This window comes from Gossypium hirsutum, chromosome A01 (genome assembly GCF_007990345.1).
Source record: "Gossypium hirsutum isolate 1008001.06 chromosome A01, Gossypium_hirsutum_v2.1, whole genome shotgun sequence".
Lineage (NCBI taxonomy): Eukaryota > Viridiplantae > Streptophyta > Magnoliopsida > Malvales > Malvaceae > Gossypium > Gossypium hirsutum.
The window spans coordinates 5,720,047-5,792,135 of NC_053424.1; the positions used below are offsets into that span (position 1 = coordinate 5,720,047).

The 72,089-nt window shown below is 32.4% G+C and overlaps 5 protein-coding genes and 1 long non-coding RNA gene across 11 annotated transcripts; 4 read left to right on the plus strand and 2 right to left on the minus strand.

Annotated features, from left to right (window-relative positions):
* Positions 1–1,181: 1,181 nt before the first annotated feature.
* Positions 1,182–2,593, minus strand: LOC107916801 (uncharacterized). Its single transcript, XR_001689606.2, has 2 exons — positions 1,741–2,593; positions 1,182–1,453 (listed from the first exon to the last, which is right to left on the minus strand). It is a non-coding gene; the product is annotated as an uncharacterized lncRNA (long non-coding RNA).
* A 22,801-nt stretch (positions 2,594–25,394) lies between these two features.
* LOC107917996 (ATP-dependent DNA helicase 2 subunit KU70) lies at positions 25,395–39,065 on the plus strand. 2 transcript variants are annotated; one of them, XM_041074824.1, is made up of 19 exons: positions 25,395–25,578; positions 25,674–25,751; positions 25,989–26,105; positions 26,997–27,111; positions 27,346–27,451; positions 27,565–27,682; positions 27,809–27,892; positions 27,985–28,043; positions 28,701–28,834; positions 28,922–28,965; positions 33,730–33,806; positions 34,572–34,719; positions 35,846–35,907; positions 36,034–36,094; positions 36,981–37,073; positions 37,152–37,272; positions 37,772–37,874; positions 37,980–38,161; positions 38,601–39,065. In XM_041074824.1, exons 1-19 carry the CDS (start codon positions 25,513–25,515, stop codon positions 38,660–38,662), a joined length of 1,830 nt encoding a protein of 609 aa, XP_040930758.1. In that variant the 5' UTR covers positions 25,395–25,512; the 3' UTR covers positions 38,663–39,065. The 2 variants fall into 2 exon arrangements, with proteins under 2 accessions (XP_040930758.1, XP_016702962.2); XM_016847473.2 differs by having other exon boundaries at positions 25,398–25,578; positions 37,980–38,154.
* Positions 39,066–40,101: 1,036 nt separating this feature from the next.
* Positions 40,102–43,281, plus strand: LOC107916791 (LEAF RUST 10 DISEASE-RESISTANCE LOCUS RECEPTOR-LIKE PROTEIN KINASE-like 2.1). Its single transcript, XM_016846162.2, has 3 exons — positions 40,102–41,167; positions 41,785–41,826; positions 41,918–43,281. Exons 1-3 carry the CDS (start codon positions 40,360–40,362, stop codon positions 43,069–43,071), a joined length of 2,004 nt encoding a protein of 667 aa, XP_016701651.1. The 5' UTR covers positions 40,102–40,359; the 3' UTR covers positions 43,072–43,281.
* A 4,034-nt stretch (positions 43,282–47,315) lies between these two features.
* On the plus strand, positions 47,316–52,437 carry LOC107917086 (LEAF RUST 10 DISEASE-RESISTANCE LOCUS RECEPTOR-LIKE PROTEIN KINASE-like 2.1). Its single transcript, XM_016846471.2, has 3 exons — positions 47,316–48,332; positions 51,116–51,157; positions 51,239–52,437. Exons 1-3 carry the CDS (start codon positions 47,471–47,473, stop codon positions 52,390–52,392), a joined length of 2,058 nt encoding a protein of 685 aa, XP_016701960.1. The 5' UTR covers positions 47,316–47,470; the 3' UTR covers positions 52,393–52,437.
* A 2,352-nt stretch (positions 52,438–54,789) lies between these two features.
* Positions 54,790–58,822, plus strand: LOC107917813 (BES1/BZR1 homolog protein 4). 4 transcript variants are annotated; one of them, XR_001689844.2, is made up of 4 exons: positions 54,981–55,688; positions 57,504–58,261; positions 58,333–58,431; positions 58,524–58,822. XR_001689844.2 is itself a non-coding variant. In XM_016847145.2 (3 exons), exons 1-3 carry the CDS (start codon positions 55,473–55,475, stop codon positions 58,334–58,336), a joined length of 978 nt encoding a protein of 325 aa, XP_016702634.1. In that variant the 5' UTR covers positions 54,790–55,472; the 3' UTR covers positions 58,337–58,822. The 4 variants fall into 4 exon arrangements, 2 of the variants coding, with proteins under 2 accessions (XP_016702634.1, XP_016702636.1); XR_001689845.2 differs by having other exon boundaries at positions 58,650–58,822; XM_016847145.2 differs by having other exon boundaries at positions 54,790–55,688; positions 58,333–58,822.
* Positions 58,823–67,927: 9,105 nt separating this feature from the next.
* LOC107916719 (uncharacterized) lies at positions 67,928–71,934 on the minus strand. Of its 2 annotated transcripts, none has more exons than XM_016846072.2 (5): positions 71,728–71,934; positions 69,877–70,785; positions 69,549–69,749; positions 69,099–69,294; positions 67,928–68,480 (listed from the first exon to the last, which is right to left on the minus strand). In XM_016846072.2, the coding sequence occupies exons 1-5, from the start codon at positions 71,794–71,796 to the stop codon at positions 68,296–68,298; spliced, it is 1,560 nt and encodes a 519-aa protein (XP_016701561.1). In that variant the 5' UTR covers positions 71,797–71,934; the 3' UTR covers positions 67,928–68,295. The 2 variants fall into 2 exon arrangements, with proteins under 2 accessions (XP_016701561.1, XP_040930773.1); XM_041074839.1 differs by having other exon boundaries at positions 69,549–69,752; positions 71,728–71,932.
* Between the last annotated feature and the right edge of the window lie 155 nt (positions 71,935–72,089).

The following is a 72,089-nucleotide window of genomic DNA, read 5'->3' on the forward strand; positions in this document are numbered from 1 at the left end:
AACTTTATGTGTTTTTATAAAAAAAAATGAACTTTTAAATATTTTAAATTTTTATCTTTGAATTTTTAAGAAGTAAAATTACATTGACAAAATATATAAAGTTGAGAGCTAAATTTATTGATTTTTTAGATTTAAAGTTAAATTGATAGAATCTATCAATATTGGAAGGTTAAATTTGTTATTATATTAATAAAAAAGGCTACCATTAGTGACATAACATAGGAGCAACCAAAATATTAAATTTCAATAATGTTAGTGATTGAAATAGAAAATTTTAAACTTAAGTTACCAAAATAAAAACACACAATAATTAGATGACTATTTTTATAGTTTGCCCTAGATTTAATAATGGTTACCTAATTTTCCATGATTCTTCCATTTTCTTACCCCTTTCGTGGGGTTGGGACCAGGCGGCAAGACTTTATTTGTCCAATCTAAAAGCCTTTCAACTATGTCATCAATTGCTTATGGCCTTATAATGTGGAACCTTCTAAGCAATTAGAAAACGAAGCTAAGCTATCACTTTTCTTCTTCAAGGATAATTAAGATGGGTCCGGTATGGTCACTAAATTTCCATCACTTTTTGGCCATTTTCTTTTCAATGTTTTGCCCATTTTTCAATCTCTATACATTCAATAATGCTCCCCAGTTGACGGTTATTCTTTTTCTAAACCCTTTTTTTTCTCTTGGACTTTGTTGTGGAATTTAAAGTCTTTCTTTGGATAATTATAAAAATAGTCACTCAATTTTAGTTAAACTTATGTTTTTGTCATTGAATTATGAAAATATTACAATTTGGTCACTAACCGTATCGAGTTATAACGTTTTGGTCACCCGTCCATTAATAGTCGTTACATCCTTAGCGGAAAAGTGACATGGCATGTTAACTCAAGGGTTAATATCTAAATTGACTCTAAATTATAGTTAAAATATTATATTTGGTCCTTTACAATTTTTAACAATAATTCTAAAAGTATTTCATTTTTACAGAAAATGATAATTATGTAATTTTTAAACTATAAAAATATATTTTTTTAAAAATAATAATTATGTAATTTCATCCTAGCAATTGGACATCTAAGTTGGCATTTAAAATCGATTTGAACTGTAACATAGGACTGTCGTTAGGGAGGTAACAAAGTTTAACGGCAGAGTGATCACTTCATAACAAAACGATAATGTAAGTGACTAAAATGTAACATTTTAAACATAAGTAACTAAAATATTGTAAAAGCCCAATTTTAACCGGGCCTTAATACCAACAAGCCCAAATCAAACCAAACACTACCCTAGCCCAAAATTTTACAAGCCCATAACCCAAAAAAGAAAAAAAAAGCAGAAATAGAAAAAATAAACCTAGCAGCAGTATGCGCCGCTCCCCACGTGCCTGGTCAGCGCATTCAACGCTCGAGGCTCAACCACTCCCTGGCTTCGTCCCATCGCTTCCAAAGACCTGCAAACAGCGAGAAAAGAGGAGAGATAGCAGCAAAGAAACATAAAAAGGGAAACAATAACCTAGCAATAAAAAGTAGCATGAACAGTAGCAAGAAAGATTCTAAAAATTGGCTACAAGGCCAACCAAAACGGATTGTAAAAGGGAGTTCTTTTGAGAAATCAAAGAACAAAAAAACAATTTCAATAGCGTTCAAAAAGTCAGATTCAAAGTAAAAAGGTGTATTTTCGTTCATTTCTTTATTTATTCGAAATACAAAAAGGCAATAATAACATTAGAAATCCTACCTTGACGCGTATTCGGTCGTCGGTGGGGGGTCTCCGGCAACCCAAACGTCGTGGAACCCATTTGGGTTCCGACAAGGTCGGAAAAGGCCACGAAAACGAAGGCGTTTCCTCCATGATTCACACATTTTCCCCTTAATCCCGTTTTAAACTCTCTAGATCTAGTTTTCCTTTTAGATTTTTTTTAACAAAAAAATGAGGGGAAAAGGTTTGAACAGGGCATAAAAGGGAGTCGGATCTGTGCGCCCTCAACCACCACTCACGGCGGTATCGCAATGGTGTCGGCGATGATGGGTTTCAAACCCTAGCTGAAAAGAAAAGTGGGAAAAAGGAAGTTTCTTCTTTGACTTGTTTTCTTTTTTTAAGAGAAAAAATGGCAAAGAAAGAAATGAAACTCATTTAAATGGCAAAGCAAAACGGCATTGTTTTGCTTCAAGGAGATGGGTGAGCTATTTGTCACTTTGATCCTTCTGTTTCTCTGCGACTATCGATTGGATCCCTTCTCCCCTGTATTTTTTTTTTAATTTTGCCCCAGGATTCTTATGTCTGATCCATTTTAGTCCTACATAAAATGGTGCGCAAAGAAATTAAGGGATAATTTCCGGATCAGTTCTCAATTTATTGCGCGCATTTAATTCTAGTCCCTATTTCTTTTTCTTTATTTAATTTATTATGAGTTATATTCTAATTTTGTTTAACCTTCAATTCAATCCCTTTTATGGTCTCATTTATTATTATTTAAGATTTTAAATTTCATTTTAATTTCAATTTACCTTTTTAAATTCTGTTTAAGTTTCAATTCTGTCCTTTGATTATTTATGTTCGTCTTCTTTATATTTTTTTATTGTTTATTATCCTTTTAAATACCTAGGTTTAATATTATTTATATTCTTTTACTTTTAAAATACTTAATATTACTGTTATGTATATTTGTTTTTATTTTTGTATAAAATTTTAATTTGTCATTATTCTTATTTTTTTTCTCGTTGCTTATTTATTTCTTTACTTATTTTTATACCTTCATATTTTATTTATTTTTCTCCATCACGCATGTTCCATTTTTATTTTAATCATTTATTATTACTATTACTTTTATTATTATTACTGTTTCTATTATTGCTTTTCTATTACTATTTATGTTATTGTTGGCACTATTCTGTATTTTATTATTATTATTTATTATTTTATCATTCCTTTCTATTATTGTTATTATTAGTATACTATTATTATTCTTATTAACGTATTATTATTATTATTTTCTACTTTATTATTATATTATTACTATTGTTATCATCTTATTAAACTAATTAATTTTATATTGATTTTGTCACATTATATATTTTCTTTTTGTATTTATTTACATTATTATTGCTATTACATTTATTATTATTATTATTATTATTATTATTATTATTATTATTATTCTCTTAAAATATAATTGTTCATAATCTCTCATTCACGTAAAATTTTACTATTATCATCCTTGCATTATTTTAATCCTTCTTTGTTACTTATTTGTTTTTTTGGTACTTTCATGTTTATTTTTATGCATATTCCACTTTCTTTCATTATTATTTTTTTTATGTATATCATAGTTTAATTAATATTAGATTTAATTGATAATTGCCATCGCATACTCGTTGTTTTATTATTATAGATATGTCGTTATGTTATTTATTCATGTTATCATTCTATTATTATTCAAATCACATCATGAGCCATGTTAAAGGTTCATTCTTTACACTAAAATCCAAATGATACGCATGGTTTTAAATATTGCATACATATTTATTTAAATATACAAAAATAAAAATAAGGTAATATTCCGTTCTTGGAAATTCGAGAAAATCGTGTCCTAACTTACTGGGTTTCGATTTTTCTCATTTAATCTAAATAATTGAATATCCTTTTAAAATTTAAATACGTTTATTTTTTAAATCAAAAGGCAAGTTTATTTCCGAGGGTTTAAACTGTTGTGTCTTAACGTACTGGATGTGACATTTAATTACTTCGAGATAAGAAGGCCTTTAGCATCCGCTTCGATTTATTCAAATATTTTTGTAAAACGAACATTCATAAGAAGGGATCGTAAAAATTAAAAATAAGGCAATATTGTGTTTGGAAATTTCGAGAAATCGTGCCCTACGTGCTGAGTTTCGATTTATCGTTTGACCGAACAACCGAATATCCTTTTTAAAAGTTCAATGCATGAGTTTTGTAAATCATGAGATGATTTTGGTATCGAAGGTTCGAAATGTCGTGTTCTACGTGTTGGATGTGATATTTTATTTCTTCGAAACAAGATAATCTTAATATCCATCTCGAGTTATCCAAACATTTATAAAAGGGATCATATTTTAAGATTTATTTTAAAATCTTTTTAACTTTCGACATCAAGACATTGATTAATCAATTAGGTACCAATTTTGGGCGTTACGAGGGTGCTAATCCTTCCTCGTATATAACTAACTCCCAAACCAATTTTCTCAAATTTCGTAGACCAAAATCGTTGTTTTAGTAAACTAAAATATTTTATTAAAATGACCAAATTTTTAGGTGATCCGATCACACCTAAATAAAAAAGATTGGTGGCGACTCCTAATTTTCGTTTTCTTTTCAAAATATAAAGTCGACCCTGTTTTTTTAAAAAAATGGTTTCGTCAAATGTAATATAAGCAAACCGAAGTAATTATTTTTATAGTTTACCCTTATAAATAAGTAGATATAGATATAGGTTATATTTAGTGTGAAATTATTATCACTTTCTTTTTGTGCGATATAGCTGTTCTATAACTTTTTTTAATACAAAAATTAATGACACTCAGGTGAAAAATAATATTTTTCAAAATAATTAAAAGTGAAAAATAATTTCAACGCCAAAAGAAAATTATAAATATGGAAAATTGAAGGGTGATAAACTAGAAAGATGAAAAATATGAATTTTATTTTCATAAGTATGCTACGCAAGAAATATAAAAAAATTTAACGAAATTTAATTTTCTTTCCACCTATTGCTTGGTAGTATTGAAAAATGCATAATTTTAAATTACCATACACATCTCTTTCATTTTCTTTCGGTTTATCACTCTAATTTTGAAAGATTGATTTTAATGTATTATGATGAAAAATTATTATCTTTCCTATTTTATTCTCTTTCACTTTTCTTTCCTATCAAGGATATTAAAAAAAATATTTCTTTCCACTTTTCCATTTCTCCTTTCCCTCCTTCAATTTTTCACTTGTAGAACCCATATTTTGCCCGGGCCTTAAAATAAATAAACCAAATTTTAAAAAATCAAAGTGTCCATTTATACAGTCCTTTTACAAACCAAAATACAAACCCAATAAATAACCAACCCAATCCTAAGCCTACCCAAACCCAATAAGCAGCAACCCATAGGGCCCAAATTCGAAACACCAGGGCAGAAACCCTAGTGATCCTTAGCGCCGCAAACAGCAGACAAGAGCCCCGCCTAGCACGACCTTCAATCGTGCTGCAATCATCGCAATCGGCGCACCAATCCACCGGAGATCTCGCCACAGACCTGCAAAAAAAGGAAAGAAAGACCGAGCAGAATAAGAAGGAAATCAAAGATTGTACTTTCTATATATGTATTCAGGCTCTAAAATCAAGAATCAAAAACATTGTAAGGGGGGATATACACAAAGATCATACAATAAAATACATCATTTTAAGTCAGAACGGAGGTGATTTATTTTGTCATTCAAATGTTCTTCAACTTTATTCATTTCATTTCCTTCTCTTTTATACATGCAAAACATAGTAGACAAAAACAGATTTGAAAATCAAGAGAAAAGCAGTCCACTTTTTAAAATTTCATACGCGAATATTTAAAAAATAAAAATAAAAGATTTTACCTATGATTTTCCTGGAAAGGGGAGGAATTTTGAACCTCCGACCACCGTGTACGGTGGCGCGTGAGGCACGTGCAGCGGTGGCCGACAATTGTCGCCAGAGTTCAGGCCGAGGAGGGGAAGAGCATTCTAGGCTCGTGTCTCTTGTTTTTTTTTTAAATGATTTAGAAATGAAATTTTTGGTGTTTTTTTTAGCTTATATAGCTTTATTAAAACGGTGTCGTTTTGCTTAATTCAATAAGCATTAAAACGGCATCGTTTAAACAAAAGGACCCGCACGTCGACCCGACTCGGCCAAAGGATCCGCGTGTTTTCTGTTATTGGGCTAATTGCCCAATTGGTCCTTCCGCATTTTTATCCTTTAAAATTAGGTTTATTTTATCTTTTAATTTTGCTCAAATATTTTGTTTCTATTTTAATTTGGTCCTTGGGCTCTTTTAAAAAAGAAAGCGCATAAACGATGTCGTTCTAAAAGGGGATATTTTTCGTTTCAATCCCTCTCCTTGTGCGCACATTTTAATTTGACCCTTTTTTATTTTTAAATTCCGAATTTTCATCTGTATTTTTATTTCTATTCTAACTTAATCCTTTCTAAATTTTTTTTTATTCTAACTTTATTTCTTTTTAGATTATTACTATTTATTTCAATATTTTGTATATATATATATTTATCTTAAACCTTTTTTTTATATTAAATTATTTTAATAATATTGTTTCATTCATTATTTTTCGTATATATTATTTATTTTATTCTAAATCTTTTTATAAATATCAAAATTGTTTTATTTTTCTATATTATTACTTTTCATATATTATTTTATGTATTATAAGTATTATTTTAAAACTTGTATATTATTATCATATATTATTTTAAAATTTTTTATCAAAAAATTATGTATTATTTTACATTTATATATACATATTGTATGATATTTCAAAATATTTTTTTATATAAAGTTTTGTTTCATTACTTTTATATATATTATTTTATTATATTTCATAAATTACTTTTTCTTTATCTATTTACAAAGCATTAATTATTTTTTAATCATTTCTTTATATCCATATTATTTTAATATCCATTTTTTAAAATATCGTATTTATTTTAATTATTATTTAAACATTTTACTTCTTAACTTACTTTGTATATTTTTTTAAGTTTTGCTAGTTTCTTTTTGTATTTTCTTCTATATTTACTTATCATTGTTTTAGTATGTTAATTTTATCATATCAATTATCCATCATTCTATGTTATTGTTTTTTTAATCAATTATATTTGCATGAAATATTGGTATGTATTATGTAATTTATATTCTTTAATTTTGATATCTTGTAACATATTAGTTGCATCATTATTTTAAAAGAATTTCAAATAAAAGGTTTTTTTTCTTTAAAATAAGGCAATATTTTTGTATTTAAAACTTCGGGAAATAGTATCCTAACATGCTGGGTTGCGATTTCTCGTTTGTCTAAATACCTAAAATACCCTTTTAAACAAATTTTCCAAATCACGAGATGATCTTAGCTACGAGAATTTAAAAATATTATGTCCTAACATGCTGGATGTGATGATAGTATTCTTTTGAAACAAAAGAATCTCGATTTTCAATTCAATTTATTCAGATTTTAAAAAAGAGATCATACTTTTAAATCTTTTCAAGGTTTCGACATTAGGACAGAAAATCAATCAATTGGTACCAATTTTGGGTGTTACGAGGGTGCTAATCCTTCCTCATACGTAACCAACTCTCGAACCTGTTTTCTTAATTTTCGTATATCAAAATGTTTTATAAGGTGATCCAATCACACCTAAAAAGGTTGGTGCCGACTCCCATTTTCATATTTCTTAATGTCGATCCCGTTTTTCCAAAACCCTCTAAAAAATGGTTTCGATAGCTTGGCGACTCTGCTTGGGATTTAAGAGAGTCGAGCCAAAAAATTGATTATTTTATGTCTTAATGTCGGAAGTTTGGAAAATTTAAAATATGGTCCTATTTTTGCTGCATATGTTTGTTATCTTATTGCTGTACATTGCATTTGCACGACCGTTGTGGTCACACCCTTAAGTGGGAATGAGAAGCTACGCTTTCGTGAGGTTTTCACCTTCGTATGAGCTAGTGGATTGCTGTCGGGATACTGTACCTATGTCTTCGTGAGATTTTCATCTCCGTAGGGCCATAAGAAAATGTGTCCCCCTGAACTGAACTTGGTCTATATGAGCCTATAATGGGTGAAGACCGAGGAATCTGCTGGTTTAGGTACCCTTGCTTTAGAACCAAACTACATATAGTGAACTTTAAGTGCTTGCCCTAGGTAATATGGTGATGACCTTTAGTACCTACCTTTATAAGTGCTTGTTTATTACATCTTTTTATATGATACTGACTTGTTTTTTTTATTTTGTCATCATCGCATGTCATTCATCATTAAAAGGTGTCGATTCAAGGTTTGATTTCTGAGTTAGGAAGTTTTGTAATGAGGAATAAATATATTAATAAAGTGGAGGACAACTCTTCCATTTGTGTGTGGTCAGAGAAAACCCAGTTAGAGAAAGGAGATAGTGTCATCGAGGGATATACATTGGAGTTGTGAGACTTTACTCGTATCAGTTCGACATAGAATGATTTTCGGGAGATGAAGGACATTTGGGCCCAGTGGGATAACAAGGTTATGCAGCTGTTCTACCAGAACTATGGAGATCTTCCTTGTTTGCTAGATCATTGGAGGAAAGCTTACGAGTAGTTCTATCAAAATTAGACGTCATGAAACAATAGTTCGAGAGAAAGAATTTGGAGCTTGGGAAGAAGATCGAGAAACTAGAAGAGGAAAAGATGTATTTGAGTCTAGACGTTAACGTCAAAAGATTGAGGTTGAAAAAGTAAGGAAGGAAAAGAGGAAAGTCAAAGAAGACCGAGATGATCTGAAAGAGAACTATAAGAAGATACAGTTGTCAATGAAAAATCTGGGTTGGGAAAGACTTCGGAGCAATGGCAGCAAGAGATTTAGGAAGAGAGAACCAGAGCTCATCATTGAGAGAAAAAGTTTCAAGAGATGCAAGCACAGAATCAAGCCTTAGAAAGGAGTTTGGTAGAAAGCCAGAAAGAGAAGCATGGATTAAAGATTAAAGTAGTTGAACTTGGACGGTCTCTTCATCATTACTGAAGTCATAACTCTGCGATTGAATTAAAGGCAAGCTTGGATAAGATCGAGGAAATAAAGCACAATATTGGAGGGTTAGAAGCAGCAATACAGGACTGTGAGCTACGAATTGAGCAGTTCGAGGTGAAAGAAGAACAATGGAAGAGAGAACTTCAACATCTTCGGGATCAAGTGAGAGATAGAGATCATGTCATGGAACAGGCCTTAGTTCAGATTCAAGAGGTTGCTGAACACTTGCAGGATTTGGCAATACAAGCTAGAACGCTGAGTATAATGTATGAGTCATCATTAGACAAAGGACGAGAGTTAGCATTATTATTGGATAGCGTTAAGACTCTAGGCCTACGGGCGAAAGTATATTTGTAACCCGTTTTATGAAAAGATTTTTATTCCTTAAATAACGTTTTCTAAAATGAAACTGAATCAGAATCGATACCTTTTTGCATTTTTTGCATTTGCATTGCATCACACCGCATCATATGCATTTAAATCCATAAAAAGACCCTAATTAGGCAAAAATTATTTCAGAGGGTTAATCGAGGATATGGAACAAAGGTTGGAGAGATTGGAGCAAAGGCAAATACAGATGTAAGAATAGTTAACCAAGATTTAACAAGATATACGTGATCAAATGTTAGAGCTCTAAAGAAATGTAATTAGCTAGCTGGGGCAATTACTAGCCGAAGGGCTTGAAAAGAAGAAAAGCCCAGTGGTCAACATTGAGGATGATATTGAGGACATCGTTTATTCCCCAAGTTTTACTCCAATAAGCGTCCAAACTCGACCAGACGAGGTACCTGTTACTATCAGTCTCCAACAGCATCAGGCCGGTATGGTGGCTTCAGTAAATTACTCAGTAGGCTCAGGTTCCAATTTGAGGGGCAATTCAGCCAATCTTATTGCCATTGAAGAAGCAAAAAAGACATGTGTGGAGTTTCTGAAACAGCATGAAGTTTTCAAAAGACGAGAGTGGAGCTCCCAAAGTAATACTTCGAAGGCAACGAAGAAAAAGGAAAAAGAGGTGAAAACGATTACCATAAGCCAGCCAAGAGTTACTAGCCATTAGGAATCCAATTCGAGATTGAGTTCTGAAAAACTCACATCTACACCAATCCCGATGTTGTATAATGAGCTCTATCAAAGATTATTTGACGCACACGTAGGAGCCCCTTTTCATTTAAAACCGTTGTAGCCCTCATACCCCAAATGGTATGATTCAAGCACTCAATGCGAATACCATGCGGGAATCACAGGACATTCGATTGAGAATTACACTGCCTTTAAAAAGGCAATCAAGGGGTTCATTAAGATGGGTATTGTAAACTTTGGTGGTCCCTCTGGAGCAGAAAATCTGTTACCCTATCATCGAGATAAAAGGGTAAATTCCATAAGAGAAGAGGGCATGGGATCCAAGAATGCACCAAGTTCAGGGATTTTAAACAAAACTTGATGTTGGAGGATTTGAATGACGTATCCAAGAAATAAAAATTGTTGAGCCTTTGCGCATTTTGGGATGTTTTGAACAACGAAATTATGGAAGTGATCCTTGTATTTAAAGATTAATCTAGAGTAATGTTTAGAACACACTTATTGTTTTAAAGCCTAGAAACAATAAGGTTTCATTTGTGAAATAGGCTCATGTTCGGACATCATTGTTTCAATAAAACATATCTTTAATGATCAATGCGAACAAATATTCTTTCATTCTTTTACAGATAAATATTCTTTTGACCTTTAAAATTCTTTCTAAATTGCATTCATAACATGTAAATAGTCATGCTTGAATTCATTTATTCCTTGTATGTTCTTTTGTGCCTATCATGGGTCCCTAAATATCAATGACATGGACAACTATACTACAGATTCAGAGTTCCTTTTTGAGTGTGACATGTGTTTAGAGGAATCTTAGTACTTTGAAGATGACAGAGATTGTAATCTATCTTCTGATTTGTTGGAAATAGTAAAGCAAGAAGAGCAGCAAATTTTACCCCATAAAGAGGTGGTAGAGAATTTAGCCTTAAAGGAAGGAAAGGTTGAGAAATTGGAATGTGCATAACCAGAGAGACAAAACAAGACCTTGTTGGGACTATTATAGGAATAGGAACGTCAGAAGAACACATGCAAGAGGATTCATAATGACTAGGATAAATAAGAGCCTTGGGCACTGTTGGTTCACCATGGAAGGGGACCGCATCAGTTATACCAAAAATGTCGAATTTAATGAGCCAAGACTTATAGGGCGTGTATGTTATGGGCCCGTCAAAAGTTTTAAGTTGACAATGGTTCATCTTTGTGGTTGTCGACTGCTCCGTTAAGAGGGTAGAGATAGCTTCATATGCCAATATTACAAAGTCAATAGTCATCGAATTTCAAAAAAAAACATCATATCCAACTGCACAATGCCAAAAGTTTGCAGTCTTTTCAAAGATAAGGTGCCATACTACAGTACAACAAAGGTTGCCAAAAGAAAAGAAAAAGAAGAAAAATAAATTACAGAAGATGACCGAGACTGGTAAAAATTGGCATAAAAAACTACTGCTTACTCTCTATGCTTACGCTGGGGCAAACACCTTCAATTCCAGTTGTTTCAAAGGTTCCAACCATCATCCTTGGAATGGGTGCATTGTTTGGCTTTCTTGAGCAGTCTAATGTGCCGTCAATAGCTGCGATGGTTACTTCCAGGCGATGGCCATTGATTTCCAGCTATTGGGCATCAAGCCGTACAAACTTAAAATGATAGATTCTTTCTTCAAAACCAGTTTCTGACAAAGTGGATGACGGTATCATGAAGGAAGCTCTCTTAGACTTCTATACAAGTTCAGGGAAGAGGAAACCTGATCAAATCATTATTTTTAGGGATGGGGTTAGCGAGTCTTAATTTAATCAAGTTTTGATCAAGTTGTTGAGGTTTGCAAGTTCCTTGACGAGAAGTGGAACCCTAAAGATTATGGTTATTGTTGTACGAAAAACCATCATACCAAGTTTTTTCAGTAGGGATCTCCTGACAATGTGCTACATGGTACTGTCATTGACAATAAAGTATGTCATCCAAAGAACAATGATTTTTACCTTGGTACCGATACTAGAATGATTGGAATCACGAGGCAGACCCACTATCATGTTCTCTTAGACCAGGCTAGGTTTTCGGCTAATGATCTGTAAGAGTTTGTTCATTCTCTATCGTATATGTATCAAAGGAGCACCACATCCATATTTGTTGTGGCTCCTATTTGCTACGCTCATTTGGCAGCTTCACAGTTGGGGGAAATTTATGAATATTAGGGATATTTTAGAAATATCATCGAGTCATGGTGGGATGTATACTCTGGGAGTAATCTCTGTACCTTAGCTTTCCAGGTTGAAGGATAAAGTCAACAACTTCATTCTTGTCTGCTGAGAATCATTGAACCATCTTTTTGTAGGGATTGACAAACAATAGCCAGGACTACTGCTGGGGCAATCCCTTTCTTATGGGTTTATGAATCAAGATTTTTCCTCCAAGCTTAGATGGAGTCAAGAATTGAATACCTCTAGTAAACTTAACCTGAAAGTATTCATCCTATGTAAATGTACCAAAAACGGATGACACAGACTTATGACAAAGAAGGTTCGTCCAAAAGAATTTCATGAAGGAAACCTTGTGCTGAAAGAGATCCTTCCCATGCAAAAGGATGCCGAATTGAGAAGGGTCATATGTTGCGGAGAGGGTTTTCTCTAGAGGTGCACTGATTTTGACAAGAAATGGATAGGAAGAATTTATCTGATCCAGCGAATTCGGACTAGGTCAATGAGTACTTTGTATAAAGGAGAAGGGAAGCCAAGGTGAAAACCCGCAAAGGGCACTTTGGGACTTTTATTTAGAAAAAAAGGAAAAAATAAAAGAAAAAGAGAAAAAACATATGGAGAGGCCAAGGTGAAAACCCGCAAAGGGCGCCTTGAGACCAAAGGGGTTTTGAGTTGAAAACCCGAAAGGGCAGCTCAAATTTGGAAAGTCATGCAGTGACCTTGCTATACCGAATTCGACGAGAAGTGAAGTATGTTACATATCGAGGCATCAACGAATTACTTTGGATCTTTTAAACACATGTTGAACTCAAGAAAGTCTTCATGGAGCTGGTGTATAGATGCTCAAGCGGCGATATCTGGGGCATCTGATTTCTGTCCTATTTACTATCTTTGGATTCTTTTTCTTCGCAAAAATATGTTCTCAGTTTAACCTTTTTGCATTCCTTCCAATAATTTTTCCAAATCTAATTATCCTCAGGATCAATTTATTTGTCTCTCATTATTCATAAAGCATGTTGCATTGAAATAATGATAGATGAACTAAAATATCTTCACAAATAAAATTTTGCTTATTACTTTGGAAATTTCTAGATAATACAAGAAACTGAAACAAGACAATTGTTTAAGGAATTCTCATATGTATGGGTCAGAGATACTCGAGAAATTTTCTTCTTCAGTCCAAAAGGTGGTTGGACGTTTTAAGCAATATTGATCTTAAGAAAGGAACATTTCATAAACATCTTCAGTGGGTCGTAACATTAGGGGAATGGTACGGTAGACCAAATTGATGGAGAATATTCGAGGCATACGAGCAGAGTATGATTGATATGTCGAGAAGAACGAGGTGGAAAGATCGATAGATAAATGAGTGATGACGTCCGAAATAAGAGTTATTTTTATAAACATTTTGCATTATAACAGGTTTAATTAGGAGCACTTGATTCATTTCGATCATAGCATCCTAATCATTAGGCATGAACTCATACGCATTATACAGGTTATGTTCTTCAAGGGACAATGAAGATTGATGTGCCTTAATTCCCTAAGCAGTAGGGTAATAGGCTAAAGCATAGCAGATCTGACCTTCATTGAAGCAGATCCAAGATGATTTGGCATCTCTGTATTAGACGGGGAGCAGATCGAAGACAGCAGATCTGACCTTCATTGAAACAGATCCAAGATGATTTGGCATCTCTGTATTAGACGGGGAGCACATCGAAGACAGCAGATCTGACCTTCATTGAAACAGATCCAAGATGATTTGGCATCTCTGTATTAGACGGGGAGCAGATCGAAGACAGCAGATCTGACCTTCATTGAAGCAGATCCAAGATGATTTGGCATCTCTGTATTAGACGGTGAGCAGATCAAATACATAACAGATCTGACCTTTATTGAAGTAGATCCAAGATGATTTGGCATCTCTGTATTAGACGGGGAGCAAATCGAAGACAACAGATCTGACCTTCATTGAAGCAGATCTAAGATGATTTGGCATCTCTGTATTAGACGGGGAGCAGATCAAAGACATAGCAGATCTAACCTTCATTGAAGCAGATCCAAGATGATTTGGCATCTCTATATTAGACGGACAGCAGATCAGACCTTCATTGAAGCAGATCCAAGATGATTTGGCATCTCTGTATTAGACGGGGAGCAGATCGAAGACAGCAGATCTGACCTTCATTGAAACAGATCCAAGATGATTTGGCATCTCTGTATTAGACGGGGAGCAGATCGAAGACATAACAGATCTGACCTTCATTGAAGCAGATCCAAGATGATTTGGCATCTCTGTATTAGACGAGAATCAGATCGAAGACAGCAGATCTGACCTTCATTGAAACAAATCTAAGATGATTTGGCATCTCTGTATTAGACGGGGAGCAGATCGAAGACAGTAGACCTGAACTTCATTGAAGCAGATCCAAGATAATTTGGCATCTCTGTATTAGATGGGGAGCAGATCGAAGACAGCAGATCTGACCTTCATTGAAGCAGCTCCAAGATGATTTGGCATCTCTGTATTGTCAGAGAGCAGATTGAAGATAGCAGATTTGGCATCTCTGTATTAGACGGAGAGCAGATTAAAGACGCAGCAGATCTTACCTTCATTGAAGCAGATCCGAGATGATTTGGCATTTCTGTATTAGACGGGGAGCAGATCGAAGACAGCAGATCTGACCTTCATTGAAACAGATCCAAGATGATTTGGCATCTCTATATTAGACGGAGAGCAGATTGAAGACAGCAGATCTGACCTTCATTGAAGCAGATCAAAGACATAACAGGTTGGACCTTTATTGAAGCAGATCCAAAATGACAGATCTTATCCTTCTGTATTCGACGGAGAGCAGATCGAAGAACTCAAAACTCGGCAAGCCCGAGCAAAATTGGGTCTTTTTTTAGTCTTTGCTCTATTCCTGTTAACACAGCAATGAGCAATGAGGGGCAACTGTAGAACTCATATTTTGCCCGAGCCTTAAAATAAAAAAACCAAATTTTAAAAAATCAAAGTGTCCATTTATACAGTCCTTTTACAAACCAAAATACAAACCCAATAAATAACCAACCCAATCCTAAGCCTACCTAAACCCAATAAGCAGCAACCCAACAGGGCTCAAATTCGAAACACCAGGGTAGAAACCCTAGCGATCCTTAGCGCCGCAAATAGCAGACAAGAGCCCGCCCAGTACGACCTTCAATCTCGCTACAATCATCGCAATCGGTGCACCAATCCACCGGAGATCTCACCACAGACCTGCAAAAAAGGAAAGAAAGACCGAGCAGAATAAGAAAGAAATCAAAGATTGTACTTTCTATATATGAATTCAGGCTATAAAATCAAGAATCAAAAACATTGTAAGGGGGGATATACACAAAGATCATACAATAAAATACAGCATTTTAAGTCAGAACGGAGGTGATTTATTTTGTCATTCAAACGTTCTTCAACTTTATTCATTTCATTTCATTTCCTTTTCTTTTATACATGCAAAACATATTAGACAACAACAGATTTGAAAATCAAGAGAAAAGCAGTCCACTTTTTAAAATTTCATACGCGAATATTTAAAAAATAAAAATAAAAGATTTTACCTGTGATTTGCCTGGAAAGGGGAGGAATTTTGAACCTCCGACCACCATGTACGGTGGCGCGTGAGGCGCGTGAGGCGCGTGCAGCGGTGGCCGACAATCATCGCTGGAGTTCAGGCCGAGGAGGGGAAGAGCATTCTAGGCTTGTCTCTTTTGTTTTTTTTTTAAATGATTTAGAAATGAAATTTTCGGTGTCTTTTTTAGCTTATATAGCTTTATTAAAACGGCGTCGTTTTGCTTAATTCAATAAGCATTAAAACGGCATCGTTTAAACAAAAGGACTCGCGCGTCGACCCGACTCTGCCAAAGGATCCGCGTGTTTTCTGTTATTGGGCCAATTGCCCAATTGGTCCTTCCGCATTTTTATCCTTTAAAATTAGGCTTATTTTATCTTTTAATTTTGCTCAAATATTTTGTTTCTATTTTAATTTGGTCCTTGGGCTCTTTTAAAAAAGAAAGCACATAAACGATGTCGTTCTAAAAGGGGATATTTTCCGTTTTAATCCCTCTCCTGCTCACATTTTAATTTGACCCTTTTTTATTTTTAAATTCCGAATTTTCATCTGTATTTTTATTTCTATTCTAATTTAATCCTTTCTAAATTTTATTTTTTTTATTCTAACTTTATTTCTTTTTAGATTATTATTATTTATTTCAATATTTTGTATATATATATGTTTATCTTAAACCTTTTTTTATATTAAATTATTTTAATAATATTGTTTCATTCATTATTTTTCGTATATATTATTTATTTTATTCTAAATCTTTTTATAAATATCAAATTTTTTTTATTTTTCTATATTATCACTTTTCATATATTATTTTATGTATTATAAGTATTATTTTAAAACTTGTATATTATTATCATATATTATTTTAAAATTTTTTATCAAAAAATTATGTATTATTTTACATTTATATATACATATTGTATGATATTTCAAAATATTTTTTTATATAAAGTTTTGTTTCATTACTTTTATATATATTATTTTATTATATTTCATAAATTACTTTTTCTTTATCTATTTACAAAGCATTAATTATTTTTTAATCATTTCTTTATATCCATATTATTTTAATATCTATTTTTTAAAATATCGTATTTATTTTAATTGTTATTTAAACATTTTACTTCTTTAACTTACTTTGTATGTTTTTTTAAGTTTTGCTAGTTTCTTTTTGTATTTTCTTCTATATTTACTTATCATTGTTTTAGTATGTTAATTTTATCATATCAATTATCCATCATTCTATGTTATTGTTTTTTTAATCAATTATATTTGCATGAAATATTGGTATGTATTATGTAATTTATATTGCTTTAATTTTGATATCTTGTAACATATTACTTGCATCTTTATTTTAAAAGAATTTCAAATAAAAGGTTTTTTTTTCTTTAAAATAAGGCAATATTTTTGTATTTGAAAATTCGGGAAATAGTACCCTAACATGCTGTGTTGCGATTTCTCATTTGTCTAAATATCTAAAATACCCTTTTAAACAAATTTTCCAAATCACGAGATGATCTTAGCTACGAGAATTTAAAAATATTGTGTCCTAACATGCTGAATGTGATGATAGTATTCTTTTGAAACAAAAGAATCTCGATTTTCAATTCAATTTATTTAGATTTTAAAAAAGAGATCATACTTTTAAATCTTTTCAAGGTTTCGACATTAGGACAGAAAATCAATCAATTGGTACCAATTTTGGGCGTTACGAGGGTGCTAATCCTTCCTCGTACGTAACCGACTCCCGAACCTGTTTTCTTAATTTTCGTAGACCAAAACGTTTTATAAGGTGATCCAATCACACCTAAAAAAGTTGGTGGCGACTCCCGTTTTCGTCTTTCTTAAAGTCGATCCCGTTTTTCCAAAACCTTCTAAAAACTGGTTTCGACACCACTCAACCAAATAAATCCTAAAATCTTGTGATTCAATTCCCTCGTCACCCTTCCACACCCTACTGGACCTGAATACCCTCTCACTGTGCCATTCACATTAAGGGTGAATTTAAATGGATGATTAGGTGCGGTACGTTTAGCTTACTTTTAGTTTCATAATACAATATCGCTACAATAAATATACTATCCATCCAAACCCACCCTAAATTTAATAGAATGAAAGCAAAATCAAGTACAATCCCACCATAAAGATTCAATTACTGCACCTTGAACATTGTTCTCAGTTTAGTCAGAAAAAAGAACCTCATCCATTGAAATAATCTTATAATTAGAAACCACATTGTTTCTAGCTTACCATAAGGACCACAACACAGTTGAAATACAAATAAGCCACCAACATTCAACAGATTTATGAAAATTAATGTCCAAACATTCTAACAGGAAGCTTCTTAATTGATTTCAATTGGAGTATGTACTGTAACACCCCCTAACCCCAAGCCGTCACCGGAATAGGGTTACGAGGCATTATCGAACTTATACACTAGAAATTATACAAAACCGAGTCATAAACCTATAATTCAATTAAAAATTTCTCAAATTCTGTCTTTAAGTCCCTAATATTAACCTACGAGGCCCAAAATATGTTTAGGGAGTGATTTGGGGCTAGGCCGGGAACTTTGGAAACTTTTTCTTGAAAATAGGGGCACGCGCCCTTGTGGCTTGGGACATGCCCGTGTGGCCCACCCATGGGGCTCAACATGGCCGTGGGGCCAGCTCGTGGGCAGATCTATTTTTCTCACACGGCCGTGAGACTAACCTGTGGGCAAATCTGACTTTGCCACACGGCCTGGGCACACGCCCATGTGACTTGGCCGTGTGAAAACATGATTTTTGACCATTTTTGAGCTATTTTCACATACTAAACACACCTAATTCATGCCCAAAACATTTACTTATAAATCTTGATCAAGTAACATTCATCAAACCTTTCAAACTTAGCAAATATTCATTCATTCATTTCATTACCTCTTAAAGATTATGCACCACATTTACATTAAAAATATAAAATATTTACAATAGACAAACACCAAACCTAGTACATGCCACATTACTAAAAGATAGATGCATCACCAAAATTGAGCTGAGGTCAGGATTGACTTGGATGCTTGACTGAACTTCAACTTTACCTACCCTGCGCACGGGAAACAACCATAGCTGAGTATTGAAAATACTCAGTGGTATTATCATAACTCAAATTATAACAACAATAAAATATCATAACAAACATAAATAATTAACAAATCATTCATTCAAAGCATACATATAAATTCATACCAAACTATCATATTTCCATTATATAATTTCCAATAATAGATCCAATAAGTCATCAATGAGATTTCAAATTGTTAGAATTAAGTGACCCAAATTCTTATTTAAATAAAATACGATGGAAAATAAAATAAAAGTAAAATCCATATAGAACTAGACTTCTTTTATTTTATTTTAGAATAAGGTTTTTAAACCTTATTAAACTTCATCTATTTTATATTGATTAGGATAGGGTGTTTCAATCCTACTAGAATATGGCTTTACAAGCCTATAAATAGACATAGTCTATTCCTTTTGTATTGATTAAAATTTTCGACATAGTGAATTTTCTTCTCCTCTGCCCGTGTTTTTTCCCGAAAGGGTTTTCACGTAAAATTTGTGTGATCTTCTTATTTTATTTTTATTTTTTTCACAAATTGGTATCAGAGCTTTCGGGTTATTCATCTCGATCATGGTAATGGCGTCTTTGAAGTATGAAATTCTGCTATTGGATCGCAACACCAGATTTGCGTTGTGGCAAATTAAGTTACAAGCAGTTCTTGCACAGATGGATCTGGAGGATGCCCTACTAGGGATAGATAAGATGCCTTCGACATTAACAGATGAAGAGAAGAAGCGTAAGGATCGAAAGGCATTAACACAATTACATCTGCATTTGTCCAACGAAATTTTGCAGGATGTGATGAAAGAAAAGACTGCCGCTGCATTATGGAAGAGGTTAGAACAAATATATATGTCGAAAACTCTAACAAGCAAGTTGCATATGAAGTAGCGTCTTTATGCTCATCGTTTGGAGGAAGGTGCGTCTGTACACGAACACTTAACAGTGTTTAAAGAAATTCTCTCAAACTTGGAGGCCATGGAGGTTCAGTATGATAAGGAAGATCTAGGGTTGATTCTACTTTGTTCGTTGCCCCCGTCTTATTCAACCTTTAGAGACACGATTTTATATAGCCGCAAGTCTCTCACAGTTGATGAGGTTTATGATTCTTTAACCTCGTATGATAAGATGAAGCATCTTGTGGTTAAACCCGACTCTCAGGGAGAGGGTCTCATTATTCGTGGGAGACAAGATCGGAATGCTGATGATGATTGTGGTAGGACACAGGAACAGAATCCTCGTGGTAAATCTAAGGGTAGATCGAAGTCTTCAAACAGAGGTAAAACTTGTAACTTCTGTAAGAAGAAAAGGCACATTAAATCTGAGTGCTATAAGATACAAAATAAGATTAAAAGGGAGGCCGCGAATCAAAAGGGAAAACAACCAGAAAATTCTGGTAAAGCTGATATTGTAGAAGACTACAGCGATGGTGAACTTCTAGTCGCTTCTGTCAAAGATTCTAAAGTAAGCGATGAGTGGATACTTGATTCAGGCTGCACCTTCCACATGAGTCCCAATCGGGATTGGTTTACAACTTACAAAACAGTGTCTGAAGGTGTTGTTTTGATAGGAAATAATGCTTCGTGTAAAATCGCAGGTGTTGGAACAATTAAAGTTAAGATGTTTGATGGAGTTGTCAGAACACTTAGTGACGTACGGCATGTTCCAGAATTGAAAAGAAATTTAATTTCGTTGAGTACTCTTGATTCAAAAGGGTACAGATACACAGCTGAAAGTGGGGTTTTAAAGATTTCCAAAGGGTCCCTTGTTGTGATGAAAGGGCAGAGAAAGATTGCCAAGTTGTATGTTTTGCAAGGTTCTACTGTTACTGGTGATGCAGCTGTCGCTTCCTCTTCCTTGTCAGATGATGATATTACTAAACTTTGGCATATGCGCCTAGGGCATATGAGTGAGAATGGCATGGCAGAATTGAGCAAAAGAGGACTTCTTGATGGGCAAGGAATTTGCAAACTGAATTTCTGTGAGCACTGTGTTTTTGGGAAGCAAAAGAGAGTTCGATTCACTAGAGGAATCCATAACACGAAGGAAACGTTGGAGTATATTCATTCTGATCTGTGGGGGCCATCCAGAGTGCCTTTGAGAGGTGGAGCTAATTATATGCTAACCTTTATTGATGATTTTTCCAGAAAAGTTTGGGCGTTCTTCCTGAAGCAGAAAAGTGATGTGTTTTCCGCATTTAAGTCTTGGAAAATTATGATTGAAAAATAGACGGGAAAACAGATAAAATACCTCAGCACAGACAATAGCTTAGAGTTCTGTTCTGATGAGTTTAATAGATTATGCAAGTCAGAAGGAATAATGAGACACTTGACAGTTCGTCATACTCCACAACAAAACGGCGTTGCAGGACGAATGAATAGAACGATCATGGAGAAGGTTTGATGTATGTTGTCAAATGCCAACTTACCGAAGTCATTTTGGGCAGAAGCAGCGTCTACTGCATGTTTTTTGATCAACCTATCTCCATCCGTTGCCATTGAGAAAAAGACTCCACAAGAGGTATGGTCTGGTAATCCTGCTAATTATTCTGATTTAAAGATCTTTGGGTGTCCTGCATATGCTCATGTTGATAATGGAAAATTGGAACCGAGATCCATTAAATGTGTTTTTCTTGTTTATAAAGCTGGTGTAAAAGGGTATAAGTTATGGTGTCCTGAAAATAGAAAAGTTGTGATTAGCAGAGATGTTGTTTTTGATGAAACTGCTATGCTACCTAACTTATCTCTTAAAGACTCTTCCAATAAAGAAAATCAAAAGCAGACAGAGCATCAGATTAATACAGAGTCAATTCCTCAAGCCAGTACAAAAATTGAGAATAGAGTTGCATCTTCACCACAATACTCTATCGCCAAAAACAGAACTAGAAGAGAAATTAAACCTCTAAAGAAGTATGCCGAGGCTGATCTAGTTGCTTATGCTTTAAATGTGGCTGAAGATATAGATGCGAATCAAGAGCCATCTAATTATTCTGAGGCGGTTAGCTGTGAAGGCTCAGAAAAGTGGATGTTTGCTATGCAAGAAGAGATGGAATCACTCCACAAAAATAGAACATGGGACCTTGTGAAACTTCCTAAAGGTAAAAAGGTTGTTCGTTGTAAATGGGTGTTTAAAAAGAAAGAAGGGACTCCAGGAGTTGAAGAACCCAGATATAAAGCAAGGCTTGTTGCAAAGGGTTACAGTCAAATTCCAGGAGTGGACTTCACAGATGTGTTCTCCCCAGTTGTTAAGCATAGTTCGATTTGAGCTTTGCTTGGTATTGTGGCCATGCATGATTTGGAGCTTGAGCAGTTGGATGTAAAAACTGCATTTTTACATGGAGAACTTGATGAGGATATTTAAATGCAACAACCAGAAGGTTTTACAGTTTCAGAAAAAAGAGGACTATGTTTGCTTGCTGAAAAAGTCCCTTTACGGTTTGAAACAGTCACCAAGACAGTGGTACAAGAGGTTTGATTCCTTTATAACTTCTCATGATTCCAAAAGAAGTAGTTTTGACAGTTGTGTTTACTTTAAGAAAAACAGTGATGGTTCTTTTGTGTATCTACTTCTTTATGTTGATGACATGTTGATAGCAGCAAAAGATAAATAAGAGATAAGAAAGGTCAAAGCCCAACTAAGTGAAGAATTTGAGATGAAAGATTTAGGACCAGCAAAGAAGATACTTGGTATGGAGATTCTCAGAGATAGAAAATCAAGTAAATTGTACCTAAGTCAGAAGGGGTACATTGAGAAAGTTCTTTGCAGGTTCAATATGCAGAGTGCTAAGCCTGTTAGTACTCCTTTAGCAGCCCATTTCAGACTTTCATCGATTTTGTCTCCACAATCAGATGATGAGATTGAGTACATGTCACATGTTCCATACTCTAGTGCAGTGGGATCTCTCATGTATGTTATGGTTTGTTCACGTCCAGATTTATCATATGCAGTCAGTGCAGTTAGCAGATACATGGCAAATCCCGGTAAAGAACATTGGAAAGTAGTTCAGTGGATTTTAAGATACTTACGAGGCACTACTGATGTTTGCTTACAGTTTGGAAGAACTAAAGATGGAGTCATAGGGTATGTTGATGCTGATTTTGCTGGAGACCTTGATAGAAGAAGATCTCTCACAGGTTACGTCTTTATAATCGGAGGTTGTGCAATTAGTTGGAAAGCCACTTTGCAAACTACAGTCGCTTTGTCTACCACTGAAGCTGAATACATGGCGATTACTGAGGCTTGTAAAGAAGCTATTTGGTTGAAGGGACTATTTAGTGAACTCAATGAAGACCTTCAAATCAGCACAGTATTTTGTGACAGTTAGAGTGCTATATTTCTTACAAAAGATCAAATGTTTCATGAGAGAACAAAACACATTGATGTTCGGTATCATTTTGTTCGTGATATTATTGCTCGTGGTGATATTGTTGTGAGCAAAATTAGTACTCATGAAAATCCTGCAGATATGATGACTAAGTCACTTCCTATAACCAAGTTTGAGCATTGCTTAGACTTGGTTGGTGTTCATTGTTGAAGTTAAACCCTTAAGGGGTTTTATGGAAAAGGTGGAGAACTTGTTTATTGAAAATTCGCGATGAAGAACTTGTTCATTGAGAATTTGTGTCAAGGTAGAGATTGTTAGAATTAAGTGACCCAAATTCTTATTTAAATAAAATACGATGAAAAATAAAATAAAAGTAAAATCCATATAGAACTAGACTTCTTTTATTTTATTTAGAATAAGGTTTTTTAAACCTTATTAAACTTCATCTATTTTATATTGATTAGGATAGGGTGTTTCAATCCTACTAGAATATGGCTTTACAAGCCTATAAATAGACATAGTCTATTCCTCTTGTATTGATTAAAATTTTCGACATAGTGAATTTTCTTCTCCTCTGCCCGTGGTTTTTTCCCAAAAGGGTTTCCACGTAAAATTTGTGTGATCTTCTTATTTTATTTTTATTTATTTTTTCACACAAATAACTCATGAACCTTTGATTCATCTCTCAACCACATATAATTATTCAATTCACATTTCAAATATGAACAATTCATGAACCTTTGGTTCATGTCTTCAATCACTTTACAAATTTCAATATTTCCACACAAATTCAAGAGTACTTTACTCTAAGACTCCAAAAACATCAAAATTACAAAGAAAGAGACTTAATTGACTTACCAATTTAACTTCCAAGCTTTCAAACTCTAATTTTTCTTTTTTCTTTTTTTTCTTCTTTCTTTCTATTTCGTTTGGTACCCTGTAACTTTTTCTTGTTTTTTTTTTCTTTTATTCATTCTTTATTTTATTACCTTATTTACTTAATTAATATTTAATAAAATATCTAATTAATATCAATAAAAATATTACATGTGTATTCATACACACATGTACACATGTATTAATCCCACACCATACATTTGTCATTTTCTGAATTAATAGATAAAATATAATAATAATAATAATAATAATAATAATAATAAGTAAATATCTTTTACTTAATATATAAGTAAATATATATATAACATACATTTGTAGTAATAATTTAAATACACATTTATTTATTCTCTATCTTACACATGTCACTAATTTGGTTTAATTCTAATTTAATCCTTTATCCTTTCTCTATTCTATGATTAAATTTTATACTCTATTCAATTTAGTCCTTTCTTACTAATTACTTCTAATTAGAAATAAATTCACCTAATTAAAATCTAATTCAACCCATAACTAGCTTCGTAAATATTTTTAATAAATATTTACGGGCTCATTTTCCTAAGACGGAGGCCCTAAATTCACTTTTCCGGTGCCCTTGAAATATAGGTTGTTACATGTGTTCTATTGTTTTAACCAATAAAATGATTACCTTTTTAAGAAAAAAGAGCATGTGACCTTAATTTTATTGTTTCAATGCCTAAATTTTAATTTCTTCATAATTTTTAAAATTACAATCACAATTACAAATAATGTAACTTAAATAAATTATAATTAGAATCAATAATTATAAAACACCTTCATAATAATAAATAATATACACTCGAAGCAAATTAGAATAACTTGAAAGAGAACTCGAGCATAAAGAGATTTGAGCCAAAATAAATATGGAAACAATCTAATACATAATTTACATAGGATCGAAGTTGAGCTTGAAGTATTAAAGTTTCAATTTGGATGGGTGGTGCAGTGTGTTTAATTTAATTTTTTTTTCACGCTACAATATCGTTACAGTATCTAATTACATCGTCATTGCTATTTTTACATTAATCGCAGGTAAACGTACCTTATCATTCCCTCTTAAATTTTAATATTAATACGAGAATATAGATGCAAATTGTAGATGCATTTGATTTTTTTAAAAAAATCTTTCATTTAAGTTTAAAAATATATAAAAATCATAAATTCTAAATTAACAAAAAAAAATGATAGAATATCAAACAACATGATTTCCTATTATACATAGAAAAAAAGAATCTATAAAGGCAAAGCAGGCCAAGCTTAAGCCTCAAAAACTTTGCCAAAACCTGGTTGTAAAATGTATCGGACCCGAAGCTTTATACGGAAAAGGCTGTCAAGCCCATGAACACTTTGATCTCCAATAGTCAAGATCGTTCCTTTAGCTTGTCCAAGACACCTCCACTCCAAATTTCGAAATGTATTTAAAAAATGCGTAGGAACTGGGAAAGTTAGCAGCACTTCAAAAACCCCGGCAAAAACCTTTGAAACATTTCATCTTTAACAATGGGTTTGGACCCAGAAGATGTTTTCAAGGACGAAGAAGACGACCCAGATAACGAATTCTTCCAGGTTTCCTCTCTTTTTTTCTTTCTTTTCTTCTATATTCTTCTCCATGGTTAAGAAACGCGAGATGTAATTGTGTTGTTTTTGTCCAATATTTGCAGCAAAGTGAGAGTTCCAAAGAGTATGTTGTTTATTTGGTCGATGCTTCTCCGAAAATGTTCAACACGACATGTCCTGGTGTAAGTTTTTATGTATAATCAAAACATAATCAAAACAGATAAAGAATACCCATTTCCTTTTCTTTACAGTTTTTTTAGTAATTGGTTTTCTTTTTTCTTTCATGGATTAATACCGTAATTAAGCTTTTCCGTAATGGATATGTTTTTTGATTAACATGTTTTTCTTCTTCTTTTTTTTCTATTTGAAATGTACTGACTAGCTGTTGATTTTTTGTTTTTATTTTTAAATATTGACAGAATGACCAAAAGGATGAAACTCATTTCCACACCTCTGTCAGCTGTATTGCTGGATCACTCAAGACTCAAATCATTAGTAGATCGTATGATGAAGTTGCAATTTGCTTCTTTAACACTGTAAGATGCGATTCTAGCCCTTTAGGTTGATATTATTTATTTTATTTACTGTAGTTAGAGCCTTTGGTCCTGGTGTACAAAAAAAAAATAAAAATGGCAGGGGTGGGGCTTTCCACTTAGTCTACTCACAAAATATACTGTTGAACTAGTAGGTGTAACTTTTTAGTTCTATGGTGGCAAACTTAATTGGGTGAAAATCTTGAATTAGATTAGATTTCTTTGAAATCTCATGGCGATCAGTGAATTGTGGGGAAATGTTGGAAAATAGGTGTATGAATCCTCAGTAAACAGAAGTGTACATGGCAGTTCCAATGCTACTTTTTGGATCACTTGGCCATCATTCCTACATGACAAGACGCTATCAGGGCTTTTTGGTAACTAGTTGGTTAATCAAAAAGTTTTCAAATAAAAAGCATTTTCATTTGTATATCTCAATTTGGTTTTGCCACAATCACACATGGAATCAAAAGAATAGGTAGGAATGCACATAGAACACCAAGTAGCTGCCTTTGTTGGTCAATAGTTTCCATCAATGTCGGATAACAACTCCTAGTTTGCTATATTTTCTATAACAACATCAACTAGTAAATTGGGTTTACTAGCAAAATATACCACATCTATTTGCAGGGATTTGACTTATTTTCTATATGTTTATTAAAGGACTCGTCTATTTGCAGAGATTGTACTTATTTTCAGTGTGTTTATTCCTAACAGTTGACATTGGTAAAACATGGACGAGTCTCCATCAAATAGATGAGTCCTTTAATAAATATACAGAAAATAAATACAACCTTTGCAAATAGAGTTGGTATATTTTGCTATATGCTCTGGAAGCCTGCTGCTCTAAGTGCCCATGATATGTTTTCTTACTATCTTGTGTTCTGTCTGCAGAGGGAAAAGAAGAACTTGCAAGATTTAAATGGTGTTTTTGTTTTTAATGTTGCTGAAAGGGAGCACCTAGACAGGCCAACAGCTAGGCTTATTAAAGAATTTGACTGTATAGAAGGTAATTTATATTCAAGTTAATTGCATTATTGGTGATCAATAATGAAGATTTGATTCTAAGCTTTTGACTGCCTGCTTTAACTATATATTGTTGCTACAATACTATTAACTGATCGCAAAGTACTACTTAAAAGTTCATCATATTTCATTAGATTCACTAAATATGATCTTTTATGTTAAAATTTGTACAAATCTTTTGGAGAACCAACATACATTTTTTTAAGCTATTTTGCAGAATCATTTATGAGAGAAATTGGGAGTCAGTATGGTATTGTTCCTGGGTCTCGGGAGAATTCCCTTTATAATGCCCTCTGGGTTGCCCAAGCTCTTCTTCGTAAAGGGTATGGTTTCCTGTTGCATTTGTCTTATGACTAAACGGCGCTTGTTTCCTTTCTTCCTTTGTTTCCCAAGGTTCCTGCATCTGGTTCAGTTTTTGACAGCAAAACTCTTTCAGGTCTATTAAGACAGCTGATAAGCGAATTCTTCTCTTTACTAATGAAGATGATCCCTTTGGGAGTCTCCAGGATGCTGCAAAAAAAGATATGACAAGAACTACATTGCAGCGAGCTAAAGTAAACTAAATATAAAGTTGCACGTGCTTTGTGGTTCAGTGTTATATGAGTGCATTCAAACTGATTCCTATCACCAGATTATGTCACCAGCATTTTTTTTTTTACTCTTCTTTTTTTCCCCTCCAGGATGCACAAGATCTTGGAATCTCAATTGAACTTCTCCCTTTGAGTCGTCCAGATTCAGAGTTCAATGTTTCTACCTTCTATGCTGTATGTTTATTCATTCATGTTTTGTTTTCTTGTGTAGATTGAACGGGTGGTTTATACATTTACTTTGGATAACAATTTTTTATTTCTTTCAGGATTTGATTGGGTTAGATGGTGAGGATCTTGCTCAATTCATGCCTTCTGCCAGCCAGAAGTATGTAATTATGGTTTTTTTTTTTATATTAATCTCATTACTTTTATGCAATTACTATTACCATCAAGTGAGCTCAAATTCAAAAGAGAATCATTATCATGCACTGGTATAGATGCGTGCTGGTCAGTGGTCACATGTTATGGAATTGAATTAGATTGTATTGACTGTAACAATGAGCTGATCATGTTCAAAAAAGCACAACACGTAGTATAACTAGCTTTTGTTGTTGGATGCTAATCAGGAGTCCACTCTTCTTTCTTATGACAGAAGAGTTGGCTACTTTCTGCTTACATCTAATTCACTTTTCTAACTGCAAAAGAAATAAATACTCTGCCAGCACTTACACTCCCTTCAAATTTCTGAGTACCTATAAAATAGTTGTTCATTTTAGAAGTAAAAAAGAATGTGATAACCAAACATCATGATGGATTGGTATTTCTAGGCCTTGCATCTCTCAAACACTGTTTATGATCCCTCACCTCATGCATATTGCTCATATTAACTTCCAATGGATTGTTTTCTTCAAAATTGTATTATCTTTAATGATTTCGGACTAGTTATATATATAATCATGATATACCTAAATACAGTAGCAATATTAAAACTTACAGATTTTTATATGTACATTCACGATTCTTGTTCATAATCTAATTTCAGATTGGAAGATATGAAAGATCAACTGAGAAAGCGTATGTTCACAAAGCGAGTAGTTAGAAGGATTGAATTTCATATTGCCAATGGACTGTCAATTGCACTGAATACTTATGCTTTAATTCGTCCTACAGTTCCAGGTAGACAACTCTCCATGTTCTAGTTGAATCTTGAATGTCAGGTGCCATAATATTTAACTCTTTTCCCTCATTTTTCTATGTCTGTAGGGGCCATTACATGGCTTGATTCTGTCACAAATCATCCTTTAAAGGTAATTACAAGTTGTTTTTATGGCTCATGTACGATATAGGCTCTTAACATTTGGTAATTCTGACGTTTCATAAAAAAAATGGTAATTCTGAAAAAATACATGCTATATGTGACAATAGGCAACAATCATTTATACACACATAAGCATCTGTTGGCTAAGTTTTATGTGGAGTACTTGTTCTATTCTAGGCTTTTATCTTCTTTATGTTCCATCCTTTTCTCCATCTTGCAAACTTTTATATGTTTCTGTTTCTCTCTCTCCTCAGCTTCCTCCTCTTCTCTTAGGATATCTGTGAGTGATTTTAATTAAAATATCTTTTTGCATTTCTGATGTAAATGAATATCTATTTTACTTAAACAGAGTGGTTCTTGTTTTGCTTTATGCATGTATTATGGGCTGCAGAGTAAGATATCATTAGAGTTTTGAATAGTTTTCTAAATGGAGCTTAGAAGAAACAATGTGTTTGCTTTTAAGCTGTATGAGTTGGTTAGTAGTTTTTGCTGAGAAGAAAGTCTGTATTTTTCCTTCAATAAATCCTTGCTTCTCTGCATTGCAATATATTTATATATGTCAGATTACAGTTTACTAATTAAGGAATATTTAAGTGTATCAGATAGGATTCTGTAAATATTTTACTGATTACTATCCCTAACTTTAAGGCTGTTTTTTTAGACAGCATCCCTAGAGTTAGTCTGTTTCCTAGTATAGAGTTTCCTAAGTTAGGCTTACTATGTGTATCAATATTTATGTAATGTCTTATGAATAAAATGGAATAGAAAAAGCCTGTTCTTAACATGGTATCCGAGCCAGGTTTTTAGCTCAAATTATGGGATTTTTTTTCTTTGTCTGGCAACTTCTTCTCATTCTCGATCAACCCTCAAGCCTGTAGAATTTGTTCAAAAGAAACATGGCTGAAACTGTCAAAACCAGCAACACTGGAGAAGGGAATTCTCAAGAATCATCTGTTGAGTTCAGTAAAGAAGAAATTGAGAAGTTGAAGAATCTGCTGGGATCATTGGAAAAATCTCCTTCAATAGGTACTAGTGGTTTGGTTTTTTCAGGTATATCCTCTTCTCAAAATTCTAAAATCTCGGATATACCCACAAAAAGTTCTTGGGTCATTGACTTAGGAGCTACAGACCACATGACCCACTCCTCACAAAATTTGTTTCATATACACCTTGCCCTAGGAGTAGAAAGATAACAGTAGCCGATGGTTCTGTGATCACAGTGGCTGGTCAGGGTGATATTGTTATAAAAAAAACCCTTACTCTTAAAAATGTCCTTCATGTTCCAAAACTATTTACCAATCTTCTATCCATCCAAAGAATTACCAAAGACTCTAACTGTAGTGTGGTTTTCTATCACAATCGATGTCTTTTTTAGGAACAGAATACGAGGAGGATGATTGGACATGCTAAGGAAGTAAATGGCCTATACTATCTTGAGGAATCCAGTGGAGAAGTTAGTGCTCTGAATTCCTCACCATTATCTTTCATATCCAAATCTATTAAAACCAATAAAAACCAAATTTGGCTCCATCACCTTCGCCTTGGTCATCCATCGTTTAGAGTCCTTAAAATTATGTTTCCTTCATTGTCCAAAGGATTAACTGTTGAAAAATTCCATTGTGATGTCTGTGAACTTGCAAAACATAAACGTACCTCTTTTCCGGTAAGCAATAAAAGAACATCTGCTCCTTTTACTCTTATTCATAGTGATGTTTGGGGACCATCCACTATTTCAAATATTTCTGGGGCTCGGTGGTTTGTATCCTTTATTGATGATTGTACCCGTGTGTCTTGGATATTTCTTTTAAAACAGAAATCTGATGTAAGGTCTGTCTTTCCAACCTTTTACAACATGATCAAAGCACAATTTGGAGCTGAAATAAAAAGGTTTAGGTCAGACAATGCCAAGGACTATTTCAATCAGTTTCTCTCACCATATTTCCAAGAAAGAGGCATTATACATGAGTCATCTTGTGTTAGCACTCCCCAAAAAAATGGTGTTGCCGAAAGAAAAAATGGTCACATTTTAGCTATTACAAGAGCCCTCTTGTTCCAAAAAAATGTCCCTAAACAATACTGGGGGGAGGCTGTTTTAACTGCTACTCATATGATAAATAGATTGCCTCCAAAAGTCCTTGAATCTCAAAGTCCTATGCAAGTTCTAGCAAAATTCTTTCCTGATTTTAGTACTTCAAGTAACCTTCCTCCCAAAATATTTGGTTGTGTTGCCTTTGTACATGTACATTCTCAAAATAGAGGAAAATTTGATCCACGAGCTGTCAAGTGTGTCTTTCTCGGTTATTCTTCCACTCAAAAGGGGTACAAATGCTATCATCCAACCACAAAAAAATTTTATGTATCAGCGGATGTTACTTTTGCAGAACAAAAGAATTTCTTTAATCGTCCTTATCTTCAGGGGGAGATCTTATTCACAGAAGATAAGGACAAAGAATTCTTTCTTCTTGACATTCCAGCTACTGTCCAGCAACCAAACACTCACATTTCAGCTCCTGTCTAGCAACCAAACACTCACATTCCAGCTCCCGTCCAGCAACCAAACACTCACATTCTAGCTCCTATCCAGCAACCTGAAACAGAGCCTAATACACCCAAATCACAAAGAGGGACTCGTCCTTTACTGGTTTACTCAAGGAAGAAGGCACCGGTGCAAGTTCAATCATCTTCTCCTCCTATACAACCTGAGGTAATTGCTGAACCTACTACTGAAACTACTGAAAATTTAGATAATTTCCCATTGCTATTAGAAAAGGGATTAGAGCCTGTACAAAACATCCCTTGTACTTATTTTTGTCTTACAAAAATTTGTCCCATAACCACAAAGCCTTTCTTACTAGCCTAAATTCTATCTCCATTCCCAAAACTATATCCGAGGCATTAGAAGATGAGAATTGGAAAAATGCCATGAAGGTTGAAATGGAAGCTCTTGAAAAAAATAAGACATGTGACTTGGTAAAATTACCGAGAGGAAAGAAACCAGTGGGATGTCGCTGGGTGTACACAGTGAAGTATAAATCAGATGGTTCTTTGGAGAGGTACAAAGCAAGATTGGTTGCTAAAGGGTACACTCAAATGTATGGAGTAGACTACCTTGAGACATTTGCCCCTATTGCAAAGATGAACACTGCGAGAGTGTTGTTGTCACTAGCTGCCAACCGAGGCTGGAAATTACAGCAATTTGACATAAAAAACGCCTTTTTACATGGTGATCTTGAGGAGGAAGTCTATATGGATGTTCCACCAGGATTCGGTCCAAATACAGGACAGGTAGTTTGCAGACTAAAAAAGGCTTTGTACGGACTAAAACAGTCCCCGAGGGCTTGGTTTGGAAGATTTACCAAAGTAATGCTCAAGTTGGGGTATAAACAGAGTCAAGGAGATCACACTCTGTTTGTAAAACACTCATCTTCAGGGGGAGTGACTGCTTTATTAGTCTATGTAGATGACATTATAGTGACTGGTGATGACCTGGAAGGAATGGAGAGTTTAAAGAAATGCCTAGTATAAGAATTTGAAGTCAAAGAGCTCGGAAAGTTAAAATATTTCCTTGGTATTGAAGTGGCACACTCTCGGGAAGGAATCTTTATATCTCAGCAAAAATACATAGTTGATTTGTTGACAGAGACGGGCAAGTTGGGATGTAAACCAGCAGACACACCCATAGAGATGAATGATAGACTTGGAGATGTACTAGAAGATGCAGCAGTTGATAAAAGTTCATATCAAAGACTTGTGGGGAAGCTCATTTACTTGTCTCATACCAGACCGGATATTGCCTATGCAGTCGGTGTTGTAAGTCAGTTTATGCACAACCCCAAAGAATCACATCTTAGAGCTGTGTATCAAATTCTACAGTACTTAAAGGGCATGCCAGGTAAAGGAATCCTATTTAAAAAGGGGGAGAATTTAACCCTTGAAGCCTATACTGATGCAGATTATGCAGGGTCTATGGTTGATAGAAGATCATCCTCGGGCTATTGCACTTTCCTAGGAGGCAATCTTGTGACTTGGAGGAGTAAAAAACAGAATGTTGTGGCTAGATCTAGTGCAGAAGCTGAATTTAGGGCGATGGCTCTTGGAATTTGTGAGCTATTATGGCTAAAAATTATTTTGGAAGATTTGAAGATCAAGTGGGAAGGTCCAATGAAGTTGTATTGTGATAATAAGTCTGCTATCAATATTGCACATAATCCAGTTCAACATGATCATACGAAGCACGTTGAGGTTGACAGACATTTTATAAAGGAAAAACTGGACAGTGGCTTAATTTGCACTCCATTTGTGTCCACTGATGGTCAACTAGCAGACATACCTACCAAAGGGTTGTCTGGAAAGTTGTTTCAGAAACTAGTAAGCAAGCTGAGAATGGATGATATCCACTTCCCAGCTTGAGGGGGAGTGTCAGATTACAGTTTACTAATTAAGGAATATTTAAGTGTATCAGATAGGATTCTGTAAATATTTTACTGATTACTATCCCTAACTTTAAGGCTGTTTTTTTAGACAGCATCCCTAGAGTTAGTTTGTTTCCTAGTATAGAGTTTCCTAAGTTAGGCTTACTATGTGTATAAATATTTATGTAATGTCTTATGAATAAAATGGAATAGAAAAAGCCTGTTCTTAACAATATATAAAATATACTAATGAGGATTAGGTAGATAGAAATGCCATCAAGAAGTATGCTGCTTGTGTTGACCATTTGTGATTTGAACTTATTTTTAATGATATGGTGCAGACTGAAAGATCTTTGATATGTGAGGATACTGGTGCATTGATTCAGGAACCTCCTAAGCTCTTTCAGCCGTATAGAAAGTAAGCATGGCTAGTATTTTTAGTGCTTTATCTAACAAATTAAGGGAATAATTTATGCTTGTTAAACATTGAAAACTTCGTGCATATGTCTGGTTACATGTAAAATATTACAGTTAATTATTATCGGATGTAACCTTATTAGCAGATTGAATATACTATGACATTGTATTTCATTTCTCGGTTACATGTAAACTATTAAAGTTAATTCTTATTGGATGTTGACCTTATTAGTGGATTGAATATAGTGTGACATTGTATTTTCCTTTCTCAAGGAAAATATAACATTTCCTTTTCTTCAGTTTATTAGATTTGCTTCTGATTTTGGGGAAAATTTGGTTCAAGAGGCTATACAAGATATATCTTCATCTTTTCTTTTAAACTCAAAGCCTTTTTCTAATAAAAACTAATTCATCGAGAGAGTAAAGGTAAAGTTTTCATTTTTTGTTAATTGATGATACTTGTGATGCATACTACGGGGAAAACATGGAAGCATATGTCCTTGATTAATGAGAGTAGTTTTCTAGTGTAGAGCATCATGCCATCGTTTTGATGCTTGGGTTACTGGTCCAGCAGGGTTGATAAAAGAAGTTTTCTGATTTAGACGGAACTTCCTGTCACAATTATGGTTGGGTTATTGATGTCTGGGAATAACGTAGTTTAAGAAACTGAAATTTGTTCATATGTTGTACTTGTTAATACTTTGGTTTATTTTTGTACAACTTCTTCTTAATCAACCCCCTCCCCTGTGCGACCCTGCTTTTTCAGTGAGAATGTCAAGTTTTTACCAGAGGAAATAGCTGAGATAAAAAGAATATCACCCGGAAAACTTCGTCTTCTTGGATTCAAGCCATTAAGTTGCTTAAAAGATTACTACAACTTGAGACCATCCACGTTTGTATACCCCAGTGACCAGGTTAAGTTTTCCTCAAATGATATAGAAGTTTGTTTCTTGAATTTTTTTGCATCTTCTTTACTCTTGATCTTGTACAATTTTATATTTTGAGTTGTTCACTGTTATTCTTTTTGCCCTCTTTCTTCCTCACAATTATTGGTATCAAGAAAAAAAAGTGTGATATAGTACAATCCTTTTACATTAGATAATTTTGAATAGGACAGCTTTATCAAAGAATGGATGACAAGGTTGTTGGAAGTATAATTGTAAATCTATTGCTTGATGTGTCTTTTCTGTGAAATGAATGGAACTATAATGCAATCTTGAGAAAATGGACAATGAGCTAATTGTGAACAATGCAGAAAGATTCAAGAAGGGCATGTGCTCCTAAACATAAAAGCCTGTATTAATAAAATGAAAAAGTTTTTCAAAGGTCCTACAGTTCATTCCACAGAACTTCAATATTTAACATGTATTGTTGATTGTTTGACGGATTTGACTAAGGTTTCTTTTTAAATAATAGAATCTGGTGGCTATAGAGTTTAACAAACCAAAATCTGACATATATGTCCTGAGTTTGGTTTTACGTACTTTGTGCTTGAATAGATAATGCAATTTCATTGTTGCTTGTGAAATAAAATATGCTCTCCTTTGCTAGGATCAAATGTCAGGTATCACCTCTGGGTCTATACCATTCTGATAATCAGCTAGGTAGTTGTATTAAAGACATCTTCAATTGAGGGCCAAAGATTATAGTATGCACTCATAAAACATATTTTCTATATAGGGGAACGTATTAGGGCATGTGGGTGGTCCAAGCTCAATTCAAGTTTAAAGTGCAGATTAAGAGCTAGTTTAGTGTTGCTTTTGAGAAGTATTTATGTAAAGTTTGGTTTAGTATTCTAGCGTTTCAAAATGTGAAGTACTATATTGTAACTCATTATTAACATTTTGATATATGAAATATAAATCTTAAATACTTTTTAAGTGACTAATGGTATTATGATGTGGATTTGCTTATGATGGCATCTGTTTGTTACTTATTGCCCTTAGCTTTAATGAAACTTGCTTTTTTTTTTTTTTTTTGGAGGGGGGGGTTTGTTTGCTTGTTTACATTCACTAAAAGTTTTCTGCTTGACCAATATAGGAAGTGGTGGGTAGCACCTGCATTTTCATTGCCTTGCATAGATCTATGCTAAAGCACAAGCGGTTAGTATTTTGCAACTTCATCTTCTATGTGCTGCTCTACTGTTGTTCTTCAAACTCAAGCTCCAAGAAGTTGATAACGTTTCATTGTTCTTGATACTAGTATATGATATTTTTGTGTCATTGCAGTTTTGCAGTTGCATATTATGGGGCCTCATCTCATCCTCAATTAGTTGCCTTAGTTGCACAAGTAAGATATCTGTTGCACTTCAGACTAATGCATCTGGCCTTGTGATTCATGTGAAAGTCCATATTTGGGAAATTGGTCTTCATTGCTTGTTTTGTTATATGTTGTCAACTTCTTATTTGTTTCTGTTTTCCCCTATCACTAAATGCTGAGATAATATAAGCATCACAGTGGACTTCTGCTCTCTGGCACATGACTCAAATCATTCAGTTCTCAACAGTGAGAATATGGTACACAAATATGATGGAAATTTAAAACTACCATCACATGTTGTAAGAGTGTTAGGCTTTGTAATTGGATCTATTGTATAGAGGAAGGTTTCAGCTATTTTTTCTGCTGAAGGTTATATATATGGAGTTCGCATTAATGTCAGCTTCACCAAGGTTTGAGGGGGAGAAATTCTCAAGAGAAAAGGGGAAGGTTGAAAGGCTACTTCTGTTGGACTGAATAAAATATGACATATTTTGATATTTTTAGGATAGTAGACTAAGTGGTAAATATAAATCTGAGGAGTAGAACTTCTATGCTGTTTTATTCATGTTACAATATGAGCAAACTTGAATGCCTCATTGTATCTCTGTGTCATTGTAGTTCTTTATCTGTTCTTGGTATAAACGAAGCCTGAACCAGGTTTAATGTGGTGCATATGTGCATATGTTACGCAGGTGATTGTGGTACTTCTTGACATGTGCAGAGAAATTAAATTTGTTTTATAAGAAACTTGGGGAGAGAACTTTCAATTTCTTTATGACAACGATGTAAAAATGACAGTTAGAATTGCAAATTTTGCTATTCAAAACTGAAAGATACAATGAGACATTTTCATTGCATTCATTTATGTTAATATAGACAATTGTGACAGTTTATCAATCTTCTTGAAATTTCACAGGATGAGATTACCAGTGCTGGAGCTCAAATGGAGCCGCCTGGAATGCACATGATATACCTTCCGTACTCTGATGACATCAGAGATGATGAAGAGGCAAGGACATATTCTTTGAGTTTATGCTAAAAGATTTTCAAGTCATGTTATCACTGATAAAATTGGGGTGTTTCACAGATATTTCCAGATACAGAAGAGGATGCACCTCGAGCTGATGAGGATCAAATTCAAAAAGCTGCTGCTTTAATAAAACGTATTTATGTGAAGGATTTTTCCGCTTTCCAATTTGCTAACCCTGGTAAGCTGTCATTTTATAGTTTATACTTATAAACACTGCCATTCTATTGCTTATAGTTATTCACAGACCGTATGAAAATCAATAAATCATTAAATACACTGTAGCCCTGAAATTTTAGAATGGTTCCAAGTGTGTGAAAAGCATTTTTTTTGTTTTTAACATGATTGAAGTAATGAATCAGAGTACACCTGTTACTCTAGAGTTATATCATGGAAGTACAATTTGCTTATGATACTGAGTATAAACATCTATGGACAAGGTTTAATCATGAATTGATATAATTTCAGTTGATTTTTTTCCTTCTGTATGTTCAAGTTTATGTAATTACCGCTTGTCAAATGGTATCAGTTCCCATTCTTTTCAAGCAATATGAGTAATTTTAAGGTTTGATAGTAATAAATTCTGAGGTATCAGACTTTTTTGGACTGCCAAGTTATTGATGTCATTCTTCTGTTATACTTTGTTGACTCGGTCACCATGTTATGATAAATTGTTGCAGCTCTGCAGAGACATTATGCAGTATTGCAGGCTCTAGCTTTAGCAGAAGATGATATTCCAGAGACCATTGATGAGACAGCACCTGATGAGGAAGGTTTGACTAGGTAATAAGGATTTGGCTTTATTCTTGAACTCTTTCATCCCGTTCTGGTGGTTTATAAAATCTTTTGGCCTACAAACCGGTCATCATGAGCAATTTTTTGGCACAGACCAGCAGTTGTTAAGGCAGCAGAAGCATTTAAGCTTTCTGTTTATGGGGACAGCTATGATGAGGAAAGTGACATGGGTAAAGAAAAAATGAGCGAGGCCTCTAGAAAACGTAAAGCTATTGCAGAAAATGCAGCTAAGGATTATGATTGGGGTAACCTTGCAGACAAGGGGCAGGTGAGAGGTTTATTTAATTGTTTTCTTTGATTCAACAATGCTTTAAATTTCTCTTAGTCATCGAAATGGATTCTTTTGAACTAAATTTGAGGGTAATTGTACAAACCAGGATTTGAGGCAAAAACACTTGAGGCTTAATTTATTTGAGTGAATGCTATTTTAGAAGAAAATGCTGTTTCACTTGAAGAAAAAGTGTTTATAAACTTCTTGGTAGGGGTGAAGTCGGTTTGGTTCCGATCAGGTTTCTTTTATTTTTTGAATAACTCTCGTTTAGTAAAAATATACTAGTGTTTTGTTTTCCGATTCTATTTTCCCCTGATTTTGGAATGTAACATTGGCATGAAACCTAGTATATGTAGCAAGATTGCTGTTAATTGGGGTACTGAAATTGTCACACTTGACAAATCCAAGGAAGTTTATCTTGCCTATTTATTCCTCTTTTGCAGTTGAAGAATTTAACAGTAGGAGATTTGAAAGTCTACTTAAATGCCCACAACCTTCCTGTTAGTGGGAAGAAAGAAGCTTTAATCAGCAGGATCTTAACCCACATGGGCAAATGAGCAAAGGTGAAGCCGATAAATTATTGAAGTCCAGTATTAGATAAGCCACAAGTCCTACCACATTATGCATGCTTCTTATCGAATGCTAAAGCTAGTTTGGCATTTGCATGATGCTACTGTACTTTTCAAGGCTAAACATCTCTTTTTCCATTGACATCAAAGCTTTTATTGCGCATATTAGGTTTCGTTAGCTCATCAAAATTCGGCTTTTGATGATGCTTTGTTTATATCAAGGAGATTAGATTTTATTGTCATTATCACAATGTGTGGACATCAACTAGTATCCATGATCCATTGGTGTACATTTGGCAAAGTTTTGCATATGAAATGAAAGTATCATTTGATCTGGTAGCTTCTTCTACTGTTTCTGCAGCTTATATCCCTCTACCAAATTGTCAAATACTCAAGTTGGTACCTTAATGTTTGATCTTGAACCTTGAGCATTAATGCTATTAAGAAAGTGTACTAATATGATCTGGATACTGTTTGTAGACAAATTTGAAGTTACAAATGATGATTCCAAGCCCTGCAAAGCTTGGCATCTCTCAGTTTAGTTGCAAATATCAAATTGGATGTGATAGCAACTAGGGAATGGGGTCAGTCAGTGGAATATTATATATAATATAATGTGTATCACTCTGCTGCTTCTATTTAGCATAGATATGACCTGGTTATGGGTTTCCTGTTCGATATAGTGTACAATAAAAAATATATATAAAACCAAAAAAACCTGTTATTTTTAAATATTTTATTATAATAGAATATCGATTCAATAATTAAATAGAAAATTAGAGATATTATTCGATTGCCTTTTGACTTGAAAAAAAAAAATTGGGTTTAAGCAAGCACCTAGTTTTGGCAATTGTATTTAGACTCAGATTTTAAGATTAAAGCAGTCCAGTTACTTACAATGGCACAAGATTTGTAAACAAAACTGATGAAATATTATATATATACATATATATATATGGGCTATATTATATAGATAGAGATAATAACATAATCTTAAAACATAATTTTATTATTTATAATTTATAATTCTTTTTCATTTTTAAGGACTAAAATGATTATTTTAGAGGGGTCAAATACAATTTCATTATATATAAATTTGTAATTTTATTATTTACAAGAGGATTGAACTGGAATTTTTTTATTCTTGGGGAACCAACATCTTTGTCTGCCGCTTAAATTTATCTTTATATATATATATTAAATCAATAATTATCGATCCGATCAGAGTGTGTATTACATTTAAATTTTTAAAAAATATGTTATAAAAGAAATCACAAATTCTAAAAAAATTAATTGTTTGTTAAAAAAGGAAATCATATATTACATAGAACAAAGGAAGCAATGGCTGAATTCCTTTCTTGTTTCTTTAATGGTCACCTCCCCAGGACCCAGCATCATTAAATACCAACCACAATCCCATTAAGAATGTTTTTCACACATTCAGACTATCAATGATTAAAAAAAAAAAATGGGGGAAAACTTTCTTTTTACTGCTCCCAAGTTATTAGAATCATTAATCACTTCCTTTAATCATAAAAACCTTTCTTCATCACATTCACTGTATCCTTTCTTCCACTTCCCAATGTTAGTTTTTCACTTCATTTACATGTAAATAACTTTTTACCAAACAAACATGCCTCTCTTTCTATCTGCAACTTCATGTCTTCCCCTGGTTTTCTTCACCATTATCCTTTTGTCAGTTCAAGTTCCACCGTTGTTAAGTTCAAGCAATGAACACTATTTGGGCTGCAGCAAACAGTTCCATTGTGGGAAGATAAAAAATGTTAGCTACCCTTTTTGGGGAGGTGACAGGCCTGAGTATTGTGGTCAACCAGGGTTGAAGTTAACTTGCCTGGAAGATGAAGAAACCGAGATTACAATCATGTCTGTAAGTTACAAAGTCATTGAGATCAACATCAATTTACAAGCTTTCACTGTTGCAAGAATTGATTATCTTCAATCCCTTTGTCCCCGAACCCTGCTCAATACCACCTTGAACTTCAACCTTTTGAGTTATGCTTGGAACCTTGAGAACATAACATTGTATTACCACTGCCCTTTGATTTCCAACATATCCTCAGGGTTTCCAAGTCTGTTTAACTGCAGCACCAGCAATGGAACAGATATGGTGAATTACTATGTTATAGCATCTGTTCTGGGCAACCTGTCAACTGAAGTGAAAGATGGGTTGAGATCTTGTGATAGCCATGTGATTGTTCCAGCTTTTTATACTGCAGTTGAGACAATCAAGAGAAACCCAACTCCAGATACTTTGGTTTTGCCTCTTGGTAATGGATTTGGATTGAAATGGGATGCAAATATAGCTTCCAAATGTGAAGACTGCAATGATTCTGGGGGTAGGTGTGGGTATAATAACAGTTTGAATCAATTCACTTGTTATTGCCCAAATCATACTGATGCATCAACTTGTCTTCTATCAGGTATGCAGTAAAAACACATTTTCTTTGGAGTAATTAGAGTTTTTGGATCAAATTAATCAGGTTTCTTGGTTTAACTGCTTCATATATGCATTTAGAGAGCACTATATAAAAATTTTTCTAAAACCAGCGACTTTTTCAACCATGTGAGGTCTCAAAATCTAGGTGCTTCCATCCCTTTGATATATTAAAGTTGTGAGCTCTACATGGATTCCCAATGCTTGGAAGCATAAATTAAAGAATTCAAAAGAAAAAAAAAAGTGTTGAATCAGCTGTCTGCATATGAAATATACTTTAGGTGAAAGGCATCAACTTTAAAGCTGACAAATTTGAACATATGTTATTATTCTAAAGTAACATGCTTGCTTTTCAGCAGGAACAAGGAAATATAGCCAAAGAAACAGCTATATCTTTACTGCTAAACCCCCCCCCCCCAACTTTGCTGGCACTTATGGATCATAAAATTCTAAAAATTTAGAACATAGTATTTGCAAATTACATTTCATTTTTTATTAAATTTTTTCTTTAAATCCAAATACATATCAGATATGAATATAAAACACGAATAATTTAAGAAAAATGTACGTCTAGGTAACATGATTGTCTATTTTATGTTCCAGGGTCGTCTGCAGGTACCAGTTTGAAGATTAAGCTAATCATAGGTAATAAACACATTCTTATATCTGTGTTTATAAGAATGAAAAATCAACTAATATTTCTGACTAAAGAAAATTGACCTTTCATTTAAAACAGGGTTTACAGTGGTAGGGGCCACTGTTATGGTAGTTTGCTTGATGGTGTTTGCCTTGAGGCTTAAGAAAGGATCGTTGTCAAGTGGAATGCTGAAGAATTTGCAGCGAAATAAAAGGAAGAACAGTGAAAGGATTGAGGCATTCATCATGAGATATGGTTCAGATCTTGCTCCGAAGCGGTATTCTTATTCGGACATCAAGAAAATCACCAAGTCGTTCAAAGACAAGCTTGGCGAAGGCGGATTCGGCAGTGTCTACAAAGGTAAGCTACCGGGTGGACGTCTTGTTGCAGTTAAAGTCTTGAGTGAATCTAGGGAAGATGGAGAGGAATTCATTAACGAAGTAGCGAGTATTAGTCGAACTTCTCATGTTAACATAGTGACGTTTCTTGGATTTTGTTATGAGAGTTCGATAAGAGCTTTGTTATATGAGTTCATGCCGAATGGATCACTGGATAAGTACATCTACCACCACAGATCACCAGATAAAAGTTGTATACTGACCCGGAAAACAATGTTTGAAATAGCTGTCGGCGTTGCACGAGGGTTGGAATATCTACATCGAGGATGTAACACGAGAATTTTGCACTTAGACATAAAACCTCATAACATCCTTTTAGACGAAAACTTTGTTCCCAAGATTTCGGATTTTGGTCTTGCAAAGTTATGTGAGCGGAAGGGAAGCATTCTTTCGTCGATAACCGCACGAGGAACGATAGGATATATTGCTCCAGAACTATTTTGTCGAAACTTCGGAGGCGTTTCTTACAAATCCGATGTTTATAGCTATGGGATGATGGTTCTTGAAATGGTCGGAGCGAAGGAAAACATTCATGTCGGAGGGTCTCTAACAAGTGAAATGAACTTCCCTTCATGGATTTACGAACATCTCGAACAAGAAGCATTCAATCTTGAAGGAATTACGGTGGAAGATGAAGAAATAACTAGGAAGATGATTATAGCGAGCTTATGGTGCATTCAAACTAATCCATCAGACCGACCATCAATGACTAAAGTGCTAGAAATGTTACAAGGAAACCTTCAATCACTAGCAATTCCACCAAGACCTTTCTTGTTTTCTCCTCAACGATCGCCCCCAAACTCCTTGTCGGCAATATCATTTTTTGCATCTTCCATTACCATGAATATCGAATAATAAGGCTGCAGTAAAATTTTTGACTTCACAAACGAATTAAGATTTTAGAAAGTATTTTCTTTTTTACTTTTTAAAAACATTAACCTCTTTTACCTAATAGAAAAGTTTTAATGTATATTTCATTAGAGTTGTTTATCAATAAGATCAGGTTCGGAATGAACCATTGTATGGTAAAACAATCAATATTTGTTCAAGTTTAGCTTACTTCGATATATGAGCTTCAATTTTTACTCAAGTCCTTTAATATTTGCAAATGATTAACACAATCCTACCATATTAAAGAAAAATGTTTAATTTATACTAATTTAATCTTATTATTTAATATTTTTAATTAAAATTTTAAAGATGAACAATGAAACATATTTTTTATATTAATATTATAGTATTATCTATATTATTTGTTAAGTGTTTTATTGAGTTAGTGTTACCCTCAACCGATTACCATCTCAGTTAGGAAAATTACGAAAATGCTCTTTGGTAAGTAAGTTATAATTTTCGAGGGCATTTTAATCTTTTTATTTTAAAAAAAATCAATAAAAATATGTATAAGATAGGATTTGAACTCGGACCAATCAAATTTATAAAACTTTAAATTTACCACACAACTAAAATTTCATTTTAATATGTAAAATTTATTATCTCTATTAGTTGTATATATTAATAATATTTTTAATTGAATTGATGTCACAAATTAACTCGACATTAACTCACAATTAATGACAACATCATAATAAATAATTGTAGTGCATTTAATATTGTTAATTTGATGTATTTATGTTGTTAAATTCATGTACTATTACGTTTAATTATTTTAAACCATATATTTTATTTTTATTATATGTTCGTTTTAAAAATGTATGTGTTTTAAATTTATAATTTTCACATACATAGGCGTATAATAAGATTTCCAATATATTATTATAGATTTAAATTAGATTTAAATTACATAATATAATACAATACAATAATATATTACAATACTTAAAAACAAATTTGGTAAGGTTAGACTAACGCCATGAATATTAAAATTCAAGCCTCGAACATATTTTATATTGATTAATTTCTTTTTTACTTAAATCCATTTTTCTAACTTTGAAAATTTATTAATAGGGTAGATGCCTCCAAAACTAATTCAATAATAATATATTTTGCCCACATTTTAGTCCATAGATTCAAGATGCCTTGGTTGTCCAACTTTCCATGGTTCTCCTCGTTACCCCTTTTCTAGGTAAGCATGAGTTAATATGTTTTTTTTAAAAATAATTTTATTATAGATTTTAATTATATCTGTTTTTTTATACAATATTTAGAATTACTCGTAGTTCATCTCCAACCCATAAATAAGAAAATCATGTGCTTCAGTATAATCAAACTCACGTCCTCTTACATTTATAACAATATCAATATTAATTGCACTAAAACTTAAATCATTAATATGTATAATTCTTAAATCGTATTTTTCAAATTCTACAATTAGTACTGTTTTTATATATTCTAATTTTTTCTCAATTATATTTTTAAAATAATTTTGAAAATCAATATTGATTCGAATAATTCAACACAGGTAGTGAAATTTCGTAGAACATGGAATGAAGTTGAAAGATTTCTTTATTAATTTCTGGAAGTAAATATTTTCCTTTGTCCTATCACTCTCAACAAAACACCACTTGAAAATAAGAATATTCAACCATTTTATTTTCCACATCTAAAAATAAAATAAAATTAATAGTAAAGTTGAATTCAATGGAGATAGAATAAATAGAATAAAATTTTGCCATGACTAGAAAATAGTTGGGAACATGACTAGGTAAACTGTAATTAAATACATAAAAGAAGAGGTTTTAATTATTCTAATATTAAAGAACTAAATATAATCAATAGGAAATGAGATAGAAAATAGAAAATCAAAATTGTGAATAAGAAATCAACTATGTTAGTCTTGGTATTAGAATATATCATGGATTATATGACATATTGTAACACCCCTAACCCGTATTCGTCGCCGGAATAGAGTTACAAGATGTTACCGAAGTTTATAGAATAATTACACATAATTTCAAAAATTTTCCTATGTTCATAACAAAACTGTCCACCTGAGTCATAGTGATTAAATTAATTTTCTCTGGAAGAGGGGTCAGGACTGTTGGACAGTTAAACAATAGTGAATTTAAAGAATAAATTATCCTTATTGGCTGGACCAAAAATTCTGAAAAATTTTATGGTAAGAAGATATGTGAGTCTAGTTTCAGGAAAAATTAGCGGTTCTCAATTTGGAGTTCTGTAGCTCAAGATATAAATAATTTAATGACTATGACTTAGGTGGACAATTTTGTTATGAACATAGGAAAATTTCTGAAATTATGTGTAATTATTCTATAAACTTCGGTAACATCTTGTAACCCTGTTCCGGCGATGGATACAGGTTAAGGGTGTTACATTTATTGGTATCAGAGCTATAGTTTAGTCGGTTTTCGGACTAATGTAGCAAATATGAGATTAGCTATACATGCCATTATTTATATTTGATAGTGTGATATCTCCTGACCATTTAAAATGTGTTTTTTTTATAGTAAATGTCTTCCAATCGAGCAAAAACTAAACTTGAGGAAGCTGAGAGTACAGCTCAAGCTTCCGGATATCGAGCTGAATCTAGTAGTAGAAGGCCTGAGTCTGAAGGCCAAGGTAATCAAGCTAAAGCAGCTTTCTTAGAAATGATGAATGAATGGTTTACACAGTACATAAGAACAAATCTGAATCCTGCTGTTATACATATTCCTTTCCATTTATAAGTCAACTATAATAATCCAAAAACAACTTCAAATCATATATTTTTTTATCTTAAACTGTAATTTAAATACAAAAACAATTAACAATAAATAATTGTCAATCAAATATCTGTAAGAAAGTTTTTAAAATTTAATTCATCAACAATGTTACAAATTAAAAAGATCTGAACCTAATCAACAAACTCGACTATGTAGTTCATTTAAATAAAATTATTCATTCCCATAACTTAACTCCATCGCCTTATATCAATCAAATTATGTTAAATTTACCGGAACTAGAGTTATAAATTTATCATGTGACCTATTTCTTTTATATATTCTTTTTAATTTCTGTACTATATTTTATACACACTTGTCATCAATTCAACCCTACTTAGGGTCTATTCTGTAGTGTTTAAAAAAAACACTTTTGGAAGAAAATCTATGTTAAATAAATTATTTTTTGTTGAATTTTTTTTCTTTTCAGAAGCTAAAATTTTTAGTTTTTCTCTCCCAAAAGCACTTTTAGTGCTTAATTACTTTTTCACCCCTACAATAACATAGTACTTTCTCTTTTTTGTCTTTGCTACTTAATTACAAATGTGTTAAAATCATTAATTAAAAAATAAAAAATATTTTTTAAAATACTAATTACAAATATTTAATGGTTACATTTAAATATTTAAAATATAATTTATATATTCTAATTAAATTTTATAAATAATTAATATTTATTGCTTAAAAATACTTAAAATTTGTATTTCATATATTAAAAGATTAACAAGTTATAATAATTTTTTTATATTCTTACTAAACTATAATAATATTAATTAATTTAAATATTATTTAAATGCATATTTATTACTTGTTAATAACATGTCTAAAATGGACATTTTATTTCTCAAAATCACTTTTTAACAGCAACGCTAAACACTCAAATTTTAAATCAAACTTTTCATAACTACTTTTTAAAAGTCCTTTTTAAAAGTATTGCCAAACTAGCCCTTAGTATCAAATATTTTCCCATAAAAATACCATATTTTACTAAAATTAATATCATACACCTTAAAAAAATGGCATACAATCATGACCAATCTTTTCTTCATAATCTACCAAAAAAAAATGTCAAATATGCACCCAAAATTATGTAAGATACATTAAATTTAATTTTATATCTAAGAGATGAAAATTGTAATTAGATTAATTATAAGCATTAATATTAATGATTGAAATAAATATATAAATGGGGAATGCAGCGACTAAGTGGCTTACTTTGGTTTCCAGTACTGTTCTTGGAACTTAATATCCTTGCTGACTTAAATTAATAAAGCTGCACCATTTTATACAAGCAATTGAACAATATCCTTAGTTCTCACTTTTCCTTTTCGATTATTTGGGTTGGAAACATATATACACTCACTAACTTTTTATGACTTTTATAAGATTCAATAATGGCTAACCAAGTTTCCATGACACTTCCTTTTCTTACATAGTACCCCTTTCTTTCTGCAATCTGAAGTCTTTCAATTTTGTCCTCTTAAAAATATCAACAAAGAACAGAACCATTCAAAAAATGTTATTATTTATTCATAATATTCTAATTTCTTGATGTAACCTTTTCTTTTTTGGTTAGGATGAAAATATTTGCCAAATTCTCTCTCAAGCTAGTGCTTTTACCAAACAACATGGCTTCCTTTAATATCCCTTCAACCTCATCAGCCCTGGTTTTTTTCATCATCATCATCCTTTTATTAGTTCAAGTTCCAACCTTATTAAGTTCAAGCAATGACAACTATATGGTCTGCAGCAAACAATTCCATTGTGGGAACATAAAAAATGTTAGCTACCCTTTTTGGGGAGGTGACAGGCCTGAGAACTGTGGGCAACCAGGGTTAAAGTTAACTTGCCTGGAAGATGAAGAAACCCAGATCACAATCATGTCAGTAAGTTACAAAGTCATCGAAATCAACATGGATAGACAAGCTTTCACTGTAGCCAGAACCGATTATCTTCAAAACCTTTGTCCCCAAACCCTGCTCAATACCACCTTGAACTTCAACCTTTTGAGTTATGCTTGGAACCTTGAGAACATAACATTGTATTACCATTGCCCTTTGATTTCCAACATATCTTCAGGGTTTCCAAGTCTGTTTAACTGCAGCACCAGCAATGGAACAGATATGGTGAACTACTATGTTATAGCATCTGTTTTGGGCAACCTTTCAACTGAAGTGAAAGATGGGTTGAGAGCTTGTGATAGCCATGTGATTGTTCCAGCTTTTTATACTGCAGTTGAGACAATCAAGAGCAACCCAACTCCAGATACTTTGGTTTTGCCACTTGGTAATGGATTTGGATTGAAATGGGACGAAAATATAGCTTCCAAATGTGAAGACTGCAATGGTTCTGGTGGTAGGTGTGGGTATAATAGGAGTTCGAATCAATTCACTTGTTATTGCCCAAATCATACTGATGCATCAACTTGTCTTCTATCAGGTATGCAGTAAAAAACACATTTTCTTTTGAGTCAGATTTCTTGGTTTAATTGCTTCATATATGCATTTAGAGAGCACCCTTTTTTTCCCTGGAAAAAAACTAGAAAAATTTTCTAAAACCTGCAGCTTTTTCAACCGAGATCAAAATCTAGGTGCTTCCATCCCTTTGATATATATCACAATCGTGAGCTCCACATGGATTCTGTTTGCTGGGAAGTGGTTTTTGATGGGCATAAATATGAAGAATTTGGATTATGTTAATATAAAATCAAAACACAGTATTGAATCAGTTGTCTGCTGTCAGTCAATTTGAAATATGGCTTAGGTGAAAAGCATCAACTTTAATGCAAACGAATGCGAATATGTTATTATTCTAAAGTAACATGTAATATGGTTGCTTTTTATACGAAAAAGAAAAAAAGTAAACTACCTAACGTTACTACACTATTAATAAATAAGTTTGTCTTAAAATTGTCAGAATTATTTAAAATTTTTTTGAAAGTTTTTATTTAAGTATTTAGGTAGGCTATTAAATTTTTCTTTATAAAAATCTAGTTAGGAAGCTCTAAGTGATAATTTGATGATTGGTATGGTGGATCAGTATCCATTGATGAGTAGAACATAACTTTAGATCCAAGTCAATCTGATGGTCAATGTCGGAGATTGGAGAAGAAAACTATTTCAATTTTGGTTTGTAAATTCTTGATTTTTCAAGTTGTTTCATCAAAAAAACTAAACTGTAAAAGAGAAAGGGGAGAAGAGCTTTCGATTGGTGTAGGCGGTGCAAACAAAGAAGGCCATACAACAACGATTTTAATAGCCTAGTCTTGAATGAAAACTTTTGAATAGTTCAATGACCAACTTGTAACTTTTTGAAATTCAGTGACCAAAACATAAATGTATTAATAATTTAATTATCTTAGGTGTAATTTACCTAAAAAAACAAGAACAAGGAAATTGCTTAATATCTTAATAATTTAGTAATAAATTGAACTCTTAATCGAAAATAACATCCAATTGAACTCTCAATTAAATATAAACAATCAATTAGGCACTTGAAAAATCAATTTTTGAGTAACCCCTAACTGTTAAGTTCTCCATGTGACAAAATCTGGTAATTTCCCTTAAAAATGTTTAAAAAAAATTAAAAGAAATCTTTAAAATTAAAAAAAAATTAGAATTTTGAAAAAATTAAAAAAGAATTTTTAAAAATTATAAAAAAATTACTAAAAACATAAAAATTAGAAAATTATAAAAAATGCACGTGTTTTTATTATAACTTTTTAAAAAAAGTATAAAATTTTAAAAAATGTAAAAAATTATAATATACTAAAAATAATAGAAAATTATTAAAAATTTATATAAAAATTATGAAAATTTAACAAATTATAGCAAACATGTTATGATTGATCAATTTACTGATATCATCAATATAAGCATTAGTGCTGTGTGGGAACATGGTGTCAAGTGTCAACCCTCAGAACCTAAACTTCTAGCCTTCTGACGTTAATTAAATTTTATTCTTTTTCTCGATGGTCAATTTTTTATATGGCACCTTAGCAAACTATGCAGACACTTTCTCATAATTTTATATTATTTTCTAAAAAAAAATTAATATTTTTGCAATTATTATAATTTTAGAAAATTCTAATTTTTAATAATTTTATATTATTTTTCAAATAAATTTTATAAGTTTTGAAAGTCTAACTTTTTTATTTTTTTTAAAAATAATTTCCTATTATTTTAACAATTTTTTATATTTTTTACTATTTTATAAATTTTAAAAAATTCTATTTTTTTTAAATTATAAGTTCTTTATATAATTTTAGATTTTTTTAAAGAATATTTTTTAGATCTTTTATGCTTTTTAAACATTTTAAAGGAAATTATCATATTTTATCACATATCAAATTTAATAGTGTTACGGGCGAAAATTATTTTTTTAAAGGTTTAATTGATTGTATATATTTGATTAAGAGCTCAATTGGATGCTATTTTCAATTAGGAGTTGAATTGATTATAAAATAATTTTAGAGGGGCTTTTGATATATTAAGCAACAAAGAAACAACTATATCTTTACTCTTGAAATACCCATTCTGACCTTTTTAATTAGGTTAAAATATTTATAATTTTTTTTGTAGTTTTTATAAATTTAAAATTTAATTTTTGTATTTTTATTTTTAAGAATTTAGCCCTTCTATTTTTTAGATTTTAAAATTTAAGTCAAACTGTTAACACGGTTAAAATTATTTTATAAAATTCGAATTCATTAAAATGTTATTTTTTAGTTATATTTCTACCAAGTGAGTAATTTTTTTTTAATTTTAAAATTTCACACCAAAAAATTTAATAAAAAAATAGTATTAACAATTGAGCCTAAATTTTGAAATATAAAAAATAGAGATTAAATTTTTAAAAATAAAAATATATGGATTATATTCTAAATTTGTGAAGAATAAAAGTATCTATAAACATATTTTAGCCTTTTAATTGTCAAACTTGACATGATAAAACTTTTTAAAACTTCAAACATAGGTTGATTGAGACTTAGCTCGATTGACATGGGTATTCTTGTCAATGCAGAAAGACGTGGTTTCGAGTGCGTTGAATTGCATTATTCTCCTATTTATGGATTCGAGAGTGTTATGAATAGTTCTAAATATTGTGTCAAAAAAGATAGATCCTAACATAATCGTCTATTTTTACCGTGGCATGGTCACTTTCTTATAGAAGTTCCTGAATCAGAAAGTGGAATTCTAAATTTCTTGGATTTAATGTTACAGGGTCATCTGAAGGTACTGGTTTGAAGATTAAACTAATCATAGGTAAATATACCTACTCCTTTATATCTCTATTTGGAAGAATGAAAATAAACTATTATGAAATTGAACATTCCTTTAAAACAGGGTTTGCAGTGGTTGGGGTTACTGTTATGGTAGTTTGCCTTGTGGTGTTTGCCTTGAAGCTTAAGAAAGGATCGTTGTCAAGTGGGAAGCTGATGAATTTACGGCGGAATATAGGTAAGAACACTGAAAGGGTTGAAGCATTCATCATGAGATACGGTTCAGAGCTTGCTCCAAAGCGATATTCTTATTCAGACATCAAGAAAATCACCAAGTCGTTCAAAGACAAGCTCGGCGAAGGCGGATTTGGCACTGTCTACAAAGGCAAGTTGCCCAACGGTCGTCTTGTTGCAGTTAAAGTCCTGAGTGAATCAAGGGAGGATGGAGAGGAATTCATAAACGAAGTGGCGAGTATTAGTCAAACTTCTCATGTCAACGTGGTGACGTTTCTTGGATTTTGTTATGAGAATTCAATGAGGGCTTTGTTCTATGAATTCATGCCGAATGGATCATTGGATAAGTTTATCTACCAGCACGGATCGCCGGATAAAATTTGTATGCTAAACCGGAAAACATTGTTTGAAATTGCCGTTGGCATTGCTAGAGGACTAGAATATCTACATCGAGGATGCAACACCAGGATTTTGCATTTGGACATAAAACCACATAACATCCTTTTAGACGAAAACTTCGTTCCGAAGATTTCGGATTTCGGTCTTGCAAAGTTATGCGAGCGGAAGGAAAGCATTCTTTCATCGATAACTGCTCGAGGAACAATAGGATACATTGCTCCAGAACTATTTTGTCGAAACTTTGGAGGCATTTCTTACAAATCCGATGTTTATAGCTACGGGATGATGGTCCTTGAAATGGTTGGAGCAAAAGAAAACGTTCATGTCAGAGGGTCTCTAACAAGTGAAAGGAACTTTCACTCGTGGATTTACAAACATCTCCCACAAGAAGCATTCAATCTTGAAGGAATCACAGCAGAAGATGAAGAAATAACTAAGAAGATGATTATAATAAGCTTATGGTGCATTCAAACTAATCCATCAGATCGACCGTCGATGACGAAAGTGCTAGAGATGCTACAAGGCAATCTTAAATCATTAGCAATTCCACCAAGACCTTTTCTGTTTTCTCCTCAACAATCACCCCCAAACACCTCGTCTACAATATCATTATTTGCATCATCCATTACCATGAACACCGAATAACTAGACCGCGATAAATTTTTTTTATTAAAAAATTAACTTCTTTTACCTTGTAGAAAAGTTTTAATTTATATATATTTCATTAGAGTTGTTCGGATCAAATCAGATACGAATCAAACTATTATACCATAAAATAATTAATATTTATACAAATCTTATTTCAACTAATATTAAAATCTAAGTCGGAATCATATTTTAAATGTATCCAACTATTTATTTCAAAATTTAGTTTAAACCTTCTTAAATATCCAAATAGATTTTCGACATATTTATATTTCATCACAGTTTGTTAGGGTATAGGGTTTGTGATAAAGTTGTTCTCATAATAGCTTCATTGTTTATATATATCGCTGTCATGTATTTATTTTTTATCTTACATGTTTTAAGAGTTTGATCTCTTCAATTAATCTCTGAATTATTTATTTTGATTAAAATTAAATTAGATGATTCCCTGCTAAAATTCAATTGGATTGCCCTTTTTTTACTTTAAATTGTTTTAATTTGTTTAAAAATAAAGGATGAGTCACAAGTAAATTATTAGTCTTTGAATCTATTGATCAAACCATACTGTTTTTCACTTTGACTTGACAAATAATTAATAATATGAAAAATCATTTACTGCACTATTACTAGATTTTAAAAATTTCAGACGAGAAATATTATTGTGTCTTGAAATATTATTAAAAAAAACTGAAGTTATATATTAAATCTTATTAATTTGTAGAGTTAAAACTTTTTTATATTAATTACTTAAGTAAATATTCGGGATAGAAAAGTAAAACTTTAATCTGAAAAATAAAAAATTATTTGCACAATAAATTATTCTTTTATGCTTTAATTGATAAAAGGATTTCTTCAATTTTAATATTGAATAAATTTATCTCTTTAAAAAATATTTTAATCCCCATCAATTTTAAAAGTGAACTTTTAAAGATATTTAATTGTAACATTAATATTTTTCGTCAATTATATATAATTTTGATTTGTATGACATCTTAAAGTTTTCAAGTTTTGCTTATTTATATATATATTTTGTATTTTGTATTTTTTAAGAAAATAGATTTTTTTAAATTAAGTCTAAATTGATAAAATATATAAATATTGAAACTTAATTTATTATTATATCAATTAAATTTATGTATAATTGATAAAAATTTTAATAGAAACTTGTTTAATACATTTTATTCTTTTTAACAAATAACAAGTAATTATATGCTATTTCCTAAGAGTAATGTCTATTTAATATCGTTTTAGATTTTTTGATGAAATTTTAGTTTAATATCAAAATTAAAATTATCAAAGTTATAAACTTAGGTTTGAGTTTTACTCTCAGCATGAATTTTATATTTCAATTATTAATCCATTTATATTTATACTAATTAATTATAATTGTAATTATTTGTTATTATTTTATAATTTACGCTCACATAGAAAGCAAGGTAACAAAACTGATAAAAAGTCACAAGACATACCAACATAAATTTGACTTTTGACCAATCTTTTTCCTTTTTTGTCCTTTTCAAAGTACGAAAAAATAAAAATAAAAAATATGACCAAAAACACTATTGGTTAACCAAAACTGAATTTCAAGTCAACAAAAAAATCAGTTTTATTGAAAATATCTTAAATTTGTGAAAATGATCCCTTTTTAATTAAAACCAAAAAAAAAGTCCATCTTTATCTATAAATAAAAATAAAAATAAAGACGACGTTTTATAAAAATAAAAAAATAAAACTGTATTTTTAAGTGTATATAATAAATAAGCAAACAGTAAAAATTTTCAGCTATAATTTTCGTAAATTAATAATGAACCCAAATTCCTAATTTTATATATATATATATATTGTTATATACTTTTTATTTTATTTTATTTAATGGGAGATGGGTCCCACCTTATCTATCGTCACGCTAAACTGCATGATCACGTGAAAGGGAGCAGAGGTGGGAGGGGTCCCCCCGAGTCCGCATCATCTTTTGCTGGACGCCCACACATGGAGACACAGAGATCGGTCATATAACTTTTTGTTTATTTATTAATTTTTTTGGGTTGGGCCGGTGGGAGTAAACTCGCACGTGCGCCGGACTTTTGACACTTGTGATATTATTATTATCTTGCTTTTCTTATTGGATAGTCATCGACGACAAAGACGGTTGCTGAACCGATTATAAGAATACTGGACACGTGGCTTCCAAACGTCACACTTTGGTCACGCAGTTAGAGAGACAATAACGCTTAACATGTTGCTTTATCATCTGCAGTTTCACTTTTTCCAATTTGTCCCTCCTTTTTCTTAAAATAAAAATTAATTGAAAATTTTCTTTAAAATATAATAATTTTTAAAAAATTAATTCCAAAATTTAATAATTATTCAACAAATTAATATCTATGGACATGTTCAACTAATCTTAAAAAATCCTCTGCCTCTATTTTTTTTCTTTAAAATAACTTTTTTGAGTTGATGTTGATACAAATTTTAAATTATTTATATTATTAGCAAAATTTTCAATGATCAGTGGCAAAGTTGTAGATTGAGAAAAGGTCAAGGGCGATGATATCCAATAAGTACAGATTTAGCTGACCACCTCGCAAATCCATGTTAATTTCCAAGCACTTGTTCATTTCATTTCAAAGCTTTTTCTATCAAACATACATCTTCTGTTTTTCTTCCCGGGTTTTCAACTTTAACAACCCAAAACCATTCCCGGTTTCCCGGTGTACCCATTAATCCGTCGATTCGATTCCACCTCCAACTAGATCTTATCAAATCTGCTTTCACTGTTCCCCACCGATTCACCCATCTGTAAGCGCCGCCGTTTTATATCTCCAGTCGCCGATCTAAAATTTCGAAACTTAAGATCCTTCTCCGATCAGCTCACGATTGAAACGGCGTCGTTGCAGCAAAAAAATCATCGCTTTTAACTCCACACACACGATTCTTATTTTCTTTCCCTTTGAATTTTTTGATTAATTTTACTCAAATTCATTTTTTCTGTTTTCCTTTTAATAGGACAAATTTTTTTTCTATAAATTCAATAATTCTAGCATCGATTCTTCTTCTTCTTTTTTTCCCTTTAATTTGAAATGACGTCGGGGACGAGGCTACCGACATGGAAAGAACGAGAGAATAACAAGCGGAGAGAGCGGCGGAGGAGAGCAATAGCAGCGAAGATCTTCGCTGGACTTCGGATGTACGGTAACTATAAGCTTCCGAAGCACTGCGATAACAATGAAGTTCTCAAAGCTCTTTGTAACGAGGCCGGTTGGACCGTCGAACCCGATGGAACTACTTATCGTAAGGTAAATTACTATCATCACTTGAACCTTTTTTTTCTGCTCTTTGTTAGTTTATTGATTAATCTTCTTAGGGAAAAGATAGAAGATAATGCCAATGGAACGGTTATTATTTTTTTTGAAAATGAAATCTCACTGAAAATTTACGTTTTATTAATAGTTTGTTTGAACTCTAAGATTGCTTGTTTTATTTTGCTTGTAATTTTTGAAATATCGAGGCAACGGAAAATTGCTATTTCGGAATTCTCTCTTTATCGATTTGTCTTGGCGTATTTTAGCACGAAGATCGTAGTTTTTAAAATTACAAAAAATTCCAATAAAACTGCGGTCCGTATGCTAATTTGTGCCGCTTTTTGCGGTACATGTTAATCAACGGAAGTGTCCCCGTTGTGCTAACATACGCCGATTCCGGCGGGCTAATATTGAAATCGGAGAAACAGGAAGATCTGCTGCCAACGGTTAAAATACACGGCTCGAACCGGAGTTAGTGTTATACACACGGCATCAATTTGCTTTTTAATTCTTTTCACTGCTTTTGTTTATTTAATGTTTCTTCTTGTTTGAGGTATTAGTGTTATTTTGTATGCTGGATCAGGGCAGAAGCGTCATTTTATTAGTCTTCTCTTATTTAGATCTGGTCAGCTCTCTTTTTTTAATATCTTTTTATTATGTGTTTTTTTACTCTCACTTTAGCCAACGCGTGAGCCGTGAAGTACCAACGAAAGATTCTTCTCTTTCTTTGATGACCGTATTCCATATAACTTGTAGTTATTCCAGATGAGAAAGAACATGGGACTGATCATCACACTTAAAAAAGAAACCCAATTTGCATAGATCTCGAGGAAAAAGACCTAACTACCCTTGTTAAATTGATGATTGTGACTGTAGTTTTTGCACCATGTGAATTTACAGTGTGCTCTGATATACTCTTTTTTTTTCTTTTTTAATTGCTAAGTAACAAAGAGTCACTCGTTTGCACAGTTCCCGACTTTGCCTAACTTTCATTTTCAGTTGTTCATACAAGAATTTGGGTTTTCTTCAGACTTGGCAATCCGTTTGTGTTTGTATTTTTTTAATAATTGTGTTTAAGCCTTTAAGGTTTTATAGATATAATAATATTTTTATACGCAAATAATTGATTTTATATAGATTCTGGCACATGTTATGTTTTTTATTTATTTTGTTTGTTTATGGTTGCTTGGCTGTATTTACAAATTATCACACCTTTTGGCCAATTTATTACCCCATTTTTACTTGTTTTGATGTCTTAGCTTGATTACTCAACTAATTTACTTAGTACGGCCTACTATTGTTTAGAACTCTGAATCAGATGACTATGTCTAAGACTGCAGCTTAAAGGGGGAGTTGAGGTTTTTATCATGCATAAAACAAGGGTTTTTGCTTCTAAGCAAACTGAGGATTTAGCAGAGAGATGAGGTTTTCAGGGTAGATATTGTGATTTGGATGTCTGATATGTGAACTGGTGGAATAACATTGTGTAAAATGACACAATTACTAAAGCTCAAATTTGCTGATATTGTTTACATATGAAATGTTTTAAAATGGAAAATAGGATTATTTTGATGGAAAAGCAAAATGAAGGGGTGAATATAATGATGCCCTAGTGTGGTGGAATTAATGACATTCATAAGAACTCGAATTACATGTCTAATCAAATGATGGAATGAGTTTTGGTTTCTGAGATGCTATTTGTTTAAATTTCCTATTTCCTGGGTTGAGCATACTTTGCAGTTATGGTAATTTTATCGCTGCATGTGATTCTAGGAATTTAGGGCACTGATAAATATCTAATTTCTGCAGGGTTGCAAGCCTGTGGAGCACATGGATATAGTAGGTGGATCTGCAACAGTGAGCCCCTGTTCATCTTACCACCCAAGCCCCCGCGCTTCTTACAATCCGAGCCCCGCATCATCATCTTTTCCAAGCCCAGCTTCTTCTTCGTATGTGGTTAATCCCAATGGTGATGTGAATTCTCTTTTCCCATGGCTCAAAAACCTCTCATCTGCATCCTCATCAGCATCCTCTTCCAAGCGTCCCTATAGCTATATTCATGGTGGTTCCATCAGTGCTCCTGTCACCCCTCCATTGAGCTCACCGACTGCTCGAACCCCACGAATGAAAAATGATTGGGAGGACCAATCTGTCCTTCCAGGTTGGAGTGCACAACAACATTCTTTCCTGCCTTCTTCAACTCCCCCTAGTCCTGGTCGTCAAATTGTTCCTGACCCAGAGTGGTTTTCTGGACTTCAAACCCCTCATAGCCGACCAACTTCTCCCACATTCAGCCTTGTCTCCTCAAACCCCTTTGGCTTCAAGGAGGAAGTTTTAGCCGGTGGGGGTTCCCGCATGTGGACTCCCGGGCAAAGCGGGACATTCTCACCGGCAATAGCTGCAGGTTTAGATCAGACAGCTGATGTTCCAATGTCTGAAGTTATTTCCGATGAGTTTGCATTCGGAAGCAATGCAACAGGGCTAGTAAAGCCATGGGAAGGAGAGAGGATTCATGAAGAATGTGGATCAGATGATCTAGAACTCACTCTTGGCAGTTCCAAGACTAGGTGAGTTTGTAAGCTCGTTGCATCAATTAGCTAAAATTGACCATTTTTTAACCTTGTTACCTTTACTGCAGATAAAAGTCCGTGTGAGAAAAAAATCACTGCCCTCTTAGTGTGAACTTTGATCCCATATTTATGCTCTCCGGAAAAAGAAGGGAACAAAAGGGATCGAGGTGAGCCCGAGTCTGAGCCTTTACTCGCTCTTGTTTTAGTTTTCATTAATTTTTGAAAATTTAACTCTGAATTAGATATATAATATATACAGTTTGTACTGAAGGCACCGAGGTAGTTTCATAGCCTCGTGATCGGCGGCCCTTCTCTATTTAGATCTTAATTTTCCCAAAAGGAAAGAACCGTTATACTTGTATGATTGTTCTTGGTTTTTATTTAGGTTTGCCATTAGAAGAAATGCCTGAATGACTGTTTCTCAATGGCGGAATCATTTGTGAGAATTAGGATAGGTTAAAGTTTTACCATTTTCTCGTTGTACATCGCACACATTTTAACCTTGTCATTTTGTCACGCTTTTGAATATCCAAGTCCACTTCTTCTTCTTTTCCTTTATTATTATTATTATTGTTATTATTATTAATTCTTTTTCTTTTTTAAATCCATCTGTTTACAGTTTTTGTTGACCACACCACTGTGATTTCTGCTAATGCAACTATTGGAATTGCTTTATTACGTCATGTTTTTTGTTTTTATATTCACAAAACATGTTAATGTAGGAAGGGAAATGATTTCAGCTACGGATGCAATTTTCAGTGCTATCGCTTAATATATATATATAATTTGAAATCAAACCAAAAGAAAAGGAAAATAAAATAAAATAAAACAAGAGTGGGTAAATTCAGATTGGGTTTTTTTTTGGATTCATATTATTTTGGTTGGGTTTTATAAGTATGAATTGTTTTAAATTTGGGTTTTCTCGAGCTTTAATTTTTTTTAACTCGGCTCTTTTGGATATGGATTTTAACATATTCATATAATTTTTGAATTTTTAAAATTATAAATATTTTAGTTTCAATTATAATATGATAGCACATTTTAAATGTATTTTATTAAAAGAATAAATTATATATATTTAATAGAAATATTTTATATAAAATAATTAAAGTATTTATTATATGTAGAATTTGATAATAATCTTATATGTATATGAAATTTGTAAATATATTTAAAATTTTTATATGATATGCATAAATTTTTACATATTTGAATTATTATTAAAATATATATAAAAACACGGGTATTAAAAAATTTTAAATTGATGAAAATATTTTTTGTAGTCTCTTGTATCTTTATATTGAAAATTAAATATTTTTTATTTTTTATTAGATTTATAAAATTAGATATTCATATACTAAAATAAATATTTTGAAATCCAAATGTTTTATTCTAAACCCAAATCTAATAAAATATAGATAATTATCTAAGCTCAAAATAAATTAATAAATTAATTGTGTTTTATAATTTCAAGTTCAAAATAAAATGAAATATTCAAATTCAATTTGTACAATTTAAAAACACAATTTAAAATCTAATTTAATAAGAATAATATTTCATTAAGATGTCAAAATTTTTATAAGATTTTATCTATTACCAATTATATGTATGTATTGTAAAATACTAGATTACAACAATTACTGGTACTATAATGTGTATTAATATATTATATAATATTATATTGTGTATACCAGAATCTATCATATATTATTACTTATAATTAATAAAATATACATCATTATATCAAATTAATAGAAAATGACATACATTAGAATTACGAGTATTATTAACAATTTAACTGATTATATATATATATATATTAGATAATCATATAATACCATTTTATTATGTAAAGGCTACTAATTTAGATTGTATTCTCAATTGATATGATAAAAACATCAAATTTATTTAAACTTTATGTGGATGACAAATACAACTACTTTGATAAATTTAATAATTAAATTGTTAAAATAAGATATATATATATATATATATGAATGGTTTTAGTAATAATCATATACTATATTATTATATTATAAAATAGTATATTATTTATTATAGTTAATGATTAAAACCAAAATAAAAGATTGAATCAAGTAAATCGTTAACTTAGTTTTGATTTTAGACAGTTATAAAATATATTACTAAAGTAGGCAATATTATAACATATACTATAATAGTAATACATGATATATTAATTATTATATATATTGTTTATTATTATATTATGTAATGTTATATCATATCATATATAATATTGTAATATTTTATTTGTATGCATTAAACATTGTAATATTATGTAATATTATATCTTTTTACTATAATTTATAAATAGTATTACTAGTAGTATATTATCTATTATAGTTAACCTTTAAAATTAACTTAATAAACCGAATCAAAAAAATTCTATAATTCAATCAATTTGGTTTAATTAAGTAGATTTTGGCTTTGGACCGATTAAAATTTTATACCCATCTAAATTTGAATATATTATATCAATGCCTAAATTCACTCTCTAAAACACAAATCCCAAATAAAAACAACACATTTTCAGAAATCCAAACCTAAAATATAATTTTACCCAACTCAAATTCATAAATATTAAATAATTAAAATTAGGAAGAAAAGAGTCCTACTAGTTTATAGATTTGAATAATAATTAATTTTATATCTTTATTTTTAAGAAATATTTTTATATATTTATTATACATATGTAATTATTTTATTAAAAATATTTTATATTCATATATTTATTAAATTAAGTGATAAGCATTATGAATAATTAAAAAATAATTTATATAAAAAAAACCCTAATTTTTTTTTCTCCAAATCGTTTTCATCTTTTTATTTTTGCTTAGCGGCGGTATTAGCCTCTGAGCTAGCTACCACCTACCTTTTTCTCCTGCCCATCAACCCTCTTTTTCTTTCTTCTTCTTATTCACTCCATGCGTCTTCTCTCTTTTCAGTTTACAGATATATTTTATGGGTATCTTTATTGTCTTCACAGGTTGTGATAAACAGATGACGGTACCTATCATCGTTGAAATACCATTAATCATTGACAACCTGCAATTTCTTTTAAAAAATGGGTAGCTCTTTATTGACTTCTTAATCTGTTTCTGTTTTGAGAGTTTTAAAATAATAAATGATTTCATGAGTCGGTTTGGACTCATGTTATCTTAAGTTTTATATTTTTTTTGTTTGTTTTTTCATTGTTTAATAAGTATTCACTTTTAGAAGTTTTTGTTTACTCTTGTAGTACGCTTTTTAGTCTTGCTTTAGCGAGTAATTTTAGGGTTGGTTTTGTTATCGTCTCCTCTAGTTTGATGGATGCTTAGTTCTTTTGCCGATTTATACCAGCCGCTTTGGACCATCTAGGGTCGATTTTCTTATTGTATTAAGTACTTGCAATCACTTCTGATATGTCGTGCTTGAGTTGTGATAGAGTCGATTGTTAACATGTCATAATGTTCTATTGATGTTGAAACTGAAACTTTTGTTGTATTGATGGAGTTTATCATTTAGCGCGTACAACGAATGCTTATTATTATTTTTCCTGAATTGTATGGTTTTATTTAATTAATTTTTAATATAAATATGTAATATTTATGAAAATATTTTCATAAAAGAAATAACTATAATTTAATTTTTAAGTAATTTCATATAATTATATTAAGTATTAATGCTTATTCTACTTGTTCAATTATAGATGTAGGTATTTTAGATTAGAATTTTTTAAACTCGAAATGAATGACTTAGAATTTATTTTTTATAAAATTAACTCAAAAATACTCTGATATCAATGGAAATTATAAGTACAGCATGGAGTATAAACCGTAAAAATGCCAGACAAATGGAGAAACACAAACTCTACTTTTTTTCCATGCAAGTTCACCGATCATTTAAAAAAAACAGAGAGACCTTCATTTATTCTAAGCAAAGGTCCTATTTTTCCAAGCTTTTACAATTCTAATCATGAGAAGAATGTGGTGACTTTGGGAAGATAGTGAGATCCATAACACCTCAAATTATTTATTTATTCTAATCTCTGAATCTGACAGGACTGAAACACTTTAACACACTTTCCAACCGTATATAGTGGTAGTTTCAAGCTTTGCAAGAGCACATCGGTCTAATTTCTTTCCATTGTTAAATATTTGTTGGATGGATGTTGACTCGTACATGTTAAAGAGGATGTGGTCTCCGACCGGGAAATGGTCGACGGCTCATCGCGAACGGATATCCGCCATGTCTTTCTATGCTTGCCCTAATTGCTTCTCTGCCTTGTTCTATCAATGAAGGCTTATCAGTACTGCTTCGAAAATTATAGGCTTTAGGCTGTTCTTCAGCCACCAACTTTACCATAAAAAACTCAACAACCAAGCGAGCCCCAAAGCTCCAAATCAAGAACAAAGCAAACAGTGAAATACAGAACAATACTTTGAAACTAGCCATTTCAGATCTCTAATCAGCGTTACTGATCTTCTGCATGAACGCTTCAACGCGGGTCCTATTTATAGCCCTTTCTCCACCACGTTCTGTATGATAATAAATAAGTGAAGTTATTTGGTCGGATTAAACCTTACTTACGCGTTGCAACAATATCAAATCGGGTGAGTTGGAATCATTAATAAAAAGTTGTCGGATGTGGATCCCCTTGATTACCTGGTTTTTAATATCTATCGAGTTTAATTTTTTTATCAATAGCTTACTACAACGAGACTCCATTCTATTGGGTGCTCAATCGAAACTCCACTTATTCTTTTCCCTTCTGATAAAAGAGAGAAAAATAAATAAACCAGCAGCTACACCCAGCACCATTCTTACCTCATGTATATATCATCATTCTTACCTCATGTATATATCATCATGCAGAGAAATTTGTTAATGATAGAGTTGAATATCTTGAGTTAATTGATCTGTGTCATTTTTCTTTAGACAAACTTTAGATCAAAATAGATAATGTCTCATTATTCTGGTGCGAGTTTTATTAGCAACTAGTGACACATAGTCTATCATGTTAAAGGGAAAATTTTAAGGAAACAGTTTAGGCAATCTTAATCTTCCTTCTGCCATATTTTTATCAAATTAATAATGTTAAAACAGGGCCTTGAGTTAAGCAGCTTTCTTTTTCAAGCTCTTCTGATCTTGAAGAAATGAGAAAAAGGGCAACCAAAAAAAAGGGAAAGAAGAAAAAGAGAGAAAGGGTAAATTAGCAACGACCCATTGTTTGGCAAGAAAGAATCAGAGAGAAAATGGAAATCCAGACCACACTGCTTTCCAACAAATGGTGATGCAATCATGCAAAATGCCAAGGCCCCTGACATGGAACACTTCCTTTTTCCTTTTTGTCAAAGCGCTAGAAGATTAAAAACTAAATGGATATTCTTGACTTAATCTTTATGCTAAAACAAAGTTAATCTTGGATTAGTGGGGCATTAGTTTTATCTTCAAAGTCGGTAATATGCTTTCGCAAAGCTGAAATAACTAAGTTTGTTGGTTAATGTTCACCTTCTTCATAAACTTTAGTAGAAAAGAAAAGATTATCTTTCCAATAAAATGGTGTCCCATTATTTGACCAAGCATAAAATATCCTGGAAAAAGATGGCAATGAAGCCTATATATACCCTATTCATGCACCCCCAAGCTATGCAACTATCAACCCTCATAGCACATTCCATTACAGCTCAAGTCATTATTATCTTTCCAAATCTCTAAATCTCATGGGAGCAACATTTTTACAGTTTTATTTTCGTTTAAAATTTTCTACATTTGGTAATTATGTTATATCATAATTAAATTCATGGTAGGTTTTAGGTATGATTAATTGGATTATTAGACAAAAAAATCATCTTCACTATTGACTAATTTCCACAATCATTGAGCAATACAGTGAGATATGACTTCATTGCCACTGAATATTTAGTCAAATGCATGGGATAACCTATTTTATTCAATGGATACCTTTTTCTTTACATTTTCTTCTTCTCCTCGAGTATAAAATTTCAGTGCTTTCATAAACCTTATTGAAGCATCGTCCCCTTTTAATCAAATGACGAAATCTCAAAAAAGTAACGAAGTCCATTGGCACAATTAGTTAGGTAAGGTCGGCTTCTTTAGAGAAGGATACAATTAATGCCCCACTTGATCATGTTTTGGTCATAACCTGTTGGATTGGACGAATGAATCTGAACCACTTAGGGTTACAATATTTCATAATTAAAATCAATCACATACTTATGACCGCTAAAGATTTGCCCATTGTTGAGTAGTTGGAAAAGTGTTGACGGATTTTAATAGGTTTAATATTAATCAACATTAATCTTCAAGCAAATTATGAAATATGAGATGACATGATTAAATTATCATTTAGAGTTGAAGAATTGAAAATCGTTATATATAAATAAAATTATATTAATCAAGAAATAAGATGATTCAAAAATTTATGTAACTATTCAAGCGATTAATAAAAAAAATTAATCATTAACAAAACCCTTAAAAAATTCAATGAAACCAAAACAATCCAACACCAAAACCAACTCCAAGAAAAAATATAATTAATCAGAAAAAGAAAAAGTAGAAGTAAAAGGTGAGAGAATCAAGGTTGGGTGGGCTGCTTATGTCACAAACTTAGGCTGTACTTATGTCACAAACTTAGGCTGTATTTATTATTTTGCTTTTGGATCTAAATCATGATTTTATATAAAAAGAAAAAAATTAATAAATAAGTAGTTTTTCAAATCAAATTTTAATTTTAAAACTAAAATTTGATTTTAAGTTAGAGATTAAGCTAAGTCAAATGACCAAAATTTTTAATTTTTGGAAATGTATTTTTCAATAAAAGTATCTTTTTACCCCCTCATTAAATCTTTTACTTTACAACATATAAAGTCTAAAATAGACATTTATCTTCCAAAAGCACTTATGGACAGTAATGATAAAACATTATCAAAATTTTCAAAAGCACTTTTTTAACCTTAACGATAAATTAGCCCTTAAAATATTTGGGAGGCAAAAGCGATACAAATAAAGAAAACCCTAATTCTTACTGCTATGTAGAGGTGTGCATGGGCCGGGCTACCTGGCCTGGCCCGAAGGCCCGCCTAAAAAATGGGAGGGTTCGGGTAAAAATATAGGCCCAAAATATAAGTTTGGGCAAAAAGACGAGGCCTATTTAGAAAAAAGGTCGGGCCTCAGATAAAACTTTTTTTGGCCTAGGCCCGGCCCGGCCCGAATTTTATAATAAATATATATTTTTTATTTTTAATCATATTTACATTTTATTTTTAATTTTAATATACCCACTTTTTATTATATTTTCAATTTATGTATTGTTTTAAGAATTGTTTTACTCTAATTTTTTATTTGTTTCTTGTTTTAATATTTATTTTTATGTTTTTAAATGTATTTGATTTATTATATTTTAATTTTTTTATTTAATGAAATAAGCTAAAAAATTTAATATGGACCGGGCCGGGCCGGACTCAAGCTTAACAATTTTATTTCGGGCGGGCTTGGACAAATTTTTAGGCCCATATTTTGGGTCGGGCAAGGGCCTAGAAAACGAGCCTAAAATTTTGTTTGGGCCCGACCCATGCACACCTCTACTGCTATGTATATTTTTTGGCATAATAATAAATTTAACCATTAACGTTTACAATTTTTGTCAATTTGATCCTTATTCATTTTTTAGTTAAACTTAATCTTCAATCTTTTAAAAAGAGCCAATTTTGATCATCAACTATTCAAAAAGAGTTGAATTGTTGTTTTTTTTTTAATTATGGAGTCCATATTCAACCGCCATTAAAGAGTTAACACTTGAGTGGCTAAAATGAAAATGTCCTAAAAGTTAGATGACGAAATTGTAAAGATTTTATTTTGGGTGACCAAAATGAAAACACCATAAAAGTTAAGCGATCAACTGAGAATTTACCCTAATTTTAATTTAGATTACTTTATGGTTGTTAATTAATTAGACTTTAGTTAAACATATTTAGATTAATTTATGGTTGATAATTTAGACTTTATTTTGATAATTAATTACATTGTAGTCATTACCATTATCTTTTTCTATCATCAAAATAACTATATGGTCCAATTACAAATGAAAATATTCTTTTCTTCTTGCCAAATGGAAGTTATGTCTCCTTCTTATTTAATCCCTCATGTTGTGGATTGTCCATTCAACACCACATCCCACACCATACAAAGTAGACATAATTTGCCACCTCTCTTCCACTTAAAGTGAAAATCACTCCATTTCCTATTACCATATATACCAATACACACTTCCTTCCTATGCAATTAATGGGGAATCTATCAAGCCTAGTACTTGACATATAGCTACTTAATTCCCACTCATTTTTATGCATTCACATTTAGTTTTTTGTTATTTAACCTTCATTTTCTATACTTTCTACTTGTGGATAATTTCTATACTAATTTAAATAAAGTTAAGAAAAAATCATTTTTAAGATAATTTATTTTATAATTTCAATACAAAATAATTGAATGGAAGTATAATTATTAGGGTTTTAATTATACTCTCTTGCAATTATAAAGAATTATAATTCTTTAAATGTATTTGGTTGACAGAGTATAATTACATCATAATTTCTTATGTCATATTTAGTAGTACAAATTTTAATTATGCAATTACATAATTTATATTTTTAAAAATTTTAGTATGATAAAACTAATTTCTAAACAAGTAATAACAGAACTATATGGTTCATATTCTTGAGATGCAGCATCTGCACAAAGTAACACATGCTTTAAATTTTATATATACTTAATTAACAACCATCATGTTGAAACCATTATCTGAAATATTAATTTAAACTTGGTTTAGGTTGTGTTTATTGTTAATAGAGGGGTATGTATCTAAAGTCCACTGTCTCATAGCTCGGTAAAAAAATATAAATGTGTCAAGGTGCCGACCGACCCATCCAAAACTTTTAACTTCATATCCGACAATATCTCAAATTGCTGCATCTCTCTTCTCCTTTTACTTTAAATATTGATGGTGTGCCTCTTACTGGGCAACTTACATCTCATTCTCATAGGAGCTTTGTATTTAATATATATATATTTCTCCTCAAAACAGGAAAAAGAATACCAAGGATTATTTTTATATAAATATATTTTCCTTTTCCTTAACATTGATAAATTTAATCAAGAAATTTAAGAATGCTTTCTTAAAAGAATATTTATGAAAGAAAATATTTTTAAAAAAATGCAGTCCGGTGAGTTTAGTATTCATAACTCTTCTCTAATCCTTAAATAAAAAGATTATACATATCAACGCACTCGAATCCACACACTCTTGTATTGATAACAATACCGATGCCAACTGAACTAAGACTCAACCAGCATCATTAGTTGATATTTTTAACTCAATCAAATCCATCACTTGATTTTGCTTTTGTTAAATTTTATAACGATTTCTACGTTTGTCAACAAAGTCATCCAACCATTCCTATGACAGAAAGCTCTTTTGCTTTCATTACTGTTCTACATTTCATCCGAATGCTCAAATTCACTGCTTACGGTGACAATAGATCGCCCCATCACATGGATTAACACGGAAGAGAAAACAAGATGTTATGACACGGTGCACAATATGCTTTTTCGGCTAAAGGACTACGAATGACGTTTTCCAAAGACGGTAATGGCTCTAGACTGACAATTTCCAAACAAGATTATCATGAACCAAGTATCAAACGTTAAACACACCATCTCTTTCTAATGTACACACCTCAGTGGCACGAGACGGCTAAATGCAAATAAATTTTAACTCAAATCCATCACTTCCGACAATCTCATCTAACTTGTATCCAAATGAAAGTTTTCCCCAATTCCCGGAACTATACAACTCTTAACAAATTGGCCCGAGACAAAAGAATGAATGTTGAAGTTGATCATAGAGGAGAGGAGGAGAGGAATTTACATGTTGATACGAGGCACCTTTTCACCTTCCAGTAAATTAACAGAACGAAACCACAATACTTTTAAATGGACTGCAGAACCAATCATCTCTCGAGCTTTGCAAATAGATTTGAGAGAGCTTGATAAAGAGTGGAAGCAGCAGGAGGCATAGGCAGTGAACCGAGAAGAATATCTGAAGCAGTGATAGATGGATTACCATAAAATCTAGAATTTTCTTGGTTTCTGGTTGTCACTACACTTCCTTCAAGTGAGCACCCCAAAAATGCACCTGCAGAGTTCACCAAGACATCACAACATCATAAGCCCAATATTTTGTATGCAACCGATGATCAAGGGGGAAATGGTGCATAAAAAAGCCAGATATATAATATTTAGTAACATTTAGAAATTTCTCATATAAAAAGCTTAAGTAAGCATGTCTTCATAGCTTCACATTTCCATGCATGCACTCAGATGCCAAATCTATCTCTACAGGTCCACAAGACTACGGAGTGTCCTCACTGTCGCAATACTATCCAAATCCCTTTTGTTTGAAGCTCGAGGCTTTTAAACTTACACCTTAACTTGATTCCCAGTCCATCAACCCCTCTAAGCTAATTCTGACATCATTGTATTCAAAATCTTTTGTTTAGTGTTCTTCCTTGGTTATTCAAGGAGGAAGGAGTACACATGGTCAGTAGGAAGGGGTTTTTCCAGTACAGTCAAAACTGGACCCCAGTGGGCAACCAGCGCAACATTAACTTAATCTAATAACATTAGCCCTTAATTTAATAACATTAGCCCCAACTTTTGGAAATAGTTCCGACTGGCTTTCTGAACTGCAAAGCAACAAAACTATGCAAACTAATAAATCCAATCAAAGATTTATTAGGAAAAGAAATCTGACCTTTACTACAGCTGTATGTATAACAAGCAGCATAACCTCCAGAGCCCCCACGTATGTCAGCTTCAGCAGCTCGCCCAACAATGCCAGCAGCTGCACTCAACCCTGCTCCAACCGATAAATGCATGTTTCCACTAAATGTTGCAACAGCACTTTCTTTTCTCAATACAATAATGAAATCCGTAAATTCACCACCAGCCTGTTAGATTCAAGAAATAGAAGTAAAATAGTTATAAAAGTACGTTGAGTCAGATTGGCACTACACATTCAATCTTGTGAAGGATAGTGTTCAATGATATTCAAAACAGTTTCATCATCACAACTGGTAAAGGGAAAATTTATTTTTCTCTCTTTCTTTTAGCCTTAATACAAACAGCATATTGAACAACGACCAACATTTTAAAACACTGTATGAGCTAAGCAGTTAAAGAACCACGGAAAATATCAATTCACCTGAACTCCCCAGCCAACACCACAGGAAGATATTGCAGATGGTGGAGACCATGATCCATCATCTCTACGAGCAACAACAAGCCCTGTTCCAATATTGTAAGTCACCATAACCCCGACCTTTGCAACAGTAAGAATTGCAAGCCCTTTTGCTTGTCTTAAAATAGCATCAGGTATGGACTTTTCAGGTTTCAAGGATCCAACCTGCTACAAATTAATACATCCAAACTTAAATGTTTAAGAACTTTCACTAGCTTTATGATATGGTCTATGAGATGAATGCTTTCATGGATTAATCCAGATGAGTTCGAATTAAAAAGTGAGACATTACCTTACTATAATTGCTAATGGTATTTGCAGCCTTATAAATCTCATATTCCATGGATTGGGCACAAGGAAAATTCAGCCATGATCTTAACGTACTGAGGTCTGTCAGATCATGGGTAGGCAACTGAGCAGCACGACTAATGTGGTCCATCAAGTATGGTTGGACGGGCTCAAGCCTCACGCAACAAACATCACATACTCGTTGTGGGTTCCCCATGTGGAATTTCATTGGTAACAAGCTCCGCCCTTTAGAACATTCATTGCAGAATATCCCACCACAGAATCGGCAATGATGACGGGAGCGCATGATAGGATGGAACCGCACATTACATAACATGCAATTAGAAGCAGCACTGTCAGCCAACCACTTTGGTGGCTCTGCTTCAAGAATTTCATTGATGTTACCAAAATTAGCTTCTGCAAGCGTTTGAGCCATCTCTTTCCAAGTTTGTTCAAGAAGATGGCTGGATAACCAAGTGATCCCATATCTTTGAACATCACCTGAAGCTATAGAACTCACTTTGCCTCGAGCGGCTATTAACATCTCACTGAGCACATCCCACATGGTCAGATCCTTACTTTCTTCAATAAACTGATTTGATCGCACACCATCATCAGGAAAGTATCCTCCATTCAGACATAGGCCTCTATCCCATTCTTCATGTTTATTTTCAGACACAGGAGGGACAGACACAGGTACCCAAATTCCAGTTTCTTCAGAAAATGGGGTATCATAGTAAAAAGCTTCTCCTTTTTTCTGATTTCCATCGCTGGAAAGAATTTCCATACTATTGCATCCACTAACTCTAGGATGCACTTGACTTTCAGATCTTTTAAGCTGCTTTCCATCTTGCATAACATCGGTATTTACAAGAGTACATTTTTCTCTACTTTCCTCCACTTTTTCCAGATCCTAACACCATCATTAAAAAAAAAGCATTATTGTTTTTCCTTGAACCAAAAAACAATAATAACAAAATAAATCAAAATAAAAATAGCTATCATTCACCAAGATTAACAAGCTATTCCACAAACTAAAAGAACAAAGATAAGCATATCATGCGAGCAAAAAGAAAAAAAAAAAAAAAAAAAGAAGAAGCAAAATATGCTATAGCCTATAGGTACATTTCGACATAAAACTTGCTGCTATACTAAAATCCATATCAGATTAAATAACCTACAATTTAAACAATGACTTTGCTCTAATACTGGGAAATCACATCAATGCATATCAAGATACACACTAAACATACAAGAAGAAAGACATCTGATATTGAAATACCATCAATATGCAAAGATGATCTCTTTACAATAAAGTCTTTGTAGCTATTCATACAAGAATATGTATAACAGCTCCGACTAAAAGCTACTCTTAACTCCTTAGCAGACTATAACGGATAGCAAATAGTTACAACTGAACCAATTGTATAACAGCTTCGACTAACAGCTACTCTTGACTAACAGCTACTGACTATCCTTAACAATGCAGCAATGCTAAAACAGTGCGATCAATCTCAGGCATTCAATAAGATGCTTCAAATTTTGTTATACAAAGCAATACTAAGAACAACCCTCTTCTTGGAGAAGCTAAAGAACAATTAATCCAAAACAGAAAGAAAACTAAAACTAACAGATGCTCCCTTTTCAAAGAAAAAAAGAATAAACAATAAAATGAAAAAATGAAATAAAATTGTATTCCATCTTAGTTAAGGTTATTCATTCAACCATCCGGGCTAAACCCAATTAGAAAAAGCACAGAAACAGGGTTTACAAACTTTCCAGTTCCTTTTCCTTGGTTTTCTATGCAACCAAACAGATATTTAACAAGAGAAAGAAAAATAATAAGAAGAATTACCTGGGAAGAGAAGAATTGAAACTGGTTGTCTTCCGGTTCTATTTGAGGGTATTTTATCAGCCCCTCCATTGATTCCTTTCGGATTTTTTTCGAATAAAAAGAAGATTTTATACGACCAAATAGAGAAAAAGAACGAACGGGAGGAAGAGAAACGAGAGCTAAAACAGTATGTCGTTTTGAGACTCTTGCCGTTTTGTTTTGGAGTTACGTACGTCGTTGAGATAAAGTTGGAGGCTTAAAACTTGGGATCACGTGTTGGACAGAACGGTGTTTTTTTTTTTTAAAGCATAACAGACGGTAATTGTATATTTGCTTGAATTAAGTAACAAAACTGTTTTTTATCAAATCAAATACTTGAACTT

Coding starts and splice junctions, on each gene's coding strand:
- LOC107917996 (XM_016847473.2), top strand. CDS start 25,513: ATGGGTTTGGACCCAGAAGATGTTTTCAAGGACGAAGAAGACGACCCA. Junction 25,579..25,673: donor CAGATAACGAATTCTTCCAG/GTTTCCTCTCTT, acceptor CAATATTTGCAG/CAAAGTGAGAGTTCCAAAGA. Junction 37,875..37,979: donor GATGAGGAAGGTTTGACTAG/GTAATAAGGATT, acceptor TTTTTGGCACAG/ACCAGCAGTTGTTAAGGCAG.
- LOC107916791 (XM_016846162.2), top strand. CDS start 40,360: ATGCCTCTCTTTCTATCTGCAACTTCATGTCTTCCCCTGGTTTTCTTC. Junction 41,168..41,784: donor ATCAACTTGTCTTCTATCAG/GTATGCAGTAAA, acceptor TTTATGTTCCAG/GGTCGTCTGCAGGTACCAGT. Junction 41,827..41,917: donor GAAGATTAAGCTAATCATAG/GTAATAAACACA, acceptor CATTTAAAACAG/GGTTTACAGTGGTAGGGGCC.
- LOC107917086 (XM_016846471.2), top strand. CDS start 47,471: ATGAAAATATTTGCCAAATTCTCTCTCAAGCTAGTGCTTTTACCAAAC. Junction 48,333..51,115: donor ATCAACTTGTCTTCTATCAG/GTATGCAGTAAA, acceptor TTAATGTTACAG/GGTCATCTGAAGGTACTGGT. Junction 51,158..51,238: donor GAAGATTAAACTAATCATAG/GTAAATATACCT, acceptor CCTTTAAAACAG/GGTTTGCAGTGGTTGGGGTT.
- LOC107917813 (XM_016847145.2), top strand. CDS start 55,473: ATGACGTCGGGGACGAGGCTACCGACATGGAAAGAACGAGAGAATAAC. Junction 55,689..57,503: donor ATGGAACTACTTATCGTAAG/GTAAATTACTAT, acceptor TAATTTCTGCAG/GGTTGCAAGCCTGTGGAGCA.
- LOC107916719 (XM_041074839.1), bottom strand. CDS start 71,796: ATGGAGGGGCTGATAAAATACCCTCAAATAGAACCGGAAGACAACCAG. Junction 70,786..71,727: donor TTCAATTCTTCTCTTCCCAG/GTAATTCTTCTT, acceptor TGATGGTGTTAG/GATCTGGAAAAAGTGGAGGA. Junction 69,753..69,876: donor CCATTAGCAATTATAGTAAG/GTAATGTCTCAC, acceptor ATTAATTTGTAG/CAGGTTGGATCCTTGAAACC.